Genomic DNA, 72,089 nt, shown 5'->3' on the forward strand with positions numbered 1-72,089 from the left:
CGTAATGAGACTGACTAAGAACAAGTCCTTTTGTTGTTCTAAGAATTTTGATTCCTAGAATCACATCAACTAGGCTTATGTCTATCATGTCAAATCTTGAATTCAACATATCTTTAGTGGATTTGATTATCTTATCATTACTCTTAATGATAAGTATGTCGTCTACATATAAGCACAAGATGACGTAGTCATTCTCTGTGACTTTCATGTAGACACATTTATCACATTCATTAATCTTAAATCCACATTCCTACATGGTATTATCAAATTTCTCATGCAACTGCTTTGATGTTTGTTTCAAACTATATAATAACTTCACCAATCTATAAACCTTATTTTTCTATCCTGACACAGAAAATCCCTCAGGTTGTTCTATGTAGATTTTCTCTTCTAAATCTCCGTTTAGAAAAGCAGTCTTTACATCCATTTAATGTATTTCAAGATTCCATAGAGCGACAATAGCCAACAATATTCTAATGGAAGTTATTCTCGATACCGGAGAATACGTATCAAAGTAATTGAGACCTTCTTGTTGTCAGTATCCTTCGATTACCAATCTGACTTTATACTTATCAATTGTGTCATTTGACTTCATTTTCTTCTTGAAGATCCACTTGCAACCTAGTGATTTACTTCCCGGAGAAAGATCCACAAGTTCCCAAGTGTGATTTTGCAAGATAGAGTTTATCTTATATGCAATTACCTCTCTCCAGTGAGGTCCATCAGATGAGCTTACTACTTCTGAGTAATTTCGGGGCTCACTTTCCAACATGAAAGTGATAAAATCCGATCCATAGGATTTTTCTACCGGAGCTCTTTTACTCCGTCTAAGCTCAACCTCGACTGGTTCATCATCATCTTCTTTGCCTTGTTTTCATATGCCCATTTTGAGGGGTTGGCATCCTCTCGGGTCTTATACGGAAACACATACCGAAGAACGAGGCATTTCTCGATTCAATTATCGAGTTCTGGTGTATCTCCAATATATGTGACTTATACACACAAAATAGATACGTAGTGCTATTATGTGCATACCCAATGAATATGCAATCAACAATCTTTGATTCTATCTTAATCATTTTCGAATCAGACACCAAAACTCTGTCAAGACACCCTACGTTCATAAATATTTATAAGACGATTGTCTTTCATTTTACAACTCATAAGAGATTTTATCTATTTTCTTCCGAGGCACCTTATTTAAAAGGTAATTAGTTGTTAACATAAACTCCCCCCCCCCCCACATGGACTCTGGCAATCTAGAACTCAATAAAAGAGCATTCATCATCTCCTTTAGAATTTGATTCTTTCACTCAGCAACTCCATTTTGCTAAGGAGTATAAGGAGTTGTTGTTTTGTATCTGATCTCATGTTCAGCACTAGGGGTGAGCAAAAGTTCGGTTAAACCGAATAAACCGATCGAATTTAAAATTTTGATTTCGTTTATTTGAAAATTCAGTTTTTTTCTCCAAAAAATCGATTAATTCAGTTCGGGTTCAGTTTTGAATTTTTTTATTCGGTTAAACCGAATTGACCGAATTTTTGAACCAAATCGATTTTTTACACTATAAATTTTAGAGCAAACCAAATTTTTATTAAGTTAAACCAAATTTTTAGAAAAAAATTATTTACTCGGTTTGTTCGGTTCGGTTTTTATTAAAAATCTGTTTGGTTCGGTTTGTTTGAAAAAAATTGATTTGGTTCTAATCGAAGAGCTTTCATTTTTATTTATCTTAGGTCTAATGGTCATTATATTGAGCTTGAATAGCCCATCAGATATATAGTCTCTTCCTACAAACATTTCATTCTTGGATCAAAACCATCCCTCCTAAGTGGTTCCTGAACTTGACATTAAGAGAGAGTCTCTCCTCATGTATTTGTTCACATTCTCAATGCATGTGAATCAATATAAACTAACCAACATGCCATGAAACTCCTAATATGGGACTAAAGTCACATTCATAATAGAGTCTTTTTTCTCATCCATCTATTCTCTATTCACATCACTTATATCCAATATACTGTTGCTAACTTAAACTTTGAGAGGTCATAACTTTTGATTGGAATTAAATCACGGGATTCACAATATTCGATTTGATATATTATATATTTCATGATATAATCCCGGTCAAAATTATAGTCTTTTGTAGATCAACGGTAAAATTATTAATAGAATACATTGTGTTGTTGATTTTACCGTTAAAAAATAACATCATAATATTGTGTTGCTAATTTTTCAGTAACACGATGTATTATGCTGTTAATTTCAAAAAATCAGTAATACAATAAATAAAAGTAGCTCGTAATTTTTTGGATGCAAATAATGAAAGAGATAAGTTAGAGAGAGAGAAGCAAAAAATGAAGAGAGAAATAAGTCGTGATTTAGACATTTTCAAAATTATATATGTAATAGGAAAAAATACATAGCCACTTACGTTATTTGATAAATTACTTTAATAACTATATATAAAAATCAAAGTGCAAAAGAATCAAACTTTTTTTATTAACCGAGACATTTAAAAAATTATTAAATAAAGTTACGTTATTAAAACAATTATTGGACTCCAAAAGAGAAGTAGATTCTAAAGACAACTTGACAGAAGTATTTTTTAGTTGAGTCATAATTTTATCTTATATATGCTCAACAGGGGTAGTTAGGACGAGCGATACATTTTCTGTCACAAGAAGAAGAAACATTAGATCATGTATTTTTTAGATGTGATATTATCTATCAGCTTTGGGGGAGAGTTATAACTTGACTATAGATGTGTCCAGAGATAATCACATATTAGCGTATGCTGTGAATATTCAAACTTCAGTACTAGGGACCTCCACCTTGACTAAGACACGCAACTTAGCCATGTCAATACTGGCACATCATGTTTGGAGGGCAAGTAGCCGCAGTACATCTAAGGGGATATAATTTGATGGGGAATTGGTATGCAGGAAGATATAGATTTATATTTAAGGATACTCGGCGTGTCTGAGTATACCTTCTCTTCATGCCTTGCCATTTGCACTAATGGTTAGTAGTCATTCGTGATTTACCTCTTCCGTGTTGACTTAGGAATGAATTGGCAGTGCACTAGGATGAACAAATCACCTTTTGTCATATATTTAAGGATGCTTGATGTGGCATGAATGATATACTTTTGGGATATGTAAGATTTTGGTTATGGTTCTATTACACATACATATATACATTTTACTATACATATATGTTAGATTAGACTATGAGGACATATATTTTTTGTGGTCATATGTGGGATTGTACACTTTTAGTTATAGACAGAAGTATATTACGGTAGAGTCGAGGTAAATGTCTCCCTTACGTGCTAGTTTCTATTCCAAAGGTTAATAGTCGTCTGTGATTTACCTCCTCCGTGTTGGCCCTGGGACAGGTTGGCGGGGGCGCTGTGGGCATAGTTTGCAAAATCGCGATCCGGATCGTAGGATCGTACGATCCTACGATCCTAAGACCCAAAATCGATCCAGGATCGTGCAGAATCGAGTTTTGCAGCAGGATCGCAGTAGGATCGGTAGGATCGGAACAGGATCTGTAGGATCGTAACAGGATCGGAGCAGAATCGGAGCAGGATCGGTGGAAGCTTTGAGAGGTCATAACTTTTGACTCGGATTGAACCACGGGGCCTATAATATATCAAATCAAAGCTCGTTCAGAGATCTTTAATAAATTTCAAAGTTTATCCTTAACCACCCTATTTCAAACCCAAAAAATATTATTTAAATCCTTTTCGGATGCCTAGAAGATTTTATTTTTTCATCTTGTTAGGGTTTTAAATTATTTAAACATATATTTAATTATTTTTGAGTTAGTTTTTTATCAATAATATTCTGTCATTTTCCCCCAAAATGATGAATTTTTTGATGTCTATTGTCTAGTATTGTGTGACATCAACCAATCTTTAGAAGATTATTTTCGACGTTCATATTTGAATCAAAGGATCTAATAACTTTTGTTATGTACGTTAGGTGCTTTATTGGCCTTTAAATTGGATCATCTTATAAACCAAGGAAATATTTTTGACGTTGAATGTGTTATTATTATTGTGTTAATATAAATTTTATATTCTTTCATTTTATGATATGAAAATATAAATGTTATTACTATGAGAGAATAGTAGTTAAATTACTAGTTAATTTAAATTTGTACATGCAGTAATGTAATCTAAGGTGTTGAGTGTAAATGATTGCATATATATGCAAAATTAGTTATCTATTTATATGTAAATGAGTTTTTTAAGTATTTTTTCTAATTATTAATCATGTATGATAAGATTTTAAGGGTTTTTGGTAGGATCGTACGATTCTACGATCCGATCCTGATCGATCCGATCCTGACCCTAAATCGATTCTACGTAGGATCGCGATTTTACAAACTATGGCTGTGGGCGAGTGTATTCGTCTTTTGCCACCATTGATAGAAGTATATTGAATATGTCCTCTCGGAACAAACACTTGGTTAACACATGATGGTGTTGCTATCGTAAAATTTGAAGGTCAAATCTCGACTATTAATTCGGTCTGTCCTACGAACGAATATTTTTTTAGATATGACACTTTGCCAGATATGATATGAGAGAGGATTTATGGGTTTTGTACGTTTTTATTTTTTAGTTGATGATATAAATGTATCTTTAAAAAAATTACAAATAACGTGGGAAAAATTATTAAAGGAAAAAAATTTAAAAAAAAATTAGGACAATTGTAATAAAAAATTAAAATTTAATTTTTATTATTGATATTTTATTTTGGAACGAATAATTATAATCACTATTAAAATTTATATATTTAGAGTACAAAAAATTAAAAATTTATAATTAATCATCTTTAAATTTACATAATTTTTAATTTAATTCTGCTCCAAAATTTCCCTTTAATTTTATTCCAAATTTAGACGCGCTTCAACCGTTTAATTTTGATACTCCATTGCCTACCCATAACAAAATGGAAGAACTCAATATTCAACTCCAACTCCAATAAAGCCAGCCAACTCTTGAGTGCAGCTGGAGACTGGAGTTGATGGAGCATTGCCAAAGCCAGCATCCCTTCACTTCTCTGCTCCTCGAGTAAGTGTTTAACATAGTGTAAGTACATTGCAAAGATTCTTATTCTGAACAAAACTACTTGGACAGCCTATAGAAGGTCAAAAGCCTAGATTTAGATTAAAAATAAAATAAAATTTTCCTCCTAATTTTACTTCATTTACTAAAAGTGATAAAAATAATTCCCATTCCCATATTGGAGTTAGTTAAGCAAATCAAGTACTATGCTTGAGTTAGATTGAATATGATCTGTCTAATGCGGTAATGGTGATTCGTTCGCCTCTAAAATTATTGTCAATTTATTAAATATGGAAGAGGTAAATCATGAGTAATTATTAATCATTAATATAGTAGCTAAGGTAGGGAGGAAGACATGCTAGGCACATCAAATTTTGACCCCATGACCTAATATGATAACATTCCATGTCTCAACTACCACACCGTCCTGAGGGGACTTGAATATGACCTGCCTAGATCTCATAATAGGGTGCCAAAAATGAATCTAATATAATAACTTAATTTGAATCGATTTGAAAAATTATACTCGGGTTTGAGGTTTTTGGATTTGGGTCAGGTTTGAGTTGGAGGATTTTTAGGTTAGAGATTTTCGAATCTAGTTTTGATTGACCCAGGTTGATCGGAATTTAGATTTTAGTAGAATTTTTTAGGGTTAAATCAATTTTTATTTTATATATATATATATATATATATAGTAGTGAGATAAAAGTGAAGAAATTATAAGAAAAATGGTAAAACAAAAAGTCATTTTTAATCGAGTTATTCAGATTTGTTGTGATTCGGGTTCAGGTTTAATTAGGGGTTTCGGATTGTGTTCGAGTTCGGGTTGAATTCAGATTGGGATTTTTTATAAAAATGTTTCCAACCTGGCCCAAACCGACCCCATCCATTCGAATTTATACTACTATTCTATGGGACCACACTCAAACAAAATTAGATTCAGTTTTTTTTTTTTTTTACATTCAGATATTCAAAGGGTGACCGGTTAGTCAGATATTCAAAGGTGACCGATCTAACCTTATATAAGTTTTTCATCGGTTACTAAGATAAATATAAGAAGCACAGGTGATTCTTGATGTGACATTGTAGCATTTCCAGTAGTTCGAGCGTCGTACTCTCGTTGAGGTCCCAACTCAATTTTTTTTTAGTAATTTAGGTGTCTAACTTTTACGATTCGACTAATTTTAAAGGTGATCGATTTAGTCCCATAAAAAAATTTCATCGACCATTATGATAAATCGAAAAGTGTAGTGGATCAAAACAAACAATTCAATGTTATAAGTTTTTAAACTTTCCAAATATAATGATCCTGCTCGAAAATCATGGAGATGACTAATTGGGAATGTGACTGCTGTGTTGACTGAATGTAGACTTCGCTTTGCTCTACAACATAAGAAGCGTCAGTGCCGAGCCAAGGAAAGAGTCCTCGAGTCAATTACCTGAAAGAGTGAAGAAAATAGAGTAATAGTAAGCGCAAGTGTGAATAGTGAATAACGCGTACCTCCGCCGATGCATGGACCCCCCTTTATATAGTGCCCCAGTAGGTGATGTGCACGCTCCTCGAGACATGAGCACGTTCTCCAATTTATCCTATGAAAGGACCTCTCAGGAAAGTGTCTCTGATACCATATCTTAACATGACATGTATATCCTTGATAAGACAGTAGAAACTTTCGTCGTATGATCCGTCTGTTGACCATGCCTTGTATCAGCGGCACTATCTCCCGGAAGGATATTAAGAGATACATCAATGATCCCTCTGCTCAGCCGAGTGGGATAGCTGCTCAACTGGGAACTCTTCTGCTTGGTCAGACTCGGCTGCTCTTTCATGCGACGACTCGACTCGGTCGCTTATTTTCACTATATCGGACTAACGCTCCGGTCTTCCCAATGTTCCTCTGCTCTGTGATGAGCGTATGATGATCTGGACTATATGAGCGTTCTGTTTGGACCAGACCTTTTTCGATCGGGCGGTTCATGCCCGATCGGTCACTGCAGGAGCGTTCCGCTCGGCCCCCTTTGGTGAGTCCGTTAGTTCTATGGTGTTGATCTCTTTGACTTTGAATTCCACGTCGACTGCTATCTCTGTCCTTTGATCCGCACTTAATAAGTCCCTTTATCACTGCATCCTATAATGTACCCTCCGTTATCATAAATCCGTTCCATTTCTTAACATCACACTAGAGCTCGGGGCAAGGTCCAGCTCAAATTGTGATAAAAGATAAATACGTTAGCCCCCAATGTTTCCGTTAATCCGTCCCAAAGTCAAGCTCAAATTGAACTAGCACAAGTGTGATATGATTACTATAAATGGGCTTATAATCAAGAAAGAAAAAACAATCCGGCAAAACCAAATTGGCAAGCAAATGGCTTGTGACATCACCTATCAATCCTGGAGAGCTGCTGTGGTTCACTTCAGATGATAAGGACTGTGTAATAAATGGAATTGGGCCTCCCGTTGACGCCGTGGCCATGGGCTCATCCGCTCTGTAGCTTTCCTCGGGCGTTAAAAATAGCACAAGGCGCTACATTTTCCCACTCGCTTCGCATTGTCCGAAGACCCGAAGCCGAGAGAGAACTAGAAGGGCAAGACCGTGCCCCAGCTCATCTCCTGTTCAGTCTCAGATCGATCGGTCGTGCTGCTCTCGGGAAGAGCGAGTAGACCGAGGGACGGAGCGGCTCTAAGTGGCGCAGCAGAAATCGGATCGTCTCTAGCCCTATCTCCGTCAAAGTTCGCCCCTCTTTCGTTACTTCGGTGCATTATTGATCTAGAGTACGTTCTTGTTCTTCTACTTTTGATTTCTCTGATCGATCCTGCGGTTTTGTTCCTTGGTAAGCTTTGTGGTGGTTTGTGGAAGGGAATTCGGTGGTAAAGCCTCCCTCCTAAAGGATATGATCTTGGACTGGAAATTGCTTGTAAAAGGGTGTGATTCGTAATTTCCTACTTTATTTGGGTGCCTTTTTAGTGTCATTGTCTGGAAGCTCTGCTGGGAAGTCTGTTGATGGCTAAAAGTTTCTATTTCTGGGATCGAATTCCATTTTTGAGGCACTTCCCGCCTTCTTAATATTGGCTTGCTAGGATCTATGATTTGGAGCTTAGAATGTTCACTAGCAGAGAAAAGGCTGGTTGAAGGTTTGGAATTTACTTATCCATCTTCTTTGATAGTAGGCTTCAGTTGAACATTTCGAGCTTCTTCAGGGTTGAAATCGGTTGTTTCTCGTGTGAAAGCTACAAATTTTATCTTTTCCTCTAGGCGCTATTGGTTTTCCTTGAAGCTTTTGAACTTGAACTTTTGGGTTTTTTGTTGTCTGCATCGAGTCTCTCGCCCTCTTCCACTTGTCCCTCAATGAGGAGAGAATAAACCGATGGTTTCCTTCCGGATGGGTTTCTGCCCGCCCAAAAATTGCCATCGTTGTTTTTTCTTAGTGAGATAAGATATATTTTATCCTTAAAAGCAGCTTCTAGGAAGATGATAGAGTGGGCATCTACAGTTATAAAAGGATCTAAGACACACAGTGCCATGAGTGTGTTGCTTGGTCATGGAACTGATGCAATGACAGATGAGTTTGATGGCTCAAAAGGGGAGAAGGATATATTTATGGAAATCTTCAATCTAAGTGCTCCTGACAAGGTAAACAACCTTCATGTTGCTTCAAACATCTTGAATTTCCCAAAAGATAAGAGCATCCAATCAAGATCATTGGCTTCTATGATTTCTGAGAGCTCGGGTATGACTACTTATGTTTCCCTTAGAGATTCATCCAGCAATACTTCCCAGCCTCAATGTATCAGTGACAGAGATGTTAGTCGTTCCAGATGCCTTCTGGAGAGCTCTTCCACTGGTTCTGTTTCTGATCATTGTGATGTTCAAGAGAAAAGGATGAATTTATCTATCGAGCAACACAATCAAAAGGGTGTCGCACACAGTTCCAGTGTGTTGGTATCCAGTAATGCATTGGTTGACCTGGGTCAATTACAAAATTCATCGAGCATGTTCATCCAGCATCAAGAGCAATTGCAATGCCTTGTAGTTGAATCATGTGGTCAGGGTATTCTTTCTAGTTGCTATCTCTCTCAAACACATGAAGAAATTGATGCAAGTAATAATATGGATGATGATGTTGCTCCGGATATTGAATTCAGAGGCCAAGAGGTGAGAGATGCTAACATAATTAATGAGGCTAAATCCATCACATCCCCAGTTTCTCAAGAGAGTTGTGCTTATGATCTTCTGGTAATAAATTCCACTAGCGCTCATGTTGAGACACTAGAAATACCTACGTGCATGAAACAATTGAACATTGTGAAGTCTAACAGAATAGAGGTTGCATCAAAGAAGGCATTAATTAGGGACCTTCCGGAACGCCTATGTTCACATGCAAATTGCCTTCTTACTGATGCAGGCTGGAAAATTGCACCACGTGTGAGGAATGACAGAGCTAAGTTGGCTTCTTATTATGTACCACCAGAAGGAAAACCTGTTCTCACTTCACTCTCTCAAGCCTGGAAGGCATGTGGCCGGAGACTTCATTCTAGTGCCAGAATCTCCGATAAGGATGATAAGGGGGGAGCATGGGCAAATATTGGCCAATTTTGGAGTGATTTGACAGACACCTTGTTTTACATTGATGAAAATACTCAGCCATCTAGAACCTCCATTTCTCACTTGAAAAGGTGGCAGCTTCTTGATCCATTTGTTGCCGTTGTTTACATCAACCGGAAGATTAGCGTTCTGCGAGAAGGGAAATCTCTTAAGGCTGTGAACAGTTGTACTTTTGTTTTGGCTGAGGAAAATAATAATGTCTTGGCAGATGACAATATTGTCAGAGTCTCACACCTGGGAAAACTAAATTCAAGTTCAGGAAGTTATTTGAATAATATTCAACTAGCTGGCCATGATCAGGTTCTGATAACTGTAATTCCTAAAAATCAGAAAAATTCCCAAAATTGTTTAGATTGGAAAACGAATGCCCAATGCAATCAACAAAATTGGAAAATTTCCTGTGCTTCAGGAGTTGGTCGTGGAGATCTTAGTAGTCTATCTGTAAGCAAAGGAACCTACACGCATGATGCTACATGCCTACATCCTAGTTGCAAGGAATTGACTAATTCATACAATACAGTATGTGGTTCAGACAATATATCGATATTTACTGAAGATGTCTACCCCACTTCTATCAAAGATTTTTCAGTTTTTGAATTTTCAGTTGATGAATCTCTTCCATATGTCTTGGAAACACCACTAATCAATGGCCCAGAAGCTTGCAAAGCATCTTCTTTTGAAAAATCTGTGTGTCAGCAACTAAGTAGTAGACCATCCAAATGTAAATCTGTTAAAAAGGATTTAAAAGAAGCAAGACAAAAAAGGACAATAATTTCTGCAAAAAGGAGAGTATATGGCAAGCATCTTTCCAAATTTGTTGGCTGTGATACTCTAGACCTGCCTAGTCATGAGAATACAGCTAATAAAATGGAAGTAGATGATGAGCACTTGAAAATTCAACATTCAACATCTAGGCCAGGCTGCAATGGTGTGATTCCTGTTGTTGACATTCTCAATTTTTTTACAACTGAAAAAGCAGCCATTGAGGATCAAAAATCTAACGGTCTGGATTTTTCTTTAAGTCAAGCAAGTGGTTCTGGTAAGAAGACACATAAGAAGTCCAAAAAAAAATCTGGCATCAAAACATATAATGTTGATGGCACATGTTATGTAAAATGCACAAAGGCTTTAGGCTCCCATTTTAATCAGAAAATAAAAAATGTAAAGGGCAAGAAAGAAAATATTGCCATGCCTTTTCAGAATAAAGCAGAAAACTCACTCGTTCATTCCAATGCTGATGTTTCATGTACTGTTGGGGAAACTCTTGACACACAAAGCCGCCAGATAGTTGCAAAGTTAAAGGAAGCTGAAGTTTGTAAGAAGAATAGATGGAAGAGACCACGCGGGTTTCGTATTAATGATGATGATCTTCTTATTGCAGCTATTATCAAAAACAAAGATTATGTGACATGCATTGATACTAAGGGATCAAAGCTAGGAGTTTCTCAACCCAAAAAATTGAAGAAACTTGAAAGCCGAAAAGGAGGTTGTAAATTGCTACTGCGAACACCTGGCAAAGGTGCATTGTCAAAAGATGGGAAGGAAATTATTTTGGGAGCAAGAACTGTTTTGAGCTGGTTGATTGAAAGAGGTGTTTTATCCCTGAAAGATGTTTTTCAATATAGGAACCCGAAGAACAATGACTTGGTAAAGGATGGCTTGATTACTAGGAATGGGATTCTATGTAGATGTTGTGAACAGATATTCTCCTTATCTGCTTTTAAATGCCATTCTGGTTCCAAGCTCCAGAAACCGTCTTCTAATCTTTTCCTGGAGTCTGGTAGATCATACACATTATGTCAACTTCAGGCTTGGTCTGCTGAATACAAGGCAAGAAAAAGCCACATGAGAGATATGGGACTTGAGGAGGTGGATCAAAATGATGATACTTGTGGATTTTGTGTAGATGGTGGTGAACTAATATGCTGTGATAACTGTCCGTCTACTTATCATCAAACATGCTTGACCATGCGGGTATTTCACTCTTACCATCCGTCTTTTTTTAGTACTGCATTAGTTATCAAATCATAATATCGTTGCTAGTATTATTCCACTTCATGCATAGTTTTTTTTTTCTCAAAATTCTGTCTTTTTTTTTGCATTCATATTTTCAGAATGTTTGTGTACAATGTGAAATCTGTTATATTTTCAAAATATTTGAAGAATATTATATTATATTTGCTTTTATTTGCTTATGTTTTGTGAGAAATATCATAACTGAGTCAGTAACACCCAAACTTTGATTCAAAATATAGTAGTATAACCAAATGCTTGCCATTCTTCATTATGAGAAATCCATTTTTAAATTTTTTTTTTATTCAAGTCAAGTTACAGTTAAACCTCAATTCCGATATCACTTTTAAAGTATCATGCTTAAGTAATGTTGCTTGAGGACCAAGAGGAACAATCATGTGATATGTGCAAGATGTTTGCAATCCTATGCCTCTGTATATAATTTATAGGGTTTGCAGTGTGACATATTCTACAATTATATTGAACTACTCTTAGACAGTGAAGGAAAAATGAACAAGAAAGCAGTGAATGAAGCCAGGAATGAAACTTTTGAATACTTATTTCGAAAATTAGATACAAAAGAAGGGGAAGAGATATTTAAAGTGAGAGAGAGGAGGGCAAGAGATCTTACCCAAATCAGATAAATTAAAAACGAATGCAATAGAGTAATATTAAATGATGAGAAAATAAAAGAGTGATGGAAAATGTATTTTCATCAACTTTTTAATTAAGATGTAGGTGATCAACTTAACTTAGGTAATTTAAGTAGATCAAATGAGTATAGAAATTTAAACTTTTATTGTAAAATCCAAACTTCAAAAGTTGAATAAACTTAAAATGGGATTTACAATGGAAAAATAGTCATACCATATGATATGGACCATATGATATTTTAATAAAGGTATAGAAATGTTTAGGTAAACAAGGTATTGAATGACTTACAAAGTTATTCAATCTGATATTAAAAACAAAAAACATACTAAATCAGTGGAGGATAAGTGCTTTAGTTTCTTATATAAGAACAAAGAAGACGTACACAATTGTGTAAACTATAGGGGTATTAAATCGATGAGTCATACCATGAACTTGGGAAAGAGTAATAAAAAAAAATTAAAAAAAGAGGCCATGATAACTGAAAATCAATTTAGATTTATGTTTGGAAGGTCGACAATAGAAGTTATACATCTTCTTAGGCAACTAATTGAAAGTATGGGAACAGAAGCAAGACTTATACATGATATTCGTCAATCTAGAAAAAGTTTATGATAGAATCTCAAGAAAAATTATATGGAGAATTTTGGAAAAAAGTTTTGGTAGCGTATCATATATTAAAGTAAGGATATGCATGATTGTAACAATCAGACTTCATGCGGATTAATCGATGTATTTTCCATAAAGATAGGGTTGCAACAAGCATCAACTCTAAGTCCCTTTCTTTTTACACTAATCATGGACGAACTGGACCCATTCAAGATATTGTTCTGTGGTGCATGTTGTTTGCAAATGATATTGTTTTGGTAGATGAGACACGTGAAAGAGTAAATGCTAAACTCGAATCTTGGCCAAAAACACTAGAAGTGAATGATTTTAGACTTACTAGACTAAAGTAATATTAGACGTAATGAGATAAATGTTACGATAGGAGATGACGAGTTGTGTGCAACTGAGCATTTTAAGTATTTAGGATAATTTTTGAAAAGGAATGGAGAGATTGATAGAAACTTACGTGAAATATAAGCATGATGGTTGAAATGGACAGAACGCCAAGTGTTCTTTATGATCGTAACGTATCTCCAAGACTTAAAGTAAAATTTTACAAAACGGCGGTTAGATCTACTATGTTATATAAAGCTGAATGTTGGGCTATGACTCGAGTACATAAGCAGAAGATGAGAGGTGTAGAAATGAGGATGTTAAGGTGATGTGTAGACATACAAGGATAGATAGGATAAAAAAATCAAAATATTAAAGAGAGTCGGTTGCACTTCTCGAGGAAAAACTAGACGACTAATAAATGCTCCAGTTAAGTGATATGAAACTATGACAAATATGCACATCAAACAAGGAAGAGGAAGACTAAAAAGGATTTGCTTAGCAATAATAAAACAAGATAAAATTTATTTAAATATAAATAATGATATAGTAGGGGATGAGGTCCAATGGCGTGGAAGGATCCATATAGCCAACCCCACCTGGTGGGATAACACTTGGTTGTCGTTGTTATTATTGTATTGAACTACCCTTGTTGTACCAACTAATATGGTATAAAATATTACATTATATTGAACTACCTTTTTGCTATACCAACGAGTAGAGTTGACTCTGGGGTGGTCAATATGAGGCTGACGCATATGGCCCCACATTCGGGGGGCCCATTTCTTTCCTTTTTTTGTAATTTTTATTTATTTTTAATAAATGCTAACACAATGTCTTCATTGAAAAAAAAATAAATTAAAATGCTGAGGCCCACTTTTTTGTTTTTTTGTAATTTTTATATGTATTTTTTAAAGTAAATGCTAACTCTGTGTTAAAAAAATAAATAAAAAGGATCTAATTATAAATTCTAAAATATTATGGATTTTTTTTGGTAAAAGTGTAAAAAAAAAACATGCACGGAGTAATCGAGCGGACCTTTCTTCCTTCTTCACCTGTCTTTTCCTATTTCTATCTCTTTAAACTTTAAAATCCCTAAGCATAAATTTAGTTTATATGTCCTATAAAAAAAAGTATCAATGAGAACTTGGTTTTGATACCTTATAAGATAGAAAATTAGGGTCATCATACTTAGTCCCTTCTAACGTTTGTAATCTTGGGGTCTCAGTCCTTGATTAGTTCAAGATGGTGTCGTCAATACTGTACCAGTGTTGGAGGTGTGCCGTTGGAGGAGCTCTAGCAGAGTGCTTCTCGCAGTGTCTCCAGTGGGAAGACAAAGGAGGATATAGCAGTACGAGGTAGAGGAGGAGGTGAACTTAGCATCTTGTTGCTTGTGGAAGAGGAAGTCAAAGACTGAGTTTTATTAGGCGTTACTTACATATGAAGAGGTACCAGAAGCTTTAAAAAAAAAAATTATAGATCCACTACATTAACGGTACCAGAAACTTTAAAACTCTAGTCTACTATGGTAGAGTGCTTCTAACGGTATCTCATGCTTCTCTTTGCTCATGAAGACAGAGATAGAGAGTGTTGTTGGGGGCATCATTTGCGGAGGAAGAGGGATTCTAGAACCCTAATGGCTTTGGCAGTGTGTTTTTCACAGACACAAAGTGTTGCTAGGACATCATATTGTGCATTCTTGCGTTCTGGTTGAAAGGCAAAATAAAACATTTTGTCCGTTCTGACATGCACAAAACAAAATTTAATTCCCTAGTCCCTTCCACCTATATGTGTTATTTATAATAATTATATTATAATCCTTTTAACAGGGTATTCACAAATAGGTTCCTAATTTTGGAATTTGGGTCGCTAACAATGCATTTATAAATTGGGGATGCATCAAAGTTGCCTTTTTCTCACTTTCTACTATTGTAATACATTTAAAGTTAAAATGTCTGATATTATGCATGTCTGAAACATTTTGAGGCACTTTTGTTGATTACTTTTCTGTGTAAACTCTTTTCCTTTCACTTCCCATTGATCGTGAAATAATAATTCTAGAACGCTATCTTGTGCAACATGTCTTCACATGTATAGAGTTTCTCCATTTGTTTATGTAAACATTCTGTTCTTTCATCTGCTACATAGTTGGGACTTAAGGAATCGCTAGATTAGGGATTTAGTTTTCACAGTTCGTCATGCCAAAATGCCTCTTATATATAGTCATTGAATACCATATAAAAATGATATATTAGTTAATGTAACTTAAAAACAAGTACATGATTTAACATTTATTATGCAATCAGAATTACATAATTCACTAATATAATTTTCAGAATCATGTTTTGCTCAAAACATTTTTCATAGCAATTGTTAGGAGAAATTGGAATTGTTTTCCTTAGTGCCTTATTAGTGAATTCTTAGAAAATGAGGCTTTGTTTGAGCTTTTGCAAGCAGTGGGGGTGTATTGGGTATTTTTCCTAAATTTATTTTCAAAAAAGGAGGCTTCCAGGAATTTATTTTTCATAATCAAATCTTAAATGACACTTCATGCTATTCCCATTCAGGATCTTCCAGAAGGAAGCTGGTACTGCCACAATTGCATTTGTAAAAGCTGCGGGAATGTTGTGAAAGCAACAAAAGAGCATCCTAGGCCTTTGGCTGTGTTGGAATGTTCACAATGTGAACATAAATGTAAGCTCTTCCTTAGCATATCATTTTTTAACTAATCTTCGTTTTTCATTGTGCCGAGGTGTTGGAGGGGTAAACCAGATTGTTTTATTTCTGCATGAACGATGTTTTTCTCAGTTTTAGCGACCTGTGCTTGTTACTTATTTCTACTGTTTTTTAAATATCTGTTGCCTTCACTTTATAGTTTTCAAAGGTCTTTTGTGTCATTTCCAGATCACTATATCTGCATAAAGAAAAAAGATCCAAGTATCGGAGAAGTAAAATCTGGTTCATGGTTTTGTGGAGAAAATTGTGAACAGGTAATTTTAAGTTTCTAACTCATAACTGTGAGAAAAGAGTAAGTTTGCTTTTTTTATAAAAGAATCTTATCTTCGTTTAATATTTGCATATGTTATTATGGTAATGAATGGGAGTGCAATTAGATTAAAGTCCAAACTGAAATTGTTTAGCTTTTAAGATAAGCAAAATAAAATTTCAATATATGAAATATATAGTATAAGATAGAATAGTTAAGATGGACATGAAATCCGTGTAAGATATTTAGGTATTTTGATCTATTATTCAACATGAAAAGAGAGATGACGAAAATAACATTAATAAGATAAAGAATGAGTTTTGAGAAGTGAAATATAGAGGATCTTTTGGAGTCTTATCATAGTTGTGCAACCCACAAGGGTAAAAAATCTATAAAATTGTGGTGCAACTTGCCATACTTTATGGATTAAAATTATTGGGCTATTAGGAAATAACACAAAAAGGTAATATAGTAAAGATGGTAATGCTAAGATAAATCTATGAAGTTAATAGAAAGGATAAAACAAATACTAATAGAGGAATTAGGTGTAGTTCTAAACTTAAATAGGTTTGAGATGGGTTCATCATCTTCAAGGATGACTAATAGATTTTGTAGTTAGAAAAGTTGAATATGTTGTATTGGGGTGGAACCCATTCCATCACAAAATGATTATTAGCCATATGTAGTCCCGACCACGGTTCAATGGTTTGACGGTTCTTGATAGGTCAACCTTTAACCTTAATCATGGTTCACTGTTCGCTACGGTTCAACACGATTCAAGATTATTATTATTTAAAAAAAAAAAATTATAAATTATGGTTTGCATTTATTTAAGTTGCCTACATATCCCCTATTATTTTAAAGGAGTATTTTGAACCTTAGAAGTATCATTATCAGTACTTCTTTGTATCTCGGGTGTCGATATTTACGCAGGCTTATCATTGGTAAATTAAATATCGTGATCCTCATTTGGATTTCCTTGCCCCTCCGATATCAAGATGATGAACTTCCTCCTTCCACTATAATTAGAGAATTGAAGTCGAAAGCAATTGAGATTTTGAAATTGGAAGATGAGAGTAAAGTAGATAGTGCGGAAATGATGAAATGAGCTCCTTATTTATAGAATTTGGAGAATAATGGCACTAAATCGTAGTCATTGATAAAAAAAAAAAATCAAATAATCTTAATGTTAAAAAAAACAAAAATCCTCCCCCTCAACGACCATCAGTCTAACGGTCGGAATTACTTTTACTCCCCTCTAACTTTTAAATCACACTAGTATAAACGAAGTAAGTTGAAAGAAATTATTTATTCTTTTACTCTTTTTTATATATATCAAAATAAAATTATTGATTAATTATTAAATAGTTAACTACCACATATGGATATTAATATGTTGTAGTCTAATTGGTTAGGACTTGGGTTCAAGTCCTGACAACACAATTCTTTTTAACAAATTTTCATTAAAAAAACATCTATATATAAAAAAATCTGTTGGACTCCCTAAACCTTCCGGTTAATTGGGCCATTGAACCACGGCACGAGTCTGTTCAGACCCGGTCCATGGTCGTCAGACCCGACCCATGGTCATTGGACTCGGCCCGGATATCTTCTGATAAGTAAACATAATGGGGACTGCAATACTTGTCCAAGTGTTTCACAAATAGTGTATTTGTCCTTGAATATGTCCAAACTTTTTGATTACTATGGAGAATCGATCAAACCAGGCACGAGGTGACTATTTTAACCCATAGAGAGATTTGTTGAGCTTGCATATGGTCTTACCATCTTGTGCCATTTTAACCCATAGAGAGATTTGTTGAGCTTGCATATAGTCTTACCATCCAAATTTTCTTCAAATCTGGAGGTTGATTCAAATAAACCTCCTCTTCAAGCTCTCTATTGAGAAAAGCAATTTTTTATATCAAGTTGATGGAATGACCAATTTAGATTAGCGGTCAATGATAGAAGAATTATGGTAGTATTGAGTTTGGCAACAGGAGCAAAAGTCTCGGTGTAATCAATTGTTTAAGCTTAATAATTATCAGGTAGGAAAATTATTTATATATGTTGTTTATACTGCATAGAACATTCATAGAATCGGTATTGGACATGCATCTTAAAGGCCTGAGGCTTGTTAATTTACTTATAGATTTGTAGCGTGATTTAAGATGATCATTTTTCTACAGATAAGGAAAAAAAAATCGAATACCGTTTATCACATATCAAATGCATATCTTTTCCTATTTGTTTTGGAGTGATTGGCATTCTGTTAGGCTGGACATACTAACTAGGCATATAGAATTATATGTGCTTAGAATTGTGTAACAAGATAATGTTGATGAGATTTAAAAGATTATATATTGTAATCATTATTCTCTTGTTACTCTTCTTATTTCTTGTTTATTTATATCATCTGTCATAATCTAATTGTGTTAGCAGGTTTATTTGGGTCTGCGTTCACGTGTTGGCATATTGAATGGTCTTGCTGATGGATTTTCATGGACAATTTTGAGATGCAATCATGATGATCAAAAGATCAATTCAACACAAAAAATTGCACTCATGGCAGAGTGTAACATGAAATTAGCTATTGCCTTGAGTATTATGGAGGAATGCTTTCTCCCAATGGTTGATCCAAGAACAGGCATTAACATGATACCACATGTCCTCTACAACCGAGGGTGAAACTTGTCTTTTCTTGTTCCTAAAACATTTCATATGTTCATGTTTTCGAGCTTGGACAATGCTGTGGCATTTTCAGTCCTTTGCATTTGACTTTTTTATTTTTGATAATTCATCAATCATATAGTGTGATTGATAGATTATGAATATAATTTGGTGACAATTCATAACCATGTTTCCTTGAGGAAAAAAACTTGAGGAAGGTAACATGGATGTAAAAGAATTCCCCCAACCTCCCTTCCTTTTAAGTTGGAGTCTTTACCGATCCCAGAGTGATACTTAAGTGATTGTGTCCGACAAGTTCTTTCTTCAGTTTCGTTTCTCCCTGGCAGCTATTAGCAAATGGACTCTAATTAATAGTCTTCAAAGTTATCTTTGATGGGACATATGAACCATTGAAATTCAACATAATAAAGACTAGTTAATATCTTGTTATTGTCCATGTTTTATCCTTCTCAGACTACAAAAAATAACAACTTACGTAATTGAGCATGAACATGAATATTTAAGATGGGTAGAAATTTTAGCATTTCTTCTCCGAGTGCCTATATTTCCTGTCATGGTCTCAAATAGTCAAAGAACGGGCATCTTTTGATGGTATTCTACCTAAACACTGAACCATATTACTTAGTATTTAATATTAAGTGATACTTGGTGATATGGAGCATGGCACCATATGTCAGTACAGTCCTCGCCTGACAATTCAAAATTGTATCACTTTGGGATTTAAAAAAGTCTGGTACCACCTACTCTAATTATACACTAAAACTAGGTACCTATGTGAATTATACAAACTGTGTTATCCACCTTTGCCTGATTCTATCTGTTATATGTATGATTATAATGATTTTTTACTAAGTAATTTCAATCAATGTATTTAGCTGCAACTCATCTTATAGTGAACTCATCACCTCTCTAAGAAAAAACTTATCCTGGATGCTTAGGATTTCCCAACTGCAATTGAAAACTGTCCATTTATCCACTTCTTTATGCAAGTGTGTAAACCTGACTAAAGCACACTGCTGAAAAAAATATAAACGGACTCTTTAAGTATGTGATTCCATGGTTTTGTTATTATTATATTCAGAGTTATTCTTTTGAAAACTCAGGGAAGTATTGAATTTCAAGAACTGGAAAAGTTGCGGTAAATACAAACTTGCCATTTTGTTTTGTAACTTACAGTTATATTACAGTAATCTAGTGGTTCTGCTGCCAATGGCAATCTAAGATGCACAAACACAATCTGGGTTCATAGTGAAGTAGTTTGGAATTCAATTAGTTATGAGCCACACATCTTTTTCCTGCTATTTGATAATAGATCAATGTCTGGCTCGTGAACATTAGATGTATGCTTTACCCTTTTTTCCTGAAATGTTTGTTTCTTGCTACTAACTTGAATCCAGGGTTTGAGATCTTTTGCTGAGTTAGTTGAAACGGTTGAAACATTTCGTCTCGCCAACCAATCGACACCGGCATGAACACGGCACCAATCCCGCTGTAGCTGCGGAGGTGTCACGATGTCCGCGGCCACGCCGGAGGGGCGTCGTGATGCCTACGGCCGAGCAGGAGGGGCGTCACGACATCCACGGTTGGCAGGAGGGGTGTTGTGACGCCCGCACTTGCGCAGGAAGGGCGTCACGATGCCCGCGGCCGCGCAGAGGGGCGTTGCAATGCTCGCTGCCGCACAAGAGGGGCGTTGCGACGCTAGTGGCCACGCTGGAAGGATGTTGCGACACTCACGGACATGCCGGAGGGGCCGCACGACCCTTGCGGCCGCATTGAATGGGGTCGCGGGATCCTCGCGACTGCACCGAATGCGGCCGCGTGACCCCTACGGTCGCGCCGAAGGGCCTGCGTGATCCCCGCGACCGTGCCAAAGGGGCCGCACAACCCCCGCGGTCATGCCGAAGGGGCCGCGAGACCCCCGCGGCAACGCTGGAGGGGTCATGGCTAACTCGGTCGATTTTTTTAATTAAATAGTTTTTTAAATTAAAATAATTCTTAGGTGGATGGAGATGATTCAAAGAGACTTAATTAAATGCTAATAAAACTATTTAATTAATTTAATATTTTATTTATTTTAATTTTAAAAATATATAATATATATATATTTTAGTTATGTTATTAATTTTTTAATAATCTAATTATCTCTAATTTAAATAAATAATCGAAAAAAATTTAAAATTGTAATTAAATTATTCCATTAAAATATATAAAAATTAATTTAAAATTCTAAAAAATTCTAATAAAATATTATATGTTTCTAAAATCCTCCATAGATATTGCGCCGAAGGGATCATGATTTTTTTAGTCTTTTTGATTTAGTTAATTTTTTATTTTTAAATATCTATTTTTATAAATAAACTATTATTAATAATAATTATAAAATATTAAAAATTATATCAAAATTTTAAATAATTTTAAATTTTAATATATATTTTACAAAAAATTTAAGTTTTTTAAAATAATTTTAAAATTAAACATAAATTTAAAATAATCTAAAAAAATAAAAAAAATATAATTATTAAGCATTTCAAATAAAATTTTTAAAATAAAAAATTTACAAGTAGATTATTAAAATAATTTAAAATTTTCAAATTTTTTTTTTTATAATTTTAAATTTAGTTTTGAATTTTAAGAATTACTTATTTTTTTAAAATGTCTTTTATAAAAATTTAATAGACATTGTCTTATGAGAAAATATTAAAATATAAATTCAACATCTCAAAATATAAACATCTTTAATAATCAAATATTAATATACATTTATATTTATATTTAAAAAATACCGAAACTATATCGGCATGATACGATACTGAAATCGTATCGTTCCGGTCCGAGATCGAAACCTCGATACAGGTCGAGATTTTAAACCTTGCTTGAATCAGTTTCTTTTACTGATTTCAATTCTCATTTAACTACATGAATTGATTAAACATTATATTTTACATAATTTTTCAATTTTTGGGATCTTTATTCCCGTCATTTATTTTGTCAGTATTCCTCGGTGTTGTTCCATTCTTACATAAAGTTTTTCTTCCAGGTCTAACTTTACCCGCTTGAATTACCAAGGATTTTATACTGTAGTCATGGAGAAGAATGATGAAATAATATCAGTGGCATCACTCAGGTAAATATAATAGCAAAGACAGTTCGTTAGAAGATTCTTTTTGGTAATTTTTTAGTTTAATTCCGAGTGAGAATTCTAGGATCCATTCTTTTGAAATGAAAATTCTGCATGATAAATATTTGGGAGCATCTACTCGTTGTTTCTTATTGTTTGATGATAATTATCTCTATACTTCATATACTTTATGTTTGAATATTTATATAGTTGCACCTGAAAGAGGATACGATTGTTGGACAGAAGAAAAACTTGTTGGCGCTTGACTTCTCGTTTGGTATACTTGTTCATCCCATTTTCCTATTGACACCTAATTGTGGTCAACATATACTGCATTTGAAAAGGATAATACCATCATATAGCCCGATCAATGACTTGGTTCTTTATCTTATTTTAATGTCAGAATTAAAATATTTTTACTTGTACCGTTCCTTTATAAAGTATAATATGGATATACATGGAAATTTCTGAAGTCTTATTTTTTAGTAAAGTTTGTTAATGGACCTGAAGTTGGAAACTCTCACAAGCACTTTCATATTGAATTCAGTTAGTTCACAACAACCATAATCTAACTTGGGAAATTTATGGTGTAGTAGGCTTGCTGGGAGGAATAAATTGTGTAGACTTGATGTAATTATTTAGATTACAAGGCGTTATAATAATTTAGTAAGAAACATTTGCATCCTCTATTAAGAAGACATGAAGTATAGTTTCTTTTTCCCCAGACATAGGGTGTTCTCCGAAAGGAATGTTTTGTAGGAATTGACTGCAACGTCTCGGCAAAAATCATTAGATTTTTATGAAAACTTGGGTATAGTGTTCAATATGCAAGAGTTCTCCAAGCATAAGTTGGATAAGAACAAATATTATAGGAATACCGATTGTCTTAGATTTGTAATATGCGACGTTGTCACAGGAATGCTCACTGGTAAAACAATAGAGGCAATAGATATGATAATTAAGAGAAGAATTAATATTTTTTACAAGAGACAAAATGGGCAAAAGAGAAGGTAAAGATGATGGTTTAAATTATGGTGTATAGGAAGAAGTAAAATAAGAAATGAAGTAGGTATTGTTATAGATAGTTCGTTAAAGGATGAAATAATAGTAGTTAGGAAAGGGAAAGGATTATAACTCTTAAAATAATAGTAACGAGAAACTATTGATGTAATTAATATATATACATTTCAAGTATAATTATATGATGACACTAAATATAGGTTTCGGAAAGAGCTAGATGAGGTAATAAAATTTTTTTTATCAAACGAAATGATTTTAATAGGAGAATTTAAATGGATATACAGAAATAAGAAATGAGGAATATGATAGGGTGTATAGGGATTATGGTTTTGAAAAAAAAATGAAGAAGGAAAACTTATATTGGATTTTGAATTTATAATAAATAATATGTTTTTTAAGAAAAGAACAGAATACTTGGTTACATTTAAAAGTGGGAATACTAAATTATAAATTGGCTTTTTTATAGTTAGGAAAAATAAAATAGATTTGTGAATATTGCAAAGTCATCTTTAGAGAAAATCTAACTACTCAATATAGGTTAGTCATGTTAGATTTACACCTCAAGCATAATATTAATAGAAGGAAAATATGCACGACTCTTCGAATCAAGTGGTGAAAGTTAAAGGTAAGAAATAAAGTATATTTAAGGAGATGGTATGAGCACAAATATTTGGACATGATGATTCGAATACAACATGAGATAAGATGACTTAAAAATTGAAAATGATGGCTAAGAGCATACTCGATGAGTCAAAAGGATGTGCACCATCAAGTAATGAATTTTGGTGGTAGAACGAGAACATACAAGAAGAGTGAAGGAAAAATGAACAACCTATAAGTTATTATACACTTATAAAAAAGAACAAAATTTTAAAAATTATGCCGTAGCAAAAAAAATGAGACCAAGAAAGCATCGGTAAAGTCAAGAATGAAACTTTTGAACGCTTATATTGACAATTGGATACAAAAGAAGTGGAAAGAAACGTCTATAGAATAACTAAAGCGAGAGAGATAAACAAGAAATCTTATCTAAATAAGATACATTAAAGATGAATGCATAGGGTACTAGTGAAAAATGAGGAAATAAATGAGTGATGGAAAAGATATTTTCATTAGTTTTTTAATGAAGGTTTAGGCGACCCAACTTAATTTAGGTAATTTAAATAGGTTAAAGGATTATAGAAATTTAAATTTTTATTATAGAATTCAAACTTCAAAAATGAAATAGGTTTTAAATGAAATGCAAAGTGGAAAAATAGGCGGACTAGATGATATTCTAATAAATGTATGGAAGTGTCTATGAAGTCACTTTTCCATGCCTGATTGACAGCTGCATTAAATTGTATGTGGTTTGTTATTTGTCCTATATTACAGCTAAAAGAATTTAGCAATTGTATCCTTCTTTAAGCTGCTTTTCCATTTTATTCTTATTAATTATAAGTCTTCCTTGTGAAATGCTTTCTGCTATAAGAACCATGGGATACATGACTTATTGTGTTTTGCTAATTATTTAATCTTTTGTCTTTTCAGAATTCATGGTATTACAGTGGCTGAGATACCTCTTATTGCGACTTCAAGTGAGCATCGACGACAAGGAATGTGCAGACGGCTCCTTAATGCAGTTGAAAAGGTACCATACTGGTGCATTGTGATTTCACTGTTTTCTTTCTAGGCTGACTATGATTTGAAAGAGTTGTCTATGTTGTATTTCAGCATTTTGTGCATCTAAAGACATTTAAATTTTGAATAAATTGCCTTTTTCATTTTTGTTTAATGACGGTTTTTGATCAAATATTGAAGAAATACATTTTGATCAATGGGTTTCCCTCATATAATTGGAAAAACAAGTTGTAATGTTCTAAGAAGAGAGTTCTACTTACATTTCCAAATTGTGAATGTCTATATCTATACCAATAATATCTTGCTAAAGTGGTATTTTGTAACTAACCACTAAGTTAATTGTCATGACCTGAATGACTCTTCCTAGATGAGGGGAATCACTTAATGTTAGACTATTCTATTAATATTACATGTACTACGTATCAGTCCATATGACATAATATTACAGGATGTATGCACATGACTTGACCTAAAGTTGAACACCACTAAGAACATATACACTAAGAATAATGAGACAACTTTATATTCAAATGATTAAATACCAATTTAAATTGTTTGAATGCACTAACAAACGTAAAGAAAGAGTAGATCAACAAGCCAAATAAAACCAAAAAGAAATGCATAGATAGCAAAATGCTAACAGAAACATACACTAAACTTTTCAATGACTCCAATGATTTGGGTAGAACATGTTTTATGGTGACAAATGTTTTGGTTTAACACCCTAGTACTATCCTATGGTAAATGAAGAGGCAAGACAAACAGGATATCAGTTTGAAAAATAGTTGACAGATAATGAAGTGTAAAACAATATGGTTAGTAGTGAGATGATAAATATCAAAGAATTGATTCATCTGATGTAGCTAGCCCAAGCATTCTGGATTAAGAGAGCAATAGATTGTGTACACAGCCCGACACACTTGTGACTGATCGAATGTTATTATCAGTAACATAAACATGTGCTTACAAGCCATCGAGCTACCCTCCTGATATAGCATTCATTTTATTGTTCATTTATCATACATGCCTGATGTGCCATATCATGATGTCATGTTATTATGCCAATTTAGTGTCCAAAAATGTTACACACCATGTTTTTATTTCCGCTTAGAATACCAAACATTTTATATGTTGCAACATGTATTCATAGTATAAGAAGCAGCAATACTATTCCATTTAGTTTGTTTGGATCATAGCATGTGTATCTAGCAATGAAAGCAACGACACTAGCTAGCAATAGTAATGAGCATGTGCCATGAAACTTAAGCAAATAATAAGCATTGGTAAATATGCATGTCATTTACAAATAAGATAACATAAGAGTTAATAATCCAAGAAGCAACACAAGAAAATATGAATAAAAAGGTCAAGCATTCCTCCTCTAGTTACGTAGGGTTACCTAGTAAAGTTCACCTATCCATATACACTGTATATGTAAATTTTTCCATGCACCACCTTAGTTATAGTAAAGACTCAAACTACAAGTTCAAAATTCAATAACTAAGGTTCTGTTTATTTAGTAAAAAATATTTTTTTGGAAATATTTTTCATACTTTTAGTGTCTGGTGCAAACATGAAATCATGTTCAATAGAAAAACTTTTCTTTTGGTTGATTAAAAATTTTCTTTTGGTGATAGATATTTGTTAAGGAAAATGACATCCTCTAAAAAGAGCAAAAGTTATTTTCCGCACTCATCCACAGGCGCTTATCTCTATCAATGTTGATCTCTTTTAACTTCACCCTTTCCACTTGTTTATGCAGGCTGATTGATTCAGGAAAGTTGATTGAGCTTAGTGGTTCAAGCCTGTCAAGTGGGTCAAGTAGTGGGTGGGTCGAGAAAGCCAATTGATTCAATTGGGTTGAGTAGCCAAAGTAGGTGAGGCAGTGTGAGTAGGTCAGTGTTGATTGTCCCAGGTGGGCTGGGTGCCGAGTCACTTAGTTCGATCTAGTTGGGGTGGATAGTGAGAGATGATCCATACAGTCCAATCAATATAAGTTGGTCAGGTTAGGTGCACCATTGGGTCAACATCCAATCATTTCAAGCGGATGCGAGCCACGCGGTGTGGATGAGCCAGATGGGCAAGCTGCATAGTGTCAATGCGATCAAACAGCTTAGCTTAGACTGGCCAAATTGTTTAATCAACCTAGCCTTGTGAGGGGGAAAATATTTTCCAGTATGTGCATCAAATATAAGAAATTATTTTTCAACTTACGTAAAATGTTTTTTTTAGAAAAAAGATTTTATTTGAGTGTGTTTTCCACAAATAAGTTATTTTCATTCAAACAAACAAAATCTAGGTCACTAAATACTTATTGAACTCAACCTACACAAGCCATTAATCTCCCTTTTAAGGGCTAAGCAAACAATTAGATTCTAAACCACTAGAATAATATATTTAAGCAATTTTAATCATGGTGAAGTATTTCCTAAGTCACGATGGTATAAACCATAATTATTGAAGGAACAACCTGACAAGGAGAAAGGACCCTACCATAAGTGAAGTGCACTGAGATTGAATTCGCAAAGGAAAACAGCAAAGGGCACCTCATTTTAGTCGCTACCCTTAATGAGAAACAGGGGTTTAGATTATTCTATACATAGGAGAGCTAAGGCTTATATTAGACGCATGGGAGCGTAACCTTATCACTCTTATTATTGCTGCTTGAAGAAGATACACAGTTCTCTGCTTCCACAGGAATAAGGCACAGGAAAGGTTTCTGACTGCCTGCCGCTCTGATTATTCCATCAATACTGATTGAGAGGAACAAGGAATTCAAGCGAAACTCAAACTTGAAATAGGAAAGGAAGCATTCTTAAGATCCTAGAAGTGAAATCACACTGCTTGCTCACGGATGGAATATGAGGAAAGGGAAGTCATTGCTTGTTTCACAAAGGAAATAAGGCTCATGGGAGATGAAATCACATTGACCAGTGGCAACAGATGTGGTCAAGGGAGGCTATGATCGGGTTTTCTGATGTCCAATTAAGTTGTCATGGCACTGGCACTAATTTGCAAGGGGAAAGGGTTGCAGGAAGAAGTGGATAAGTTTGCAAGGTTGCCAAGGAGATGAAGTCACAAGGTGGGAGGAAGATGTGGCTTGATTTCTTTCCAGAATTGCGAAGAAAAAGGAAGGGGGATTTCAATTTGGGGAGGGATGTGTTCTGTGTTCTAATCTCCAGGGGAAGGGATTAACACCTAATGGGCAGTGGGTTAGCAGGTAGCGGATTATAGATGTTAATAGATAGAACACTAATTCTTTTGCTTTTGATTACTGTCTAAATTTACCTATAATATTTGATATGTATTTTCTAGCTTTGTGGCATATACTGAAGTAATCACTTTGTCCATTGATGGCATCCTCTGTTTATTTCATCAGCTTTCTTTTCTGTTCTTAACTCAAAAATAGTCCCTGTATGGCTTTTTTTACAGACACTTAAATCCTTCAAAGTCAAGATGCTGGTTTTATCAGCTATACCTGGTCTCGTGGAAACATGGACATCACATTTTGGTTTCAAGTCTATTGGGGATATTGAGAGGAGGCAGTTAAATCATGTCAACTTTATGTTGTTTCCTGGGACAGAATTGTTGATCAAGAATTTGGAAGATACAACTGAAGAAACTGGTGAAGTTATAGGTGACAACAATTTATAATTGGATATCTTTTATATTTGTGCTAGCAATTTATCTTCTATTGGTAGGCTTTCCTCAGCTCCTATTTCTTGTACTACAATACTAAGATACAGTTTTGCAGGATCAGATGACGCTTCTTGCTCAAGAGTCAGCCAATCTTCCTGTTGTGATGACACTAATAAAATTGATGTGGAAACTACAGTACAAACCAATGAGATTTCTGGAGATGATGCAGATCGTGGAGCTTTTATCTCAACAATGAATGGAACTCATCAAATAGAACATAACTGGCAGCAGAAGGGATTATTTATACAATTGGATGACACTCCTAACTCAACATCCAAGCCTGATGATAACAAGGCAAATATCTCTGAATCATTCTGCATAAATGTAGAAAATTTGAACAATCAAGTAACAAGAAAGTTTAATAAAATAGTAGAGGATTCAACGGTTTTGTTCACTCCATTGAAGTAAACTATAGTTGCTTGTCTGGTGGAACACAACATCAATCACCATTATTGGAAATTCTACGTATTAGGGAGATGCAACTAACGGAGTTCAGTGGTTGCAAGCTTTTGGCATGTTACTCCATGTTCCAAGATAATAGTTGATGGTTTCCTGTGATTGCATCCTATAATGAGGTGTGCTTACATGAAAGTTCAATTATAGAACACTCATATATTTGACAATTTGTGTGTTATTCAGGTTCTTGCTTGATTATTTTCCATCAAACATAAAGATATTTTGCCAGGAGTATCAGGCTATTATGATTTATAAAACAAGTTCATCTAAGGGGTTGATATGAAGCTTATACTGGAATCATGCAAAGTTCAGAAAACAATTTACTAATCTGCAGACTAGCAAGGATTGAAACTGATGATCCAGTTACTGCAAATTCTTTGAAACATCAATTCAAGTAATTTGGTTTGCAATAAGTGGAGGCTGTAATGTATGTAGTATTTCCCATCCTACCAGAGGTTCTCTTCAGCTAGTAAGAGAAGCAGCAAAATAACAAGTTTTCTTTGATCTTTAATTGTTTGATATGCTTTCACCCAACCATTTTAAGGGCCTATTGTTAAATATCCATAGAAAGCAGGTTATGAGAAAACAGAAGTGCAATCACTGCTCTTAATTAGCAATTTTAAGAGATCTTGTTTAATACTTCTGGGATTTCTTTCAGAAGCTATGGGCCATTGGCTGGCAATGCAATAGTTAGTTTAATGCAGAGAACAATGAGCATAAATAGGACTGATTGCCTTTTTCTTTTGCTTTCTAGTACCTTCATAGCCTGCTAACAAAATTGTAGCTAAGGTGGTGCAACTTTATACAGATTGTTTAATGGCTGGAACAACTCCATACTTCCTAGTCCCGGCGTGAAAGCAAATATTAGGGAATTCAATGATTCTGACTCATCTTGTTGGAGCCTAAGTAATTTTGGGAGCTGAGAAGACTGTTGGTTGTCGAAAAAGGATTTTAACTTGCAGGATATCATGACTGCCTGTTGCTGAAATAAGAATTGTGCTGCTGAACAAAACTTTCATGATGTCTCTGAATTAACAAGGGAAGGTTACTATGTCTGCTAAAGCAGAAGCCTACAACTGTGCAGTTCTCTTTTACATTTTTCTGTCTCTAACCTTTGTTTTTGCTGTAACCAGTGCTTGAATGGATTTTGAGAGATTTGGATGTGTTCAGTGAACATCCCTATTTAAGCTTGCAATACTTGTGATTGCAAATGCTAACTGAATCACTAATACAATACTGCTTTGGATTTGTTTAAAATCTCAGAATGAGATCCAGATATAATGTGAAATATAGGATGTAGATTATATTGTCAGTTTGTCCTCCTTAACCTGATATGATTATCAAGATTTCTGCTTGTTACTGAATACAGAATTAGGAGCACAAAGGATGGATGATATTTTTTGATGCTAATGGAATTGGTTAAGATGTCAAATTTTTTGTTCGGAGCAAACCACTGATTGTTTTGGTTTCCTAATTCCACCGTGAATGGTTGGTTTGATGCAGATGGATTTGAACTTCCAAGCTCAACTTTGAATTAATATCTGCTTGCTTGAAATGTATTTGGTGTATCTAAGAGCCTTTGGAACTGACTCATTCATATTGTCTTTGTAATTGCAGCCATTTTAAGCGCGAACAATTGCACTGTGAGTAAGACGTTGTGGCTTCAATTTGTAATCCGGATTGTAGACGCGTGATTGAAGCAGCTAATTAGCAAGCAGAGAAGAAAACGCACGGGGCCAATGAGGAACAGAATGAGAAGGTAATAAACTTCTATTGGATCTCATCCTTTATCTTTCTCTTTCTCATTAATAATTTTGTTATTAAATCGCATCCCAATCATAATGTTTTTTTTCTTAAATTACATTTAGCTCTTAATTTTGTTATTAAATCAATTTGTGATAAAATTTTCAAAAAACAAAGTTAAATATTTAAATTATTTAAACTTGAATTATTTTTTTAGAGTTTATTACCGTTAAATCTTGACATTGAAGCAAAAAGGGTAAACTTGTCATCTAATGGCCCTTCAAGGTGACTCCACGCATTCTAAAAAAGGATTAGCGCAGTATCTTTTACATGAGAAAATCAATTTGTGATAAGAATTAAAAAAAACAAAGTTAAATATTTAAATTATTTAAACTTGATTTTTTTAAAGAATTTCTTACCGTTAAATATGGACATTGTAGCAAAAAAAAGGTAAAGAGCGATTCAAAAAGATAAATAGGTTATTTATCTTAGCAGTTAGCACAGCTCAACGATATATTGGCATCAGTTAAAAATTGATTTCAAAATCTATTATTATAACAAAGCACTCGTATAAATACCAAATGCGCCGATCAGACAGTTAGATCTTGACATTGAAACAACTGCTGGCATTCTTGAAATTAACAATATGCCATCTATTTTCCAAGTTTATGACTCAGTTACAGTGAAGAAATATCGGTGGAGAGGAGCGAGATCGTCGTCTTCTCCGGATTCCTCTTGGAAATCGACGACAAGCTGGTCATCGACTGCGATAAGCTCGACAAGGGTGGCGCCGCCGGAGAGTAAGCCTCGAAAACACTCGCACTAGTACCCAGACTACTAGTCGTGGTGGGAACAGGCATGGAACCATCCGTGACCTTGGGAGCAGGAGGCCTCTCGATCTCCAAGACCCCTTCCAACATCTGCACCACCTTCCCCATCGACGGCCTATGCGACGGCTGCTCTTGGATGCACCAGAAACTCACCATGGCCGCCCTCTCCAGCTGCTCCATGTCCACCTCCTGCTCGTTCAGCCTCTTGTCCACGATGTTCCCCACTCTCCCCTCTTCGAACTCCTCATAAGCCCATACAGAGAACTTTTTCCGGTCGGTGTCGTCGGCGACGTCGAAGTTGCGCCGGCCGCTGACGATCTCCAGCAACACCATCCCGTAGCTGTAGACGTCGGACTTGGAGGTGATGGGGAGATTGGCGAGCCATTCCGGCGCCAGGTAGCCCCTGGTTCCCCTGACGCTGGTCAACGTCCGCTGCCGGTGATCTTTCGGGTGCACCAGCTTCGCCAGCCCGAAATCGGAAACCTTCGCCGTGTTGTTTTCGTCGAGGAGGATGTTCTCCGGCTTGATGTCGCAATGGACGATGCAATCCCGGCATTCTTCGTGCAAGTAAGTGATTCCCTTGGCGGTCCCGACCGCGACGCTGAACCTAGCGGGCCACGGTAGCTTCCCGGACGCGTCGCCGGAGAAGAGGGCGCCGTCGAGGGAGCCGTTCTTCATGAACTCGTAGACAAGGAGACGGTGCCGGCCTTCGGAGCAGAATCCGATAAGACGGACGAGGTTGAGGTGGTGGGTGCTGCTGATGGTGGCGACCTCCATCCGAAACTGCTTCTCGCCCTGCTCGATCCCTTCGAGCTGTTTCACGGCGACGGGGGTTCGGTTGGCGAGGACGCCCTTGTAGACGGCGCCGAATCCGCCTTCGCCCAGTTTGTCCTTAAATTTCTTGGTACTTCTTTGCAGCTCGCGGAAGGAGAACTGAACGGGGGCGCCGGAGGCGTACTCCAGGAGGGCGTACTGCGCCGACGAAGGCCCGTACTTGGCGCTGTTACGGCAGAAGATCCACCACAGGCCCCACTCGAGGAGTATCAAACAAGCGATTGTGGCGAGGATGAGGACGGCCACGAGCCATGCCCTGAGCTTTGATGATTCCGAGTGGATTTCGGTCGTAGCGGAGAAGGAATTGCGGAGCGCCGGGGCGCAGACTTTGACGAAGGAAGTGCTCGGGAGGGCCGTGGACCGATAGCCGCTCACGAAATTTGAGACCTTCAAGTAGCAGAAACCAGAGCCGTCGGCTAGGGCGGTGGAAGCGACACAGGAGGTGCCGGAGAGGCAGTTGAGCCGGCAGGCGGTGATGCCGACGAAAAATTGCTCGGCGGAGATCTCCGGCGGGAAGGTTAAGAATTGGGTGTGGGGAAGATCCAACATGGTGGAGTTGCCAGGGCAATCCTGGATATCCGTCCGTCGTTGGCAACCCTTACGGGGGTTGTTTGGATCCACGAGGTCGAAATTCTGGGAGGGGCACTCGCAGATGGGCGACGTGTTGTTGTAGCTGCAGATGCCCATGTTGCCGCACCATCCGAAGACCTCGCACTGGTCCTCCACGGCCGACCATCTCTCCGTGGCCGTGTTGCTCCCACTGACGGCGGTGTAAACCCTAAGGTTTCCGTCGGAATCCAGCTTCAGAAACCGAATCAAGTTGCCACTCTCGCCGTAGTCGCTGCTGTAGGCGATCGCGACGGAGGTGGTGAGAGAGGGGTCGATGAGCGAAACGATGCCGTTGGTTTGGAGGGTCAAAGAGGGGGAGGTTAAGTTTCGGTCGCTGGTGAAGGTCGAGTTGAACCCTTTGTTGAAGTAGGAAATGGAACGGTTCCAGAGGAGGGTTAGGTTTCCCGTCCGGTCAAGGGAGAAGGTGTAGTCGCCGGAACGCAGGGTCTGACCCAAGGTAAAGCTTTGCAACTGGAGAATGGTGTCCGTCGGGTTCCCGAAGCTGTCCCAAATGTCGCCGCCGGTGGAATTGCTGAGCACGAAGTTGCCACCGTCGCGGAGGGCCGCGGAGGAAACGCCTCGGCCGGCGGTGTTGGACTGCCAAACGACAACGCCGGAGCCGTTGACGAGGCGGAGGTCGCCGTCCGAGCGAAGCTGGAGGGAGGCTCCGGAGTCGACAGAGGCGCCTCCGGCGCTCCACACAGGAACGCCGCCGGAGTAGGTGATGGCGGCGAGGTAGAGCGAGGGATTATCGGGATCCGAGATGAAGCCGAGGGAGAAAGTGCCGTCAGGGGACGCCCAGGAGGAGTTGCTCGTCGGAGTGAGGGTCGATCCCAGGGCGACGTCCTGTGATCTGACGATGGAAAAAGAACTGATGAGCAGCAGAAACGACAGCCACAGCGAAACAGGGGAAGGTAGCAGCTTTAAGCCCCCAGATCTCATCGGATCACCACCTGGGCTCTCTCCTTCAACACCACTGTATTGGAGATGGACGCCGAAAACAGGAGAAGGAGAAATACTAGGAAGAAGAAGAAGAAGAAGAAGAAGCATTTGGCCGAGGTAACACGGCGCTCTGTGGTCAGACTTGTGCGTTGAGTCGTGACTCATGAGGGTGGTATGACTTAGTCTTCCGACCACCACCGTTGGATGCGGCTGAAAGAGGGTCTTGATGAAACTTGCGATGGTCTGCGAGAAGGCCACAGAGTTTCTCGAGTGGAAGAAGACTCACCGATAACAATTTGGACTTTTACTCTGCTCTCCTCTCCTGATGCGGATGGGACACGGGGAGAAGGGCGGATTGGAAGATGGTGGTGGGGGCGTCGGTCTCAGACTTTTACTGTGATTTTTTATTTTCGACGAGACTTTCACCGGCGGCTGATTTGACGAGGACCATCAGCTCGCTGAGAGAAAGGGTATTAATGATACATTAATTTCACTCGCGTTAATGCTGCTGAAGTTGAGCTGGCAACCTACAGCACAGGGTCACCCTGCTCACCCCCAATTCCCAAACGAATGAATGATCAAGTATCGATACTGATAAGTAAATCAGTATCCAAGAAGTTCTCATTGTGAAAAAGCATTTTTTATGATTTCACCGTGATTCGACCTTGCATCATATTACATATTTATATTATTAGCTAGACTACTTTCTGGGTTACAATCCGGATTAACTAAGTGAAGATAGCGGAAGAAAATGGGTAAGGCATTAGGCATTTCATTAGAGTTAATGATCTTAAATATGTTACATCACTATTATTTTAAAAATATAAAAATTTATCATTCGTAGACCCTATATTATCAAATCACACATGATCACACTCGTATTATTAATTTCGAGAGAAAAATAAATAACTTTAAAATTTTACTATAACTCTTAAATTTAAAACTTGAAACCTTGCGTCATATATGGTTCAAACTTTTTTTGTTTATTTTTTTTCCAATTCACAACTTCGGAGATTCCCTAATAAAAATTTGTTGATAGTTGAGTTTGTCCGTGGCAATAATAAAAATATGTAAAGGAATTAGGGGGTGTTTAGTCGATAGGGTTGGGAATGAGAGAATGGAATGATAGTAAAAAATAGTGTTTGGATTGTGAGTTTGTGAATAACAATTTGAGAATGATTTCTAAATTTATAGGAATCAACAAAATTCATATAACTAGGTGGATTTCATTTTCATTCTCATTTCCATTCCATTTTACTATCAAATTCATACCCATAATCATTCTCATCATTTAATCAAATGCTATCTTAATATTTGTATGACTCATGATTATACAGTTATTTGGTCCTCTAGGCATCGGGACTTCACATTCTCAAAGAAATATATTTGAAAAATTAGATGTCCGAAGGATATTGGGAATACCTAGTAGCCTAGTAGGTTATTTATTACTGAAGGATGCTTGGAAGATATTTGGAATAGAATTACTAGCATGTTTTCTCAATGAAAATTAAGTGTGACAGATTGAAAATGCATTGATCCTGAGATGATGCGCGGGTGACGATGACTTGATTGCTGATTGGAGTAAGATTTTTTCACTATGTTAGAGAGTTTTGTGTACACCTCGACGAATAAACAGGACGCCAGTACCTAAAAATTAGAGAGGAGATCCCTAGCGAAAGTCCTTCGACGCTCAAGTTAGTACGTGTCTGGATGAGTGAATAAAGAATAGTAGAGAAAATGCTCGTACGAGAATAAGGCTCATATGCTGTGAAAAGCGTACCTTGTCAACGGAGAGAACCTCCTTTATATACCACATCTCGTAACTTCCGTAATCATAAGGTGACATGAAATGTCATAAGTTGTTAAGTAATGGATGGTGTATCACTTAGGCAATGTGCAATATTTGTCCGAAAAATCTTCTATTTATCCATATGTATACATTTTTTGTCGTTTATAACTTATGCCCTTGTCGAGATCACTAAAGAACTATGTTGTTATAAATGATCAACTAATGAGAGACTCACTACCCCTTGAAGAAGATTCAATATTTTTATGACACCTAGTTGTTATTATGACAAGTTGTTAGGATGTTGTATGTTGGGTATATCTCGGTCGGACTATAAGGCTGATTATTTTTTTTTACTTATCCTTGCATTATTAAACTGCTTAGTTATGCACAACCCGCTAGATGTCTGTTCGGAGAATATGAGTATACCCCAACCGACCAATAAGGTTGGCCATCTTTGTGCCTGTTTTGGCATTGAGTTGCTCTGATGTATGTTGAATAGTAGAAGTTCATCCGGAGAATAATATGTTGCATCGGGCGTACTAGAAATCCGTTCGGGGAGCAATATGAGACCAAGTGTCTTAAGCCCGACCGACCTTTTTATCTGGAAAAGCATGTATAAAGAGGTGTGTGAGGCTAAGTGGTTTAGGCCTGACCAGCCTTTTATCTGATCGAGCATGTATAAAGAGATTTATAACTGATCCGGGAGTAAGAGGGGGGGACCCCATTCAGCAGAGTCAACGCCACGAGGAGATCCAAAGGCAATAAGCCAACCATAAGCTTGGCCGAGCGGATAATGAGGACGACGACTGGCTGAGGCTTCCGAGCGGAAGCAATACACCCCGCCGGAGACGGGGTTCCGACGCTCATGATGAACAGTAGGTAGTGCCGAGCGGATGGCCGGCTCAGCCGAAGGAATAAAACATCAACACTGCGAAGTCTAGAACACATGATCGAGAATCTCCCGAGCGGATCATCACATCCGACCGGCCAGACGCGAGGAAACCGCCGACCGGCCGGACGCTCGACGAAGAGTAAGAAAAGGCAGGGATAGAAACATCTTCTGACAGCAGATGACACGCAGAATCTTAAGACGTGAGCTCACTGTCCCATCAAAGACGTGCTCATACTGTAGCAGTAAGGAGTCAGGCAAGTTCCTCTGACAAGCCCATGCTGGGTATGGGCTGGGGACACGCGTGTGTGCCTCGGTATATGTGCATCAGCCTCCTCAGAAGTCTATATAAGGCCTCCACTTCTTCAACCGGAGGTACGCGAGTCCTCATTCTAGAGCCACCTTCTTCATCTATTCCTCGCCTGACTTGAGCGTCGGAGGGCCGTCGCCGGGACACCCCTCCCGGCTCGGTTTGGTTGCAGGTTCACCGGAGCATTCGAGGATCTAGCGAGGGGGCGCCACGTGCCCAACGTCCGTTGACTCTTGGTTCGGACAGGATCAAATTGGTGCCGTCTGTGGGAACGCTCCTGCATCCGAACGGGAACGATGGACGAGGCTGGACGACAACACACGGTGGCGCTTTCAACAGAAGAACTCGACGCTCTGGTCGAGATGAGGGCCGCCAAACTTGTGGAGCAAAAACAGAAAGCAGCGGCCGAGCGGCCGGAGCAACAAGCAACATCTGCGTCGGGTGGCCGAGCGGAAGCACCTCAGGCCACCGTCGCATTCCATCGGGCCTTATTTCTCACCCCTGAAGCCGCACCAGCTCGAAGAGATAGAGGATCTTCTTCAGACGAAATGCCAAGGCGGGATGACAGAAAAGGGAAAGCCCCCCGTGCGAACTCATCCCCCGAACGGATCAATCGCCAATTCTCGGAGGCTATTCTACAAGACCCTCTACCAAAGCACTACGTGCCTCCGACGATCGACGAGTACAATGGAACAACGGACCCGGATGATCATCTGGGTAAGTTTGATAACACAGCCACGCTCCATCAATACACCGATGGAGTAAAGTGCCGAGTCTTTCTTACAACTCTCTCGGGATCGGCTCAACGGTGGTTTCGGAGGCTGCCGGACGGATCCATCACTAGCTTCAAGGACTTCCGAACGGCCTTCCTCCACCACTTCGCCAGCAGTCGACGTTATCAGAAGACAAGTGTCAGCTTGTTTGCCATCAAGCAAGAGCCGAGAGAGTCGCTGCGAGCTTACATCCAGCGATTCAATCAAGTGGCGATGGATATTCCAACGGCCACAGCGGAGACGATGATGAATGCCTTCACACAAGGCCTTGTGGATGTGGACTTCTTCCGGTCGCTCATCCGAAAGCCGCCCCGAGATTATGATCATATGCTACATCGGGCCAACGAATACATAAACGTGGAAGAAGCGCAAGCCGCCCGGAAAAAGGAAACTCCCACCGAGCGGGCACCTATTCATGCCGAGCGGAAACAGCACGCCGCTCAGCAGCCACCTAGAGGACCGAGGGCCGAAGCAATCCGATCCCCCCACGCCAGATCGCACGTACAAGAAGTGGCTGCCGCTCGGCCCAAGCCAAAGAAGAGATGGACCCCTATGTTCTGCTCCTTCCACCGGACGGATACACACAACACGAAGGATTGTCGAAGTCTTCCCTTCGTGGCCAATCCCGTTCCCAGGAATGCCGAACGACGGTCACCTCCCATCGACAGGAGACAAAGGACCCATGAAGCTGACCGGACTCGTACCGAGAGGCGACATCAACAGACGCCCGATCGGCACCGATCTCCAAGGCAGGAGAATCGCCGAGCGTCAAGAGAACGATCTCGGCCGTCCGCGCGGGAAGAGGAAAATAGAAGCAATACTTCCCGAGGCGAGATCAACGTTATTGCTGGTGGGCCGACCAGAGGAGACTCCAACCGAGCCAGAAAGGCGGGCGTCCGACAGCTCCAGATCCACGCGGTCGGTTGTAGCCAAGAGCGGGCAAGTGGACCGGAAATCACTTTCGGGCCCGGGGACTTACAAGGAGTTGAAGTGCCCCACGACGACGCTCTGCTCATTAAAGCGGTAATAGCAAATTACACTATTCACCGCGTATTTGTTGACATAGGGAGCTCGGTCAACATCATATTCAGGAAGGTGTTCGATCAGCTGCAAATTGATCGAGCCGAGCTGCAGCCCATGACGACCCCCCTCTACGGGTTTACGGGCAACGAAGTTCAGCCGGTCGGACAGATCCGGCTGGCTACCTCATTGGGAGAAGAGTCACTCAGGAGGACCAGGACAATAAACTTCGTGGTGGTCGACTCTCCTTCGTCCTACAACGTCATTTTGGGACGACCGACGCTCAGTGAATTCCGAGCAGTCGTCTCAACCTTCCATCAGAAGGTCAAGTTCCCCGTGGAGGACAAAGTAGGAGAAGTACGTGGAGATCAGCTAGCAGCTCGGCGGTGCTATATAGAGATGATCCGAGCAGAAGCCTGTTCCGCTCGGAAGGCGCCCCGAATCGAGGTACATGCCATAACCGAGAAACCTCCTGCTTTAATTTATGATGAAAAGGAGGAGGTTCAGATCCATCCGACCCGATCGGAGGCCACGACTTTTATCGCCTCTGATCTGGAGGAGGAGCAGAAGGAGGAACTGATCCAATGCCTCCAACGAAATCACGATGTCTTCGTCTGGTCGACACATGAGTTGCCCGGAATTTCGCCGAGCCTAGCGCAGCATGAGTTGCATGTCCGACCGGACGCACGGCCAGTGAAGCAGAGAAAAAGAGATTTCAGTGCCGAGCAGAATTCCATCATCCGGGCGGAAGTCGAGAAGCTTCTGGAGGCCGGCCACATACGAGAAGTGCAGTTCCCGAGTTGGCTGGCTAACGTAGTATTAGTCTCCAAGCCGGGCGGCAAGTGGAGAGTCTGCATCGACTTTCGGGACTTCAACAAAGCATGCCCCAAAGATTTTTATCCCCTGCCCCGGATAGATCAGCTGGTGGACTATACGGCCGGCTACGAGTTAATATGTATGCTCGACGCCTACCAAGGCTATCATCAAGTGCCGCTCGCCCGTGAAGATCAAGAAAAAGTCAGCTTCGTGACTGCCGACGGCACATATTGCTACAATGTGATGCCGTTCGGATTGAAGAATGCCGGGGCCACCTATCAACGCTTGATGAACAAAGTGTTCAGGGAGCAGATCGGGCGGAATCTGGAAGTCTATGTGGACGACATTCTTATCAAATCAGTCCGAGCGGTTGATCTCTTCAAAGACATGGAAGAAACCTTCCGAACGCTACGCAAATATGGAGTCAAGTTAAATCCCCAGAAGTGCTTGTTCGGAGCAAAAGGAGGGCGTTTCTTGGGGTACATAGTGACCGAGCGGGGAATCGAAGCAAATCCCAGCAAGGTGAAGGCTCTACAAGACATGCCGCCTCCAAGAAATACAAGGGAAGTGCAGCGGTTGACCGGTCGGATAACTGCTTTGTCCAGATTCATCTCCAAAACCGCCGACCGGAGCCTACCATTCTTCAAGATCCTGCGCAAGGCTACTAAGTTCCAGTAGGATGAAGAATGTGACCGAGCGTTCGAAGAATTGAAAACATATCTGAATTCTCTGCCTGTACTTGCCAAGCCGATCGGGGGTGAGTCACTTTATGTTTATCTGTCGTCAACTGAGCATGCTGTAGGCTCAGCACTTGTGAGGGCGAGCGGCGAAGAGCAGCCGGTGTATTTTCTGAGCCACATTTTAAAAGATGCTGAATCTCGTTACACTGGGCTCGAAAAGTGGACCTTTGCTTTGGTTCTAGCCGCTCGACGACTTCGACCATATTTCTTGGCGCATACCATCATTGTCCGGATGAACAGCCCACTGGGAAGGGTACTTTTAAATCCAGAGGCGTCCGGACGGCTCATCAAGTGGACGACAGAACTAAGTGAATTTGACATCCAATACCAGCCCCGCTCGGCGATTAAAGCACAATCCTTGGCTGATTTTGTGACCGAAGTGCAAAGGCCAGAGCCGGAAGCTATGTGGAGAATATATGTGGATGGGTCCTCCACTCGGCTCGGAAGCGGGATTGGAATATTGCTGCTCTCACCTCAAGAAGAGAAGATGCACCTATCCGTCCGGCTGGATTACAAAGCTACCAACAACGAAGCAGAGTATGAGGCCCTCATAGCCGGATTGCAGGCAGCCCGGCATGTGGGTGCCGGTCGGGTGACTCTCTATTCGGATTCACAGTTGGCCGCTCAACAACTTTCTGGCACCTTTGAAATCAACAGTGTTCGGCTTAAACTCTACGTTGAGGCCTTTGAAAAACTCAAAGCTACTTTCCGAGAGGTTCTTATACAGAAGATCCCCCGAACGGAGAACTAGGCAGCAGACGAGTTAGCCAAACTCGCGAGTTCAATAACGCAAGTTGCCATTCAGCAACCAATTGGAAAAGTACTGCTAGTGGCGCACGTCGATCGGATGCAAGGCCTCACGTTTCCAAGCGACTGGAGGACACCTATTATAGAATTTCTCCGTTCGGGCACCACACCCTCCGATGAATATACAGCCCGGCTCCTCAGAAGAAGAGCCGGTCGGTTTACACTCATCGGAGATCAGCTTTACAAGAAAGCTTTCTCGCGCCCGTTGCTGAAATGTGTAAGCTCGGAGGACTCAGCTTACATCTTCCAGGAAGTACATCAAGGATCATGCGGGGGTCATCCGGGCGGGCGCTCGTTGGCCAAGAAGATCCTCTTGGCCGGATACTTTTGGCCAACTTTACAAACAGATGCCTCTCAGACAGTATCTACCTGCCTTTCATGCCAGAAGTATCACAACTTCTCCCACCGACCGGCCGAAGAAATGAAGGCGTCAAGCGTTTCATGCCCGTTCGACCAATGGAGAATGGATATTGTCGGTCCTTTTCCGATGGCGACCGGGCAGAGGAAATTTTTGCTGGTGGCGGTCGATTATTTCTCCAAGTGGGTGGAGGCCGAGCCACTAGCAAAGATCACTGAACAAATGGTTAAAAAATTCATCTGGCAACACATCATTTGTCGGTTCGGCATCCCTCGCCGACTAATGTCCGACAACGGGCGGCAGTTCACAGGGAAGATGCTAGAAGATTGGTGCAAAAGCTACGGCATCGAGCAACACTTCACGTCCGTGGCTTACCCCCAAAGTAACGGTCAAGCCGAAGTAGCCAATCGGGAAATTCTCCGTATCCTGCGCGCTCGGCTCGACCACTTGGGAGGAAGTTGGCCGGATGAAGTGCCGGGCGTTCTATGGGCCATCCGAACAACTCCTAAGGAAGGAACGGGCGTTACACCTTTTCATTTGGTGTACGGCGGTGAAGCCGTCATTCCGGTTGAAGTAGGCGTCGAGTCCGTCCGGGTCCAATTGTACGATGAAGGCAACGCCGAGCGGAGGAACATGGAGCTGGATTTGATTGACGAAGAGCGAGCCAAGGCATCCGTTCGGCTGATGGCATACCGTCAGCGGATGAAGCAAAACTACAACCGGCGCGTCATTCCCAGATCATTCCAGGTTGGCGATCTTGTCTGGAAGAAAGTCAAGCCGGCCGGCGACGTCGGCAAGCTTGAAGCCCCGTGGGCAGGTCCCTTCAAAATCATCGAGAAGCTCCGCTCGGGTGCGTATTATTTGGAGGATGAGGAAGGTCGGCAGCTAGATAGGCCGTGGAGCGCGAACCACCTCCAGCCTTACCGGGCAGGGTGAAAGGTGTGCCTATGTAAATCATCTCGTGTACTTTTTTCGACTGAATACTTGAAATGCAGAAACGAAAATTCAAGAGAACAAATAAGGCACCGCCAACAAAAGAACGAAGGCCCTGAGCCGCTCGGCCGGAGGTAAATGGGTCGAGCCAAGCGCTCGAAAATTGAAGGCCCCGTACCATTCGGACGGAGGTAAATTATCCTAGCCAAAATGCTCGACGAAGCAGACCCTGAGTCGTTCGGCCAGGAGTACGTTCTCCAAGCTAGGGAGCAAAAAGATGAAAACATATTGAGCATTCTCCGCTGAACGGCGTATGCATTTAGATTCGTAAGCAAATGACCCGTGCCGTTCGGATGGGCATAAAATTTGTTCAAGCACGGGATAAGTTATGAAGGCCAAGGTCGCTTGACCTGGTAAGGAGTTAGCCTTGAAGGCCGTCTAGCCCAGACGTTAAACCGTAGAGCCGCGCTGACCGGCTATAAACATCCGCGCCGACGAGCCCCGTCGTTAAAAATCGAGAGCCGCGCCGATCGGCTATAAACATCCGCGCCGACGAGCCCCGTCGTTAAAAATCGAGAGCCGCGCCGACCGGCTATAAACATCCGCGCCGACGAGCCCCGTCGTTAAAAATTGAGAGCCGCGCCGATCGGCTATAAACATCCGCGCCGACGAGCCCCGTCGTTAAAAATCGAGAGCCGCGCCGATCGGCTATAAACATCCGCGCCGACGAGCCCCGTCGTTAAAAATCGAGAGCCGCGCCTATCGGCTATAAGCCGTCTAGCCCAGACGTTAAACCGTATAGCCGCGCCGACCGGCTATAAATATCCGTGCCGTCGAGCTCCGACGTTAAATATCGAGAGACGAGCCGGCGTCTATAAATAATCCGAGCGAACGAACCGACGAGCACCGTCGTTAAAGATCGAGAGCCGCGCCGATCGGCTATAAACATCCGCGACTGTGAACTTACTGGACGGAACTAAGGACGCCAAAAAACGAGCGTTCGCCGCAAGTACTAAATTGATTATGGCCGAACGGCCAAACGGCCATCAGCTCGTCAATACTTCGCATTCACTGGATGCAAACAGTATAGCCAAGCGTTAAACGATTTCGAGGAAAACGAGTCTACCGATTAACCTGATCAGTTGTTTAGTAGGAAACATGGGGAGCCCAACTGATTCTACGAATAAGCAGCAACACACTAAAAGGAGACAATGAAGGGCAAACAAATACAAGCAAAGGAACATAAGGAGGCCGAACGGCACGTACAAAAAATTTTACATCCGCCGAGCGGATGAAATACAGAAAGCACTTGAAAGAACTCGCCTCACTCCTGGTCTTCAAAATTAAAGAAGGCGTCCGGGATATCATCAATCATGGTCGCCAGGTCAGAGGCGGGAATATGCATTCCCTCAGGAAGGTGGCCACCCTTCTTCAAGTACGTCATGGTGACCTTGACCGCTTCGGCGAAAGTAGAAGAGACGAGGTCATCATCCAACCGTCCATTTCAAAATGACCGGCGTCCCATCGTACGGATCATCGCTGCCACGCGAGAAGAGCCACATGGCGCCTTACCACTAGGCGCAATTAATGCGCCCATACCGCGCATGCTGCGACTTAATGGAAAGGATTTGTGCGATTTTCGAGAAGATTTAGACAAGCAAACATCCACGTTGAACAACAAGGCATCCAAAACGAAGAGCCGAGCGGCTGAATCCGGTATAAGGGCCGAACGGCTCAAGGAATATCATAGGTGATGGTAAGGCGACGACCGCCCGCTCGGACACATAGTCCAGTCAGTCGGACTCATCTGCCTCCTTCGACTAGACTTGAAGGGGAGGCAAGTGATCCGGGAGTAAGAGGGGGGGACCCCATTCAGCAGAGTCAACCCCACGAGGAGATCCAAAGGCAATAAGCCAACCATAAGCTTGGCCGAGCGGATAATGAGGACGACGACTGGCTGAGGCTTCCGAGCGGAAGCAATACACCCCGCCGGAGACGGGGTTCCGACGCTCATGATGAACAGTAGGTAGTGCCGAGCGGATGGCCGGCTCAGCCGAAGGAATAAAACATCAACACTGCGAAGTCTAGAGCACATGACCGAGAATCTCCCGAGCAGATCATCACATCCGACCGGTCGGACGCGAGGAAACCGCCGACCGGCCGGACGCTCGACGGAGAGTAAGAAAAGGCAGGGATAGAAACATCTTCTGACAGCAGATGACACGCAGAATCTTAGGACGTGAGCTCACTGTCCCATCAAAGACGTGCTCATACTGTAGCAGTAAGGAGTCAGGCAAGTTCCTCTGACAAGCCCATGCTGGGTATGGGCTGGGGACACGTGTGTGTGCCTCGGTATATGTGCATCAGCCTCCTCAGAAGTCTATATAAGGCCTCCACTTCTTCAACCGGAGGTACGTGAGTCCTCATTCTGGAGCCACCTTCTTCATCTATTCCTCGCCTGACTTGAGCGTCGGAGGGCCGTCGCCGGGACACCCCTCCCGGCTCGGTTTGGTTGCAGGTTCGCCGGAGCATTCGAGGATCTAGCGAGGGGGCGCCACGTGCCCAGCGTCCGTTGACTCTTGGTTCGGACATGATCAATAACCATTCGGAACTGGCCCTTATTCTGCCTGCCCATGTGGCGGGTTTGCTATAAGGTAGGTCTAACCTTCCGGCTAGCCTATCCAATCGCTTTTAAACTCGGTCAGTCGTCCCCCTCTCGCCCGGTCCACAACCCAGTTGGGCTTGAGCTGAGAGCCTTAGTGCTTAGTGAGTGACGAATCCAAGTGGGGAATATTCTCTTTCCTTGACTTTGATCGCAGTGTCACCTTGACCTTGACTGCCATGTCATTTTGACTTTGACCATCACGTCACCTTTACCTCGACCGCCATGTTATCTTCTGGGTTCGCTCGTTATAATCTGTATCACTAGTCTTCCCTTCAAGTCTAGTCGAAAGAGGTATAGCCGACTGACTTGACTCAAGTCTAATTTTTATCCACATATTCCTTTCACTAGGGTCGTCCGGGAATGCCTATTCTCCCTCATGCCTTACACACTTAGCAGCATTTTTCAAAACTTGACTGTCAAAGGATGGTTGACTAGAATGATTTGGCTATCACTTCCATAATAAATACCTATTTATGGGTGAATGCCATGTGCCACTACTCCTCATCCCCTAAAATGGCCTCTGACGCACTCCTCTTCGTACGACTCAACGACATATTTTTCCTAGCAAACCAACGATCCTCCAAGAGCACGCCCTCTTGATCCAACGGTTGTGATTAAGCTACACCCTATAAAAACCCTAAATGACCCATCTTCTCAGCACTTCACCTTTCGTCTTCTCCGATTTCCTTTCCAACGACCTCTCGTTCATAGCTTCCTTCTTCTCCTTGCTTAAGCGATCAATAAGTTGTTCGTTCTTTGGTCTTTTTGCCTCCTTTCATGGCTCAAGAATCTTTCACCCCCTGATACACTCTAACCCATTCAGATTTTGACACTGTTGATAAAGCTTACATATGTTTTTGATATGAAATCCCTGAGAATTATCATATTGTCATCCCTTCCTCCGATGTCCATCCTCATCATCCCTCTACTAACCACATCACCTTCTTTAAGGACTAATTAGCAGCCGATCTTCATTTTCTTGTCCCCCATTCTTGTCAGAGGTGAGTTGATACTTTAACATCCCTTTGCAATAGTTCGCTCCGAATGTCATCCGCGCCTTGTGCGACACGTTCATGTTATTTCTTCTATACAACATTCCCCCGACCCCCTTCTGAAATTTCTTTTTGTTTTCTTATCCCAAGAAATTGGAACTATGGGGTCTTCCTTTTCCAATCTCGTTTGAAATTAGTGTTCTTCGAATGCATTATAGGTCCCTTGTGGCCGACAAGAGGAGAGTGAATTTCTCTGCATAATAAAAATAGTAAATACCTTTCTCAAACTATCAGGCTTTAAACAATTACACACTTCAATAAATAATAATAGAATTAAGAGGAGTATGAGACAAACAATTTACTTGGTTGACAATCAGAGAATTGCTACTTCAAGGAAAATAAGCTCATTATGAGGATCTCCTTCTCGAACAAAACGTTGGAGGCGGCGAAACCTCGTACACGGAAATAAAGCTTGGAAGTGAAAAATAGAAAGAGATTCGAAGTACAAAGTGTGTTATTCGAAATGGAGAAGACCAGGGCTCTATTTATAGTCCACTGGTCGAAACTGACCGTTTGCTGACGTGGCATGGTTCGGGCACCTAGACCCTCTCCGAGCGCCCCTAGTGTGACAAATCACATCTTCTCACAAATGGCTACATAACGGGCAAGGGATAAAGTTTTATTCGGCTCCTGGCGCCCAGACCCGCTCCGAGCACCCGGACCATTTCTGACCTTGATCCACAGTGTTGAGTCGTCGTGGCACTCCCGAGGCACCAAAGTGGTCCGGGTGCCAGACTCCAGACGCTCGGATAAGAGTCAACTCTGAGTTGACTTTTTGTTCGGCCTTTTACTCTAATTTCGTTCGCTTGGGTGATTTCGGTCATCCGGAATTAGGATCACCCGAACCCATCTTCCAGCCTTCTCGAGCAATCTTCTGCTCTGGCTTCTCATCCCTTGGAAACATCGCACACTTTCTTCTCGTCCACTAATGTACTCTTTCGCAAGACCTCATCTCTCAGACACATCAAGTCTATCAACTCTTTTTTGTGTCGTCCTTCTCCCTAGCTATGTCTCTCGCCTGACTTCTTATGCTCTTAAGTTCTTGCACACTTAGACATAAGAATCAAAATACAACATGACCTAACTTGACTTGGTTGATCACATCAAAACTACCATGGGGTACTTATAGGTATGCCCTCTTCGAACAAGGGCTGGAAGTCACGTTTCTTTTTCATTGAAATGCCTGAGCCCACCATTTGGTTGACTGCATGACAATCTTTCCTTCATCCCCTTCCTAATTTAGGGAATTATAAGCATGATCCCTCTTTTATCTCATACTTCACCAAATTGAGCGGCCGACACTTCAAAATCCATAAATGGTTACATGAAGACTTTCTACATTTGTTTTGTTTGAGCCGTTGGTGCAATCGACCTCTACGGTTTTGATGTTTGACAATGCACCTAAGTCTGATTAGTTTGACCAAGGGTTGATCCAAGCAGGACTTGATATTTGGAAGAGAGAAGTCTAGATAGGACTAGATGACTAGCAAAGGTAAGTCCTAACCAAAGGAGAGACAAGTAAGAAGTCTACTGAGTGACTAGTCCTAACTGGAGGTTAGGCAAGGTGAAAATCCTGTTGAGTGAAGTCGGGGCCTAGTGAGTGAAGCTAGGTAATGGAAGTCCTGGTGAGTGAAGCCAGACCCTCGTGAGTGAAGCTAGGTGGTGGAAGTCCTGGTGAGTCAAGTCAAGCCCTAGTGAGTGAAGTTAGGTAATGGAAGTCCTGGTGAGTGAAGCCAGGCCCTAGTGAGTAAAGCTAGGTGGTGGAAGTCCTGATGAGTGAAGCTAGGCCATAATGAGTGAAGCTAGATAATGGAAGTCCTGATGAGTGAAGCCAGACCCTAGTGAGTGAAGCTAGGTGGTGGAAGTCCTGCTGAGTGAAGTCGGGCCCTAGTGAGTGAAGCTAGGTGGAGGAAGTCCTGGTGAGTGAAGCTAGGCAACCATAGGGGGAGATAACCCTAAGTTACTTGAATTCTGTTAACACTGTTTTGCCTTATTATTTTATCTATTGTGCTAACTCAGTGTTGTAGGGAAATTCAACTAGGTCGACGGGCTGATCGGGTAGCTGGCACGAAGTCCAGACAGGTCGACGGGCTGACCGGATGTCTGGCAGGTAAGTTAAGATAAGTCACTGGAGGGGAGTGACTTGGTAAGGAAGTATTCCCCGTTCGAGAGAACAGTAGGTGCCGATCTAACTTAGAACTATTTCAGGAATCTAAGTTGAGATCATGACTAAATTCTAGTCTCAGTGAGACAGAATCTAATTACTACCTATTTTACTATAATTGTACTAACACTTTGTTTTGCAAGGTAGTATAATTTATATTTGCCTCGGACTAACATTTTCTTGCAGGAAATTGATGTGCTGGAAAATGTTGGTATGGGCGCTCGAAAGGGATCCGGGCATCCGAAGTGCAAAAACTTATCTCATCGCCACGTGGAGTGCACTGATATGCTGGGCCAATGTCACAGTTTAGGCGCCCGGAAGGGATCCGGCCACCCGAAGCACTCCTATAAAAGGAGCCTTCCTCCAGAGCTACGGATAACAACTTATTCTATGGCTGCTCTGTTGCGCTCTATTTCTGCGACGCTGCGAAGCCTCTTCGACAACCTGCGGCTCGATTTTCTTTTCAATTGTTCTCGGTATTGTTTTCATAGTTCCTATACTTATTTTGTAATCATTTTTTAGAACTATTAGTGATTGCCCACTGAAAGCACTCTCACGTGTGAGTCTTGAAGTAGGAGTCGACGAAGGTTCTGAACAAAGGAAAATTGATTTGTTTTAGCGTTGTACCTTTTATTTTTCCACTCCGTACTCGATTTGATAATGAACTTTTGAAAATCGCTATTCACCCCCCCCCCCTCTAGTGAATTCTACAATCCAACATGAGCCTTATCCGAATGAAGCTTCCCAGTTCTTTTAGTAAGTTTCGGTAACTTGGTCACTGCATTATCACTAACTAAGGTCTTTTTCATTTTATGCAGTGAATGTCATTCTTACATCTCTAGTTGACGAGGAGATTGATCTAGAGGAGGAAGAGCTCCATGATAGGAATGAGAACTATTGACTGAGTGGAGTTTAAAATCGATCGCCCCTTCCGATGGGGCATCTGGCAGTCCAACGGTTGAGTCCAGTGCGACCGCTACCTCTAGGGAATTACTTTCCGCTCCACTTCTAGTGTTTGAGGGTCCCCCTTTGGAGAGAGAGGCCGCCCCTCAAAAGAGACGCAAAGACGCAAGCTTATTCATGCCGAGATCCCTGAAGGATGAGCACCCTTTGTTGAAGTACCTTCTAGTGAGGCACCCTCCACTCAAGTATTTCCCACCCAGGAAGGACTCGTCCAAGAGGGGGTACAAGAGTAATCTTCTAAGGTCCCTGAAGGAGATTACCCAGGAGGGCCAAGAGGGGGAAGGGCCTATCCCCCTTTGGAGAGAGAGGTTGCCCCTCAAAAGAGACGCAAAAGGCGCAAGCTTGTTCATGCCGAGGTCCCTGAAGGATGAGCACCCTTTGTTTAAGTACCTTCCAGTGAGACACCCTCCACTCAAGTATTTCCCACCCAGGAAGGCCCGCCCAAGAGGGGGTACAAGAGTAATCTTCTGAGAGGACCTTGTCCGCCCTTCCTTTCGCCAGCCCAATGCCACATCCCGCTTGAACATAGGAGGTTGTTTCCCTGTCGGACGAGTCAATAGACCCTGCCCTCTTCATGTATCCTCGTGTGAAGACGCCTTCGATCTCTGCTGTGCCGAGACGACCCCATCAATTTTCGACCACTTTTGATATGTCATCCGCACAGGCCATAGCTTCTCCCTTGACCGCTCCTACCAGCCAGATTCTTCTAAGGGGTCGTTTAATAAAGGTCCGGGGCGACGCTAGAAATCAACTTAGCGAGCTAACTCCATATTTAATATATCATTTCCCACATTGGATGTTTCTAATGTTGTTTGTCTTTTCTTTTATAACTAGGTGATTAGGATGAGCACCGCACAACAATTGTACTCCCTAGCGTAGGAAAATGAGTTACTAAAGCAACAAATTTTTGAGACTACTCCTGTACCTTTCTCTGAATGGCTGAGTGAGCTATAACTCAGCTCTAAGAGGCTCAACGACTAGCGAAAGCTGAACTTGAGAAAGCATCCAACTTAAAGATTGCCTTAGAGACTTCTGAGGCTAAACTCCAGTCGGAGACAACCCTTCGAAAGGTAGAGGTGGATGAGAAGATTGCAGAAGTTGATCGCCTCTCTGCTCAGCTAAAGGAGCAAAAAGCCACATATGGCACTGAGCTAGCCCCCCAAAGTTTCTGAGTTGGTGGCTCGAGATACTGAGCAGGATGCCTTACGCTCGAATGTAGCGACTGCCCAGACCTTATTGTCCACCATAGAATTTGAACCGGCAGGTCTTTCGACTGATCTTGCAGTTGCTCGGGTGGAATGGGAGGCCTACCGAGCAGGAGAAGATCAGTGCTTTGAAGCAAGAAAGAAAGCCCTTTTCCAAATGCGTGAATTCAATGCGCCCATTGCCTACTCCATCAGCAAAGCGCTTCTTATCTGGGCTGAGGGAACAGTGGAGCAATTAAAGAAGGGTAGTTATTTAGCTTCCGATCCCTCGTCTGTTTTCTGAACCGCAAGAGGATAACCCATAATCCTTCACTCGGCTTGTTTCTCGAGTTACTATGACTTACTTTGTGTTCACCTTTTCTTTTATTAATGAATTAGAATTCCATGTTTGTGTTTGCAACATATACAATTAAGTTTCTGTTGTGTGTCTTCGCTCTAATGTTTGATTGCCTAATAACTCTACTAAAGGACCATGAGACCGGGCAAGCTTCATCCTCTGTCGGCTATCCCCTCCCCCATAGATTTTCCTGAAGAAATCTCTTCCGATTCCTCTAATTCGGATGCTCCCCTTACGTTCAAGCATAAAAGACCTAGATCAGAGACTTTAGCTTTATCTGTGCAACCTGCAACTGAATAAGCTTCCCTCAAGGTAGCCGAGGTCTTTTCTACTCGGGGAAAGCAACCTATGCCACCCAAGCGTCGTCGATCTAAATTTGGTATGAGATAAACCAATACTACACTTACACCTTCCAAGGTTGTGTGGGCTTCTAAGCCAGTTGAGATAATACTAAAACCTTTGCTTGCCCGTCCGACCTCACCGCCAAAGGTTATAGGCTTTTCTTCTATCACCTCAGGAAGTTTGAGGGCAGCACCTACCCTAGAGCTGGCTAACCCTCTACCTGTGCCTTCCAGAATTACACGGGATGTTGAGCCAGTTGAGACGATATCGAACCCTCCCTCGCCTGTTTATTTAGCATCGCTAATAGTTTCAAGCGCCCATCCTCCAAGGCCCTCCTCGACGGTTTATAGACTATCATCGCCTTAATAGAGAGCTTCCACAAGACATCTTAAGTAGGTTTGATCAAGAAGGGTATGCCCATATTTTTCATGTCATATTCTCAGGCTATGCAATTGTTGTAATGAACAAGAACTAAATATCAAGACGCGTATTAAACACTGTTAAATCACACCTATTTTTTTTGTATATCTTCAGAACTACTAGTATTTCAAAATATTTATTAATCCACATAGTAGACTGGACGTGATAATAACATCAATCCGTGTAACTAGGCTGAATAAGTGACTCATATCCTAAAGGGTCTCTGAGTTGAATAATATGTCAAATGATGTAATGGCATCGAGCAGAATAATTAGACCAGGTGATGATAACCTTTTAATACATTGGTGAGATAACGAATTCTTAATAATCAATGAGTGGACTAAATAATAAATTGGATATTATAATGATACCGAACATAATAATTATAGCCATTTAATAGTAGATTTCCGAACGGATTCTTTATAATGGATTTCTGAGCTGAACCATAAACTGGCAAGATAACACTGCCGAGCATGATAACTAGACTGGACAATATAATAATGCCTTTATAATTGAATTTCGTCCGAAAACTTAAGAATATGAGATTTTAAGGTGTGAGAGCATGCTCGCTTATAACTTGACTAATGGCTTAGGAGTCTGGGACATGCCTGGTCTGAAATCTGAGGGCTTATAATTTTGAAGCGCGAGAGTATGCTGGCTTATAACCCAGCCGGTGGCTTGGGAGTCTAGGACAAGCTTGGTCCTAAAACCCGGTGACTTATAATTTTAAGGCGCGAGAGCATACTCATTTATAATTCGTCTGGTGACTTGGGAATCTGGGATAGATCCGGTTTGAAACCCAAGGACTTATAATTTTAATGCGCGAGAGCATGCTCGCTTATAACCCAATCGGTGGTTGAGGAGTCTGGGACAGACCCGATCTGAAACCCGGGGGCTTATAATTTTATAAGACGAAAGAGTATACTCGCTTATAACTTGGCAGGTGGCTCGGGAGTCTAGGATATGCTCGGTTTGAAACTCGAGGGCCTATAATTTTAAGACGCGAGAGCATGCTTGCTTATAACTTGGTCGATGGCTCGGGTGTCTGGGACAGGTTCGGTCTGAAACCTAGGGGATGATAATTTTAAGGCATAAGAGCAAGCTCGCTTATTGTTAGAGTGTATACTAAAAGCCTAACTTTTGCAAACATTTATTTGTTGAAATAAAAGAATCACATTGGTCAATATCTATATTTATTTGTTAAATGTAATTGTTCAATTAATTTATATAGTAGACAACATGGTGTGTGGTGTCACACACAGAAGATCATGTTGTCGGTTCTTTATAAATTATAAACAGTTACTCATGACTAAGATGGAAAGAAACAAACCATCGGAATAATCGTAATGTAATTAGGTATTAGTTTATCTTGATTAATAAATTACACTAGTACACTCTAAGTGTATTGAGTAGGACCATTTTAGGTAAGTTTTTTTTGTACTGACTTTATAAAAGAACTAGACCTTAGTTATTATAGAAGTGTGTGCTCTTAATCCTAATATAATAACAAACACATATATTTAATATTTATTTCTTTGACTTATCAAAGGGTGAGGTTTAGCTCGATAAATCAATATGCCCGATAAGTTAGGAAATGATATTACTTATAGTATGTGTTGTTGATTATAGAAGGAATCTGTGTTCTAGTTATCTAGGTTGAGAATGTCCCCAAGAGGAGCTTATAAGGATTGCCATGTTAAACCCTGCAGGTGGACTTAGTCCGACATGACAATGAAGTTGAGTGGTACTACTCTTGGAGCTAGATATTAATTAAGTGAGTCGTCAGTAACTTACTTAATTAGTGGGCATTTGTTATCTTAAACACAGAGAGACTAACACACTCATGATAAGAAGGATCCCATAATGTAATTTGGGATTAGTGCGGTAGTGTGATAATAACTCTCTAGTGGAATGAGTTATTATCGATAAACTTGAGTTGTGTGTTCGGGGTGAACACGGGATACTCAAGCTCATTGGAAGGTCAAAACCAATTTCTCCTCTAGGTCCCTGTCGTAGCCTCATTAAAGCCTCAAGTCCATCCAAATATAAGTCCATCTTGGTATCCAAGAAGGGGCCGGTCCAATGCTTGGTGACCAAGCAAGGGTCGGCCACATCCTCTTCCAATAGGGGCCGGCCCTATTGTTTGGTGAACAAACTAGTAGGGGTCGACCACATTAATCAAACAAGGAGGGTTGTTTTGAATTTTTTAAACCTTTTCTTTGTAGAAAATTATAAGTTTTAAAAGAGAGATTTTAATTTCAAAAACTTTCCTTATTTGAATTAGGCCACATGTTTTAAAAGAGAGTTTAAAAGTTTTTTAAAACTTTCCTTTTTTAACCATCCTCATGTTTTAAAAAAAGGAAGAGAAATTTTAAAATTTAAATTTTCTATCACCATGTTAAAAAAAGAAAATTTTATAAGAGAAGTTTTAAATTTTAAAACATGGTTTTAATTTTTAGAACTTTCCCTTTTTAACTTCTACTTTAGGAAAGAGAGCTTGTAAAATTTTATAAGAGTTTTTTTCTTATAAAATTTTATAAAAAATAATATTCCTTTCCTCTTATAGGGGTCGACCACCCTTGCTTGGTGCCCAAGCAAGGTGGCCGGCCAAAACAAAATTATTAAATCATCATCCAAATTAATTTGGTGATTGATTCAATCAAGAGGAAAGAAAAGGAAAATTAAAAGGGAAAAGGAAAAGCTAGAGGAAGATTTTAATTTTTGTAAAAATTATTTCCTTATTTGCCTTGGGCAAGTATTATAAAAGAAGGGGTGAGAAGGCTTCATGAGATACAACTCTTATTCTCTTGCTTGGAGATCTCTTGGTGGTCGACCCTCTCTCTTCTCCCTTTCCCTTTGCTCTCTTCTCCTTGGTGGTGGTGGTGGCCGAATTTTAGAGGAAGAGGAGGAAAGCTTTTGGGTGGTGTTTATCTTGGAGGATCGTCGCCCACACGACGTCCAAGGTGAGGCGAGGAATACAACAGAAGATCTCGAGGTCATTAGCATACAAAGAGAAGGTATAATTAGTAATTGTTTCCGTGGCCGAATTTTAGAGGAAGAGGAGGAAAGCTTTTGGGTGGTGTTTATCTTGGAGGATCGTCGCCCACACGACGTCCAAGGTGAGGCGAGGAATACGACAGAAGATCTCGAGGTCATTAGCATACAAAGAGAAGGTATAATTAGCAATTGTTTTCCGCATCATGCTAGTTATTTCTTTGTGTAAGAATTCCAACCACAAGAGGCATTAGATCTAGTTTTTCGAATTAGTTTTTCGAGTTTGTGTTTTCTTCTTTTTCGAATTTGTGATTCGATTGTTCTTTTTGGTTAACCTAGAGTTATTTAAGGAAATTAAATATTAGCTTTCCTTAAAAGGCTTTGTCTAGGCGGCGGTGGTTGCTCCCATATCCAAGAAGGTCATGTGCCTTACCATGCAATCCTGGAAGCCAATTTTAGAAATTAATATTTAATGGAATTAATAACATAGGTGGATTTGAATCAATAGTGTTAAGTTCCGCTTGCGATTCAAATCTAAACCATTAAGAACAGATAAGTTAAATTTGGAATCAATGATGTTAAGTTTCGTCTATAATTCTTAATTTAACTTCTAAAGAACACAATAGGTTATTTAAGGAAAGGTTCGATACTTGTACAAAAAATTTTTGTACAGTGGAATCGGTACGTTTTTCTAGGACTAACCAACACTTATAACTCGGGCGGTGGCTCAGGAATCTGGGATATGCCCAGTCTGAAACTCGGGGGCTTATAATTTTAAGGCACGGGAGCATGGTCGCTTATAACCCGGTCGGTGGCTCGGGAGTGTAGGCTGTAGGATCGAAAAGAATTTAAATATCTCCACAATTGCATGATATTGTCCACTTTGGGCCTAAGCCCTCATGATTTTGCTCTTGGGCTCTACCCAAAAGGCCTCATGCCAATGGAGATATCTTTTTCTTATAAACACATGATCTTTTCCATGTGTTTTCAATATGGGACTATGTTTGCAACGTTGCAACCCCAACAATCCCCCCCTCAAACAAAGGACCATGGGCTTCCCACGTCCGATCCTCGACCCACCAGGTCTTCCTGCCCCTCGGTCTACTCGACCTACTAGGACTTCCTGCCCCTCGGTCTACCCGACCTACTAGGACTTCCTGCCCCTCGGTCTACCCGACCTACTAGGACTTCCTTGCCTAGCCACAACTAGGACTTCCTGCCCCTCGGTCCACCCGACCTACTAGGACTTCCTGCCCGGTGTCTGGTCCTCTTGATCCGAACATAGGAGCCCCCACTTTCTTTGTTCGAGGTCAATATTGTACTCACATGGTTCAATCAGACCATAGCTCTTATGCACAGTCGGCGGTTAAACCTTCTGACAGTCCGGGCTCTGATACCAATTGTAGGATCGAAAAGAATTTAGATATCTCCACAATTGCATGATATTGTCCACTTTGGGCCTAAGCCCTCATGGTTTTGCTCTTGGGCTCTACCCAAAAGACCTTATGCCAATGAAGATATCTTTTTCTTATAAACCCATGATCTTTTCCATGTGTTTTCAATATGGGACTATGTTTGCAACCTTGCAACCCCAACATAGGCCAGGCCCGGTCTAAAATTCGGTGGGCTTATAATTTTAAGGCGCGAGAGCATGCTCGCTTATAATCCGCCCGATGGTTCGGGAGTCTGGGACAGACTCGGTCTGAAACCCGGAGGTTTATAATTTTAAGGCGTGAGAGCATACTCGCTTATAATCTAGTCGGTGGTTTGGAAGTCTAGGATGGATCCGATCCAAGGAATCTTCTATTTACCCATATGTATACCTCTTTTGTCATTTATAACTTATGCCCTTGTCGAGATTATTGAAGAAATATGCTGTTATAAATGGTCAACTGATGAGAGACACACTACCCCTCGAAGAAGATTTCAGAAAAATATTCTCTGATACCTAGTTGTTATTCTGACAAGTTATTAGGATGCTGTCTGCTAGGTATATCTAGTCCAGACTATAAGGCTAGCGGTTTTTCTGCTTGTCCTTGCATTAAGCTACTTAGTTATGCACATCCCGCTAGATGTCTGTTTGAGAATATGAGTATACCTAGATCGACCAATAAGGTTGGTCATCTTTGTGTCTATTTTGGCATTAAGCTGCTTTGATGTATGTTGAATAGTAGAAGTTCATCCAGAAAATAATATGCTGCATCGGACGTACTAGAAATCCGTTCGGGAAGCAATATGAGACCAAGTGTCTTAAGCCCGACCGACCTTTTTATCTAGACTGACATGTATAAAGAGGTGTGTGAGTGTAAGTGCTTTAGGCCTGACCAACCTTTTATCTGTCCGAGCATGTATAAAGAGATTTATGACCATATGAAATTGGACCTTCTTTTACTCGCCCATGTGGTGAGTCTGCTATAAGGTAGGTCTAACCTTTTGGCTGGGCTATACGGTCAACCGCTTTTAAACCCGATTGATCGGCCCCTCTCGCCCGACCCACAACCCAGTTAGGTTGGAGCTGAGATCCTTAGTGCTGGGCTAGCGACGAAGCCAGGTGAAGAATGTTCTCTTCCCTTGACTCTGACCACCGTGTCACCTTGACCTTAACTGTCATGTCATCTTGACTTTGACCGCTACGTCACTTTAACCTCGACCACCATGTTATCTCTTGGGTCCGCTCGTTATAAATCGTATCATGTATTAATATAATTTTATCTTTGGTCATTACATATTCTAAGCATTACAAAAACTCTATTCTAGTTCAGCTTTAAAGATTTTTGGAGGATAATTGACTAGAGTGCCTCATAATCAATAAATCATCAGTTGGTTAGTAGGAGGATACTTTGAGTCTTTGAATTGTTTTATTGTGTCTTCTATCTCCCTCCCTTATAAGTTTGGAGGTGCTAAGTCAACTACTGTTCCCGAGTCTTCTATCTCCCTCCCTCATAGGTTTGGAGGTGCTTTAGTATAGATTTGGCAACAGAGGTTTTATTATATGCCTACACCATGTTGTGGGAAAGAGAGTTCATTTTTTGGTTGCCATCAGAGTATTGGGAGACAAGGGTACTAAAGCCTTCAACAGTGAGGCGGGATTGTTGCCGACAGAATCAAGGATTATAGGTCATAGGGAAGGTAGCATGAGAAGAGTGGTATATGTGGCACAAGGGGCTAGAGCAGGGGAAGGAATCTGTTCGGGGATTTCGAGAGTTGGTTCGGTGGTTAGCAAGATACTTGGGTAGGAATATGGTGGCACAATGTCAGTAGGGTGAGCATGTTCTGTGGAAATGAAGGGCGTTGATTCCACAAGCTAGTGAGGAGGAGAAGGGGCTCCGAGTCGGATGTAGTGGGGATGCCTACAGAGAAAGATGGGAGAATTGTTGGAGTTAGGAAGGTGAGAAGGCGCCCCTTCCTCTTCCAATCCATTCACCTTCCACCATCAATGAAGGAAGGGAAAGAGACCTTCTACACCTATAAAGGTCGTCCAAAGCAATCTGAAGGAGTTGATCATAAGAGTGAACGAAGAACACAAGAGAAGACTTGGAATTTGGTTTGTGGAATCTTGAAAAGCTTTCCTATTTGTTCTTGATCGTTCTTTCGACAACAAGCGAAGATCAAGATCTACTACGGGAGCTCAGTGTGAGTTTTATAGATTTCATATTTCTGTATTTCATGCATTTATATCAACAATGGTATTAAAGAAAATGTTGAATGATTGATAGATCACTATCTTTTTGCTTGCTATATGATCATGTTGTCATGAAAGCATAAGATCTCTTATGCTTGTAGATCATGCTACTATAAAAAGATCTGTGCAAGATACGTCAGTAGATCCGTTCAAATGGTATGCACTTGTTCATCGTCAGAGGAATTGTCGATGGAGTTTTCTCTATCAGATTTCGTTGTCGTCGAGCCCGTTGTTGGGCACAATCGCGATCTGCGGCCATCGCCGAACCTTGAGCGTAGCAGATGATACCATGGAGTTTATCTCCGTTTATGACTGGTGGACGATTAGGAGGTCAATCCTCCGATTATGACTGACGAGCGAAGGGGATTGGAGGTGATGGTGGCGTGGGTGTTGGCGATGGAGAAGAGAAAAGAAGCATGGGTGAAAGCAAACAAAAATCGAAGCATTAGGTTTCGTACCAAGCATTAAGTTTCGTGCATATGTTTCGGTAAAGCTTTTTTTGGCAACAATTAAGAGTTTACGTTGCAATTAATTAGAAAATGGTTTAATTAATTCACGATTCAATTAAATTAGTAATTAAATTTTGTTTTTTTAATATTTTAATTAATTGGGCATGAACTTGAATAATTGGATCATTGAGACCCCGGTCTAGTTCAAACCATTGGTTAGTTTAACCAGACCAATTTGGTTCAATTAGATAGAGGTTTGGTTTAAATCATTGGTGGATTTAACTAGATCAGGTTAGTCATTTTAGACCCCAATCTGGTTTAAACCATTGGTTGGTTTAACCAAATCAGTTCGATTCAATCATATCACATTAAATCTCATTGGATTAGACCTTTCCAGATTTGATCATGTGGACTAGATTTGTTCTAATATGCTAGATTTAATTAAATTAGGCTAGATTATCAATTGGACCAGAATTGATCAAATAAGCATTGATTGGATCAATAAGTATGAGTTAGACTTAAATGTGCTTAGGTTAAACAATAACAACTAAATATCCCAATTAGATTAGTTTTGATGAGGGCAGGGGACTTGGGATCTAGTTATCCAATTAACTGGTCCAATGTGTTAGTCAACTGGAGCTTCTCAAATAAGGAAAATTTATTTTTCTTATTTGCTAGTTATTCTGTGTATTTATTCTATACAGATGTGTGAATTGAAATGAATCAGTTTTGTTACTGGTTTGTGTTGGTGTAGGGTGTACTAGAATCAAACTTGAATTATGATGTTGTTAAAGGTTCAAGTTAAGTCTTGTTGTGATATGATAAATTAACTAAATATATAGGCTGTTTACTCAACTGGGAAAGTCATAGTGGTGGTTAGGTAGGAAATGTTGGAGCAATCTAGGTGACATAGGTTTTGATGTTTGGGCAAAGGTTTAAGTTAGATTTATTGTTGTATTTGATATCCATTGTGAGTGTGCAGGATACAGGTACAACAAGAGAGTCCAAGTGTGATCTTGGCAAAGGAGGAAAGTCCAAGGGTAAGTCTTGGCGATGTAAGTCCAAACATATAGTCTTGGCAACGTAAGTCCAAACATGTAGTCTTGGCAACGTAAGTCCAAGTATGACTTGGCAATGGATGAAGCCCCGGAGGCGCGACCTCTTGGCAAAGGAAGACCCGACAATAATGACAAGGCCGATGGAAGCTCTAGAAGGCAAAGCGTGAAGGATGGGGAGGCATCTGAAGGATGTGAGGCTGATGGAGGAGGCTAGAAGGTTAGGTCTAGGTTGTGCGGGCAAGGACAAGTGCATGAGAGATTGTACTCAGGGTAAAATCTTAGGTTTAGGATTTAATTATAGTAGTATTGTAGCAATTACTATAAAAGTACTGTAGCAGCCGACTGGTGTTTTCATCAGTCGACTGGTAGTGAACAGAATACCTCTGCTGGTTCAACCCATGTGGAGCAGTCGATTGATACTTTCATCAGTCGACTGGTATCGAGTCTTTGGCTTATAAAAGTCCAATTCCACTTAGGACCAGTCAACTGGTGTTTTTTACCAGTCGACTGGTGGCAGAGAAAACAATAGGTGTTTTCCTCCTGAGTTTTATTTAATAGAGCTCGGGGTGCTTGGGTAAGGTTGACGAAATACCTGTTTAACCCTTATGAGTAGTCTTCCTAGCTCTTGTGTGTGATCCGTGTGTACGTGATCAAGATTGTGGCGAGGTTTCTTCACCCACAAGGAAATCGTGCTAGCCGAAGGTTTTCCGAGGATTGATCCACCGATAGATTGAGGTTTCGTCCACCTTACGGACACGCCATGGAGTAGAAGCAAGTTATCTCCGAACCACGTAACCAAACGTGTTAAGTGTTGGAACTCCAAGGTATTTTGATGTGATCAAACAAGTTAAGTTAGGTCTTGTTTTGTTTAACCCTTATGTCTAAGTGTGCAAGAGCTTATTAACACAAGAAGTCGAGTGGAAGACATGACTAGTGAGAAGGACGGTAAGGGAAGAGAGCCGACAAACTCGGTGCGTCCGAGGGACGAGATGACCGCGGAAGAGTACACCGGTGGATGAGAAGAACGTACGCGACGTTCGAAGGACGAGAAACCGGGGAGGAAGACTGCTTGAGGAGAAGGTCGGAAGTTGGGTTCGGGTGAGCCTTATTCCGGATGACCGAGATCACCCAAGCTAGCAGAGCCAGAGCGGAAGACCCGGAACCAGGCGAGCAGCACCGGAGCAGAAGGCCCGAACTAGAAAGTCAACTGGGTTGACTTAGTGGTCCGGGCGCCCGAATCCATTCTGGGCGCCCGGAGTTGGATTTTTTACCAGATCGCGTCAACCGCGATCTGAATGTTGGGGGATAAAGTTTTATCTCCCCCAGGGTTCTCGGAACCCCTTCGGGGCGCCTCAACCAAGGCTATAAATACAGTCTTGGTCCAGAAGCTTTTTATCGAACACAATCAACTCACTTGTAATCTATTTCTCTGTGCTTTACTTTTCTTTTGTGCTGTTAATATTGTAAGAGGCTACTCCGCCCAAAGGAGATCTTCAGATAGTGCGCCTAATTCTCCTTGGATTAGTAATCTTCTGATTGCAAACCAAGTAACTTCTCTGTGTTCATTTTCTTTATTAGTCTCTATCTTTTTAATTACAAGTGTTCTGTATTTAGTTGAAATTCCAAGAAAAGTCGAATTTATTTTTCAGGGTAATTCACCCCTCCCCTCTTGCCAACCTCCAAAGGGACCAACATTAAGGTTTGCTTGGTTTTCTTCTTTGTATTGTTTAGGGTTTAGCTTTATATGTGTTAGTATTTTGTTTTGTATTTCCGCTGCATACTAACGAGTGTCGAAAATGACGATTTAGGTGATCAGCTATTCACACCCCTCTAGTCGGGCGTTAAGGTCCCAACAGGAAAGTCTTAGTAGATTGTGGAAGCTAGGCAGGAAGTCCAGGTGGGACCTAACACTTGGTAGTTGTAGTTCATAGGTCTGAAGGACCTGATATCAAGAGAGAGCCTTGGTGAGCCGATATGATGCTAAGCCGAAGTCCAAACATATTTGGAGGATCCGATGTTTGACAGATAGGTTGAGGTAAGCAACTTGAGAGGAGTGACTGGGAGATCGTATCTCGAGAAGGGATAAGCCCTTGGTCGCTGATTCAACTGAAGAAATCGAAGGTTTCTAAGTTGAGATCAAGATAAATTTTACTGTCTATTATTACTCATGCATCATATCTCTGTGCTAACTTTGTGTTGCATAGATATCTTTTATATACTGTGCATCTAATTTTGTTTTGCAGGTTCTGAAAGATCGGTTAATCGAACAGGAGGTTCAGTCGACCGAACCAAGCTGACATGACATAGAGTTCAGATCGAGCAGAGCACATTTGATATTCAAGGTGGATCGGTCTACCGAACATAAGAATCAGTAGACCAAACCCATTTTGGTAAACAACCTGGTGTTAATTGTTGGTGAAATTTCCAGTAGGTCAAGGTTGACCTAGTTGACCAAGCGTAAACCATGGTCATGGTTTCGATGTTTGACAATACAGAAAGACATGTAGACATGGACAATGCAGGTGCAGTCGTCCATGCGGAGAGATACTGATCAGGGTCTGATCAGGTTGGATGAAGAAAAGTCAAGTAGGTCAAGGTTGACCGGATACTTGACTGGGATGTCCTAACTGGGATGTTAGGCAGTTCGGGAAGTCCTGGTGAGTGAAGCCAGGCAGTTCGGAAAGCCCTGGTGAGTGAAGCCAGGCAGTCGGGAAATCCTGGTGAGTGAAGCCAGGTGAAAATCCTAGTGAGTGAAGCTAGGTGAAAGTGGAAGTCCTGGTGAGTGAAGTCAGGCAGTTGGAAAAGTCCTGGTGAGTGAAGCCAGGCAGTTCGGAAAGTCCTAGTGAGTGAAGCTAGGCAGTTTGGAAGTCCTGGTGAGTGAAGCCAGGCAAGGGAAATCTAGATGGGTCAAGGTTGACCAGACATCTGGTGAAAAGTCCAAGTATGGAGACTTGGCACGGAGAAGACCAAGTTGGAGACTTGCCACGCAAAGTCGGAGAGGGCTCGGTAGCTCGTTCTCTGGACTGTGGTCGGAGAGGGCTCGGTAGCTCGTTCTCAGGACCAAGTAGGGTTTAGGGCTGGGAGCTCTAAAACTGGATCGGTCTGGTGACCGATCCAGTGATACGCTGGGTTATCTGATCGGTCTGGTGACCGATCAGTAACCAAACAGAAGTTTTCTGTTGCTTATCTGATCGGTCAGCAGACCGATCAGTGATCGATCAGTAGCATACAGTGAAGTTCCTGATCGGTTTGCAGACCGATCAGGAGACGATCAGAAGGAGATCACCTTCGGGAGGGAAATGGGCCTGATCGGTCATGGGACCGATCAGGGAAGGACCTGATCGGTCTTGTGACCGATCAGGACCCTTGTGGACCGATCAGGATAAAGCCTGATCGGTCCACATCCTAGCCGTTGCGTAGCAACAGCTAGTTTCTTCTGTGTCTTCTTCGCAGGTTATAAAAGGGATTGAGGAGCTACTGTTCTTAGTTCTTCTTGCTCTTCTTCCTCTCCTTCTTCTAGCTTGCTGCTGCTTGCGATCTGAGCTTTGTTTGAGCTCTCCCCAGTAAGATTCGTGTGAGCTTCCAGTCGACGGTCAGCTGCTGCTGTTGTCCGAGAAGTTGTTGCTTCACAGGCAGTCGACGAGAAGGCGAGTTAGTGTTTGTACATTGTTCTTGTCTTTCTACTTGTATTTCTTGTACTCCTTCTTGTTGTTGCAAGTTTTGTGGCGAGGTTTCTCCACCCAGAAGGAGTTCATATTAGCCGGTTTTCCGGGGGCTCATCCACCGACGGATTGACTGGACTCGTCCACCTTACGGACACGCCGAGGAGTAGGAGCCCTAATCTCCAAACCTCGTTACATCCTTGTGTTAAGGTTTGGTTTTCTTCTCTTTCGTTTCTTTGTTGTATTTTCCGCTGCGCTAACTTTGATTTGTAGAAAGAAACGCGAAAATTTGGGTCGGCTATTCACACCCCCCTCTCTAGCCGCGATCATCGATCCTAACAAGTGGTATCAGAGCCAGGTTGCTCTTCGCCGGATTAACACCCGAGGGAGCACAAGCTAGAGATGGATCAACTTGGAGAAGAAATCACCATTCCACCCTTCTACGACCGCGACGACTTCGCGTATTGGAAGGTAAGAATGAGGTATTTTCTTATGACTAACTTTGAAAATTGGACTTGTGTTCAATTAGGATTTAAGCCTCCGATGGATAAGGAAGGAAAACCATTAGAGAAGAAGAAGTGGACGAAGGAGCAAATCCACCAATCCACGATTAATGACGAGGTAATGAAAATATTTGAATTCTCATTACCTAATGACATTCTATGTAAGATAGGTGGTTATAACAACGCCAAGGAGTTGTGGAACAACTTGGCCAAGTTCCATGAGGAGAGCTCCATTTCAAGCCATGAAGAGGAGTCAAGTGAGCTAAGTAGCTCACACCATGGAGGAGAGGAATTAGAAGTTGAGGGTTATTCAACATCTAAGGAAGAAGAGGATGAGAGCACTTCTTCAAGATTGGAGCAAGAAGAAGAAGCATCTACCTCCGGAAGGGATGAAGAAGAGAACTCTCATCCACTCTCAAACCTAGGTAACTCAAGCATGTCAATTTCAAATAAATTACACATAATGTGCTTTAAGTGTAGGGAATTTGGACACTATAAGAGTAAATGTCCAAAGAGGGTTAGGAAGACTCCACCGGCGCCAAAGATCAAGGAAGCCGGAGTCCCGATACGCAAGAGCAAGGAGCACGTGGTGTGCTTCCAATGCAAGCGAAGGGGACATTATCGGAGCCAATGTCCGAGGGGGAGGCAACCTCACAAGGACAAGAAACCAAGCACATCGATAGGGGGAGCTAAGGCAAACCCTAAGGTAACCTTTAAGGCTCATTATTGCAATACTAGTAAGATGCATGCTAGTAGTTTGATTGCAATTGCTAATAATGATAGACATGATAACAATAGAAATCGATACACATGCTTAGGTGCCAAACATGTGAACCTAGATAAGGATAACACTAGAAAAGCCAACCCTATGATCAACTCATCTAAGGTTAAGGATAATCTAGGTAGAAATCCCAAAACAACTAGACACATGCCTAGGAATATCTCAAAGAAAAATGAAAAATTAAAAATTGAGGTATTAGAGAAGGAGAATCAAGTCTTGAGGTCAAGACTTGATACTTTGGAAAAGGCTCTTAAGAACTTGGAGAAGTCATCTCTAGGGTTTAAGGGTCAAAAACCAATGTCCAAGGACAAGAAAGGTTTGGGTCACAAACCTAAATCTCAAGTGGTCAAGCCCACTTATCATAATGTTCCATTTGATTATGGAACAAAATCTAGGGCTAGGGAGACCATCACCAAGGTCACAAGGGGAGTCACCCCTAGAGTGAATCTTGATGAGTCCCAAATGACCAAGGCTTCAAAGCCTAGGAGGGTCATTAGGAGGGTAGCTAGGGAAGTCATCCCTAGTAAATATTTAGTGAACCCAATGAGCTCCAATAGGTATTGGGTTCCTAGGAGCGTGATTTCATCACGTTAGATTAGTTAGGGTGTGCCAACCTTACTTGAATAGGTAGTTAACCTAATCATGGCAAAAGGTGGCACTTTAGGATTTTTCAAGGTATAATCAAGCCTTGAAAATGAAATGAAAAATTATTCCTAAGGTGATTAGAATGTGCCAATCAAATTTGAGGAGTTTTCTAGAATTAATCTAGTTGGCACATAGTGATCTAAAAATCCTTGGTATATGATTTTAGGTCCATTACACTTAGGAATATAGAACCTATGGAAAAATGATCAAAACTATCAAAAATGGCAACTAAAGTTAGAATTAGGTATTTTCTATACCTTTATATGTTATTTGCCATATATTGTTTGCCATATGCCATGTCATGACATCATATTTATGTTATGATCATTTAAAATGCCATGATAATGCTTAGGTTAGTTAAATGTCATGATGTATTTAAGTTTCATACTTTATGCCATGAGATCATGACATTGGCACATGTTATTATGTATGATATCATTTTATGCCATGTCATCATTTCTTGCATTCACGATCAATTAACTTGATTTAAGGATAAGAAACACAATTTGATATGGAGATCAAATTGTTGTTTAGAAAAATGCATGAGAACTTAGATTAAGCTAACCTAAACCCATATCTCATATCAAAATTGACTTGAATGTGTTTGATACACCTTAGATGAGTGTGAGATATTAGGATGATGAGTTAGGATCAATGTGCATGGTTCTTGTACCTAGATGAGCCTAATTCGGAATTGGGGATCATAGGGAAAGCTTGTGTACAAGTCATGTACATCTAGCCCTAAGATTGTGGTCCTAAATTAAATGGTTTAAAATCATTTTAAAATTGATTTGAAAAACCCTGATGAAGCTTTTCTAGTGATAGCATTCATCATTGAGCAAGTTGATACAAAGTTGAGTTAAACTTGAGTTATTTCAAGGACTTTTGAACTTTGTATCAAGATTTGAAAATGGAAGCTATTTTCATAGAAAACTATTTTTCCATGATAGTATATGTTATGAGGAATGTATCCTCAAAATTTTACAATTTTTGAAATTTTCTGTGATTTTCTAGATGTTTCTGAATTTCGGGAGAAGAAAAATTCAGAAATCAGAAATCTGAGGTCGTGGACCGATCAGGAGGTTCCCTGATCGGTCCAGGTCTGTGTGGATCGGTCACTGGACCGATCCAGAGGAAGCCTGATCGGTCTGGTGACCGATCAGGGCGTGCCAACTTGCTGAAATTCGAGTGGTTGTTTGAAATTTCAGCTCGGGAAGTGGTGTTTTAGGTTTCTAAAGGTTTGGAACTCTCCAAGACATTGTTGGTGCAATGGTCAAGGGGGAGTTGATCTTTAGGGGGAGTTTTACCTATTGGTCAATGGGAGTTGACCTTTAGGGGGAGTTGTCATGAGTGATATGGGAATATCACTAAATTGACTATTGACATTAGTATCAAGGGGGAAATTAAGGGTTTCAATGAAAGGTATGAGACTTTCATTAGGAAGAAACTCTTGACCTTGATTCACTCTTTTTGATGTGTGTCAAAAAGGGGAAGAATGTCTAGAGAATGTTCAAGGAAGAACATTGGAGTTAGTGGGAGAGTTTGTTGATCACGACGAGTGAAGTTGTGAACAACGATAACTTACTCTTCAGGGGGAGAGTTTGTTGATGTGTGCCAATAGGGGGAGAATGGAGGGTTTAAGTTAGGCCTTCATTATCTAAGAAGGAGGTTGCCTTCTTAGAAGGAGAATGTAAGGTTGTAACTTATGCTTCATTACCTAGTGGCATGAGGAAAGTTGAGGCTATTGGATTAGCCTAACTTAAAGGTATTGTCAAACATCAAAAAGGGGGAGATTGTTGGTGAAATTTCCAGTAGGTCAAGGTTGACCTAGTTGACCAAGCGTAAACCATGGTCATGGTTTCGATGTTTGACAATACAGAAAGACATGTAGACATGGACAATGCAGGTGCAGTCGTCCATGCGGAGAGATACTGATCAGGGTCTGATCAGGTTGGATGAAGAAGAGTCAAGTAGGTCAAGGTTGACCGGATACTTGACTGGGAAGTCCTAACTGGGATGTTAGGCAGTTCGGGAAGTCCTGGTGAGTGAAGCCAGGCAGTCGGGAAATCCTGGTGAGTGAAGCCAGGTGAAAATCCTAGTGAGTGAAGCTAGGTGAAAGTGGAAGTCCTGGTGAGTGAAGCCAGGCAGTGGGAAAGTCCTGGTGAGTGAAGCCAGGCAGTTGGAAAAGTCCTGGTGAGTGAAGTCAGGCAGTTCGGAAAGTCCTAGTGAGTGAAGCTAGGCAGTTTGGAAGTCCTGGTGAGTGAAGCCAGGCAAGGGAAATTCAGATGGGTCAAGGTTGACCAAACATCTGGTGAAAAGTCCAAGTATGGAGACTTGGCACGGAGAAGACCAAGTTGGAGACTTGGCATGCAAAGTCGGAGAGGGCTCGGTAGCTCGTTCTCCGGACTGTGGTCGGAGAGGGCTCGGTAGCTCGTTCTCTGGACCGGACGAAGTCGGAGAGGGCTCGGTAGCTCGTTCTCAGGACCAAGTAGGGTTTAGGGCTGAGAGCTCTAAAACTGGATCGGTCTGGTGACCGATCTAGTGATACGCTGGGTTATCTGATCGGTCTGGTGACCGATCAGTAACCAAACAGAAGCTTTCTGTTGCTTATCTGATCGATCAGCAAACCGATCAGTGATCGATCAGTAGCATACAGTGAAGTTCCTGATCGGTTTGCAGACCGATCAGGAGACGATCAGAAGGAGATCACCTTCGGGAGGGAAAAGGGTCTGATCGGTCATGGGACCGATCAGGGAAGGACCTGATCGGTCCATGACCGATCAGGGAAGGGCCTGATCAGTCTTGTGACCGATCAGGACCCTTGTGGACCGATCAGGATAAAGCCTGATCGGTCCACATCCTAGCCGTTGCGTAGCAATGACTAGTTTCTTCTGTGTCTTCTTCGCAGGTTATAAAAGGGATTGAGGAGCTACTGTTCTTAGTTCTTCTTGCTCTTCTTCCTCTCCTTCTTATAGCTTGCTGCTGCTTGCGATCTGAGCTTTGTTTGAGCTCTCCCCAGTAAGATTCGTGTGAGCTTCCAGTCGACGGTCAGCTGCTGCTGTTGTCCGAGAAGTTGTTGCTTCACAGGCAGTCGACGAGAAGGCGAGTTAGTGTTTGTACATTGTTCTTGTCTTTCTACTTGTATTTCTTGTACTCCTTCTTGTTGTTGCAAGTTTTGTGGCGAGGTTTCTCCACCCAGAAGGAGTTCATATTAGCCGGTTTTCCGGGGGCTCATCCACCGACGGATTGACTGGACTCGTCCACCTTACGGACATGCCGAGGAGTAGGAGCCCTAATCTCCGAACCTCGTTACATCCTTGTGTTAAGGTTTGGTTTTCTTCTCTTTCGTTTCTTTGTTGTATTTTCCGCTGCGCTAACTTTGATTTGTCGAAAGAAACGCGAAAATTTAGGTCGGCTAGCCTATTCACACCCCCCTCTCTAGCCGCGATCATTGATCCTAACAGGTTGGTCCTAGGAGGATCGTACCAGTTCCACTGTACAAAAATTTTATACAAGTGTCGAACCTTTTCCTAAACAACCTATTGTGTTCTTTAGAAGTTAAATTAGGAATCGCAAACAGAACTTAACATTATTAATTTCAAATTTAACTTATCTGTTCTTAATGGTTTAGACTTGGATCGCAAGCGGAACTTAACACTACTAATCCAAATCAACCTATGTTGTAAATTTAATTAAATATTAATTTCTAAAATTGGCTTCCAGGACTGCATGGCGAGGCACATGGCCTTCTTGGGTATGGGAGCATCCACCACCGCCTAGACAAAGCCTTTTAAGGAAAGCTAATAATTAATTTCCTTATATAACTCTAGGTTTAACCAAAAAGAACAATCGAATCACAAATTTGAAAAATAAAACAAAAGAAACACAAATTCGAAACAAAATCGAAAACTCTAGAATCATATGTCTCTTGTGTTTGGTATTTCCTTAAATAACTATACAAAAAAAACTAGTATGATGCGGAAAATAATTACTAGTTATACCTTTCTTTGTAAGCAAATAACCTCTTGATCTTCTACCGTATTCCTCTTCTACTCTCGGATGTTGTGTAGGCAACGATCTTATGAGATGAGAACCACCAAGCTCCTTCTTCTCTAAGCTAGAGTCGGCCACCATCAATTCTCCAAGAGAAGTAGAGGTCCGGTTACCACCACCAAGCTACAAGGGATGCTAAAAACAAAGCCTCCTTTCTCTCCTTCTTCTCCTAGCTAGAACCGGCCACCATCACCAACTCCAAAAGAAAGATGAAACCGGCCACTAAAGAAGAAGAGAAGAGGAGAGGGAGAACCTCTAGGGCCGGCCACACCGAGGAGGAAAAAGAATAGAGTTCTCTAGCCATGAAGGCACCTCTACCCCCTCTTTTATAATCCTTGGTCTTGACAAATAAGGAAATTTAAATAAAAGCTTCCTTAATTCTTTTGCCATGAAAAGGAAAATTTATTTTAATTAAAAAATAATTTTCTTTTCATTATAAACATGGCCGGCCACCTTCTAATCCCAAACAAGGAGAGTTTTAATCAACACAAGAATTAAAACTTCCTATTTGTTTCCGAAAATTTATAAAAATTTCTCCAATAATTTTTCCCTTCATGGTGGTTTGTAAAAAGGAAATTTTATAAATTAAAATCTTTCTTTTAAACATGTGGATGATTTCCAAAAAGGAAAGTTATCTCTAAAAATTAAAATCTCCTTTCAATCTACAAATAAGGAAAGATATCAAATATTTTCTTAATCTTTTGTAGAAACTTATAAAAGAAAATATTTAATTTTTAAACTCTCTTTTAAATCATGAACATGGTTAAAAAAAGAAAGTTTTCTCAAAATTAAAATCTACCTTTCAATCTACAAATAAGGAAAGATTTCAAAAATTTTCTTAATCTTTTGTAGATAGCTATAAAAGGAAAGATTTAAATTTTAAACTCTCTTTTAAAACCATATTATCCACATAAGAAAAAATTTAAATAAAATCCCTTTTTATATTATATGTGGCCGACCACACCTAGCTTGAACTCCAAGCTAGGGTCGGCCACTAATCTTGGCTCAATCGTTGGGTCTTGGCCAACCCTAGCTTGGGTTCCAAGCTAGCTTGGCCGACCACCAAAGAGTGGGTAAGAAGGTGGGTATGTGGTGAGTATAAATCTCTATATACAAGAGGCTATGATAGGGACCGAAAGGAGGAATTGGTTTTGGTCTCCCGATGAAATTAAGCTTCACATGTTCGCCCCGAACACACAACTTAACTTCATCAATAATAATTCATACCACTGAAGAATTATTATTGAACTACCGCACTAATCCCAAATTACATTTTGGGCTCCTTCTTATTATGAGTGTGTTAGTCTCCCTGTGTTTAAGATGTCGGATGCCCACTAATTAAATGAGTTACTGACAACTCATTTTAATTAATATTTCAGTCCAAGAGTAGTACCACTCAACCTTATCGTCATGTCGAACTAAGTCCACTTGTAGAGTTTAACATGACAATCCTTATGAGCTCCTCTTGGGGACATTATCAACCTAGATTACGAGGACACAGTTTCCTTCTATAATCAACAACACACACTATAAGTAATATCATTTCCCAACTTATCGAGCTTATTGATTTATCAAGTTAAATCTCACTCTTTGATAAATTAAAGAAATAAATATTAAATATATGTGCTTGTTATTATATTAGGATTAAGAGCACACACTTACATAATAAATAAGGACTTGTTCTTTTATTAAGTCAGTATAAAAAGAACTTTCCTTAAATGGTCATGCTCAATACACTTAGAGTGTACTAGTGTAATTTATTAGTTAAGACAAACTAATACCTAATTACACTACGACTATTCCAATGGTTTGTTCCTTTCCATCTTAGTCGTGAGCTACTATTTATAATTTATAAAGAACTGATAACACGATCTCCTGTGTGTGACACCACACACCGTGCTATCTACAATATAAATTAATTGAACGCCTACACTCAGTATATATAAATGTAGACACTTGACCAATGCGATTTTTATTTCTAAATAAATGTTTATACAAAAAACTAGACTTTTAGTATACACTCTAACACCTGGAAGATCGAATCTTGGTAAACTTGGAATTCAAACGGATCGATCGATCGAACCCAAGGATCAGTCAACCGATTAATTAAAGGCATTAATGATGAAGAAGACCGAATCTCTAGAAAGATGGAAATTGGCTTGATCAGTCGATCAAATACAAGGATTGGTCGATCGAACAATAAATGTTATTAATGAGGCAATGATCGAATCTTGACGAAGAATGAAAGCTAGTGGATCAGTCGACCAATAGGGAGATTGGTAGACTGAAAGGATTAGTCGACCAAACGTCTTTTCGGTCGACCTAATGAAGCTTATAAAAAGACCTCGAGATCCAAGCTGATGATAACAACTTTTTCTGTGCAACTCTCTGCTCGTGCTTCTGCTATTCTGCGCCTCAAATTTCATGTGCAAGCTGCTACGCCAAAAAAGTGCCGACGAACTTCATCATTTATTCTTTGTCGGTATATTTTACATTCTAGTTTGCATTATTTACAAGAAGATAGTAGTGTGTTACTATCATTTTTTTCACTGTACAAATTGCTTCTTTTTTAAGGTTTTGGGAAGAAGGATTATAGTGAATTGCTCAATGGTACGATCAAGGATCGCGGGTCTTAGAGTAGGAGTCGACATAGACTCCGAATCAAGTAATCAAATGAGTCACTTATATTGCTTATTGCTTTTATTTTTCTATTCCGCTGCTTACTTTGATTATAAGTTTTTAAAATGAACGATATTCACCCCCTTCTATAGTTTCTTTTCGATCCTTCAATTGGTATCATAGCAATGTTGCTCTGAAGTAATTTAACAATTTTTCGA

General features: G+C 40.5%; 2 protein-coding genes across 10 annotated transcripts; one reads left to right on the top strand and one right to left on the bottom strand.

Annotated features, from left to right (window-relative positions):
* The first annotated feature begins 7,614 nt into the window (after positions 1 to 7,614).
* Positions 7,615 to 30,196, top strand: LOC122014747 (increased DNA methylation 1-like). 9 transcript variants are annotated; one of them, XR_006120754.1, is made up of 9 exons: positions 7,615 to 11,662; positions 15,862 to 15,988; positions 16,199 to 16,284; positions 18,723 to 18,964; positions 22,009 to 22,095; positions 24,640 to 24,739; positions 28,162 to 28,366; positions 28,484 to 29,353; positions 29,693 to 30,196. XR_006120754.1 is itself a non-coding variant. In XM_042571145.1 (9 exons), exons 1-9 carry the CDS (start codon positions 8,555 to 8,557, stop codon positions 29,699 to 29,701), a joined length of 4,203 nt encoding a protein of 1,400 aa, XP_042427079.1. In that variant the 5' UTR covers positions 7,615 to 8,554; the 3' UTR covers positions 29,702 to 30,196. The 9 variants fall into 9 exon arrangements, 3 of the variants coding, with proteins under 3 accessions (XP_042427079.1, XP_042427077.1, XP_042427078.1); XR_006120752.1 differs by having other exon boundaries at positions 28,484 to 29,003; positions 29,068 to 30,196; XR_006120753.1 differs by having other exon boundaries at positions 28,484 to 29,003.
* A 1,004-nt stretch (positions 30,197 to 31,200) lies between these two features.
* Positions 31,201 to 34,069, bottom strand: LOC122015497 (G-type lectin S-receptor-like serine/threonine-protein kinase At1g34300). Its single transcript, XM_042572416.1, has one exon. The coding sequence runs from the start codon at positions 34,005 to 34,007 to the stop codon at positions 31,305 to 31,307; it is 2,703 nt and encodes a 900-aa protein (XP_042428350.1). The 5' UTR covers positions 34,008 to 34,069; the 3' UTR covers positions 31,201 to 31,304.
* Between the last annotated feature and the right edge of the window lie 38,020 nt (positions 34,070 to 72,089).

This window comes from Zingiber officinale, chromosome 8B (assembly GCF_018446385.1).
Source record: "Zingiber officinale cultivar Zhangliang chromosome 8B, Zo_v1.1, whole genome shotgun sequence".
In the NCBI taxonomy this organism is placed as follows: domain Eukaryota; kingdom Viridiplantae; phylum Streptophyta; class Magnoliopsida; order Zingiberales; family Zingiberaceae; genus Zingiber; species Zingiber officinale.

Coding starts and splice junctions, on each gene's coding strand:
- LOC122014747 (XM_042571143.1), top strand. CDS start 8,555: ATGATAGAGTGGGCATCTACAGTTATAAAAGGATCTAAGACACACAGT. Junction 15,989..16,198: donor TTCACAATGTGAACATAAAT/GTAAGCTCTTCC, acceptor TGTCATTTCCAG/ATCACTATATCTGCATAAAG. Junction 16,285..18,722: donor GTGGAGAAAATTGTGAACAG/GTAATTTTAAGT, acceptor TTGTGTTAGCAG/GTTTATTTGGGTCTGCGTTC.
- LOC122015497 (XM_042572416.1), bottom strand. CDS start 34,007: ATGAGTCACGACTCAACGCACAAGTCTGACCACAGAGCGCCGTGTTAC.